Source organism: Bos javanicus, chromosome 3 (assembly GCF_032452875.1).
Source record: "Bos javanicus breed banteng chromosome 3, ARS-OSU_banteng_1.0, whole genome shotgun sequence".
NCBI lineage: Eukaryota > Metazoa > Chordata > Mammalia > Artiodactyla > Bovidae > Bos > Bos javanicus.
In genome coordinates, this window is record NC_083870.1 from 12192885 (window position 1) to 12253832 (window position 60948).

Below are 60948 nucleotides of genomic sequence, written 5' to 3' on the forward strand. Positions count from 1 at the left end.
ACTGAGCGACTTCACTTTCACTTTTCACTTTCATGCATTGGAGAAGGAAATGGAAACCCACTCCAGTGTTCTTGCCTGGAGAATCCCAGGGACAGGGGAGCCTGGTGGGCTGCCGTCTATGGGGTCACACAAAGTTGGACACGACTGAAGTGACTTAGCATAGCATAGAGACATGAATACATCATTATGTTAGTGTACAGAGTATTTTCTAAAACTCTTCTGTGCTTCTGCCTATTCCTCCCTCCCCCCACTTCCAACCTCTAGTAATCACTGATCTTTTGACTGTCTGCTTAATTTTGCCTTTTCTAGAATGTCACATCGTTGGAATCACACAGCATGTAACCTTTTCAAATTGGCTTCCTTCACTTAGTAATGTGCATTTAAGCCAAGTCTTTTCATGGCTTGATAACACATTTCTTTTTAGCGCTATATAATATTCCACCATCTGGATATACCACAGTTTACATATCCATTCACCTACTGAAGGACATCTTTATTGTTTTCAAGCTGTGACAATTACAAATAAAGCTGCTATAATGATCTGTGTGCAGGGTTTTGTGTGGGCATATGTTTTTAACTCCTTTGGGTAAATTCCAAGGAGCACAGCTGCTGGATCATAAGGTAAGAGTATGTCTAATTTTGAAAGGAACTGCCAAACTGTCCTCCCAAGTGGCTATGCCATTTTGCATTCCCACCGACAATGAACGAGGATATCTACTGTTCCCTACACTTGCCAGCACCTGGTATTATCAGTGTTCCAGATTTTGGCCATTCTACTAGGTATGTAAACATATTTTGTTTTTTCAGTGATAATATGAGAGGAGTTGCTCAGATGAGTCAATTGCTATCACATGCTTCTCATCCAGCCTCCAAGAATTCAGAAAGCAAATATTTGTTTGCTCTTCCCAGATTTCCTCTAAAACCAGAATGAAAAGTTCATTAAAACCTGTGAAGTTAGTTGAGTCACTACAAGTATTTCTGTTTTAATGAAATAGACTAGACTGGGGTGTATATATATATATAAAGCAGAAACTATCAGAGTGAATCAAAAATAGCAAAAGTAAATCTTGTCTTATGAAATAATTGTATGTACTAGGACAAGATGGAAAACTTTTTTTTTTTAGTGAGAATCCCAGGCAAAAGTTTGAAAGTCATCTGCAGAAAAGCCTAGGTGTCGAGAAAAGGGACCATAATGGAGTAATGGAGCTTTCCTGGTGGGTCAGTGGTAAAGAATTGGCTTGCCAATGCAGGTGGTGTGGGTTTGATCCCTGGGTTGGGAAGATCCCCTAAAGAAGGAAATGGCAACCCACACTAGTATTCTTGCCTGGGAAATCCCATGGATAGATCTTATTATATATAAACTACAATTGTTAGTATTTGGGGGGCAGTTTCTACATGCCAGGATTATATTAAGTTCTTTACATGCACTTTTCATATGGATCCTTACAACAGTCCTATAAATTAGGCTTTGTCCCTGTTGCTTAATTGTCCCATTGCTACCAGTTTGCCACATACCTATACTTTGTTATAAAAGAATAAAATTAAAAAGTATAGAAGTAATGACTGTAAGATCTTTGTAAGATTCTGTATTCTTTGTAACTTTCCCATAGGTCCTTGTAGTGAATAAGAATAAACTCATGAAATTAAAAAACTAGAAGGCTCACTGTTCTTGTCTTTTGGAGTAGAAAGAAAAGGAGAAATTGCATTAATCTTACCCAAATGGGTAGCCGGACTTCCTGGGAAAAATAGTCATGGGATATACTAGTATATATGGTAGTTATATAACTACCATATATACTACTATCATAGCAAACACTTTCTTCCAACAACACAAGAGAAGACTACACATGGACATCACCAGATGGTCAAAACTGAAATCAGATTCATTATATTCTTTGCAGCCAAAGATGGAGAAGCTCTATACAGTCAGCAAAAACAAAACTGGGAGCTGACTGTGGCTAAGATCATGAACTCCTTATTGCCAAATTCAGACTTAAATTGAAGAAAGTAGGGAAAACCACTAGACCATTCAGGTATGACCTCAGTCAAATCCCTTATGATTATACAGTGGAAGTGAGAAATAGATTTAAGGGCCTAGATCTGATAGATAGAGTGCCTGATGAACTATGGATGGAGGTTTGTGACATTGTACAGAGACAGGGATCAAGACCATCCCCATGGAAAAGAAATGCAAAAAAGCAAAATGGCTGACTGGGGAGGCCTTACAAATAGCTGTGAAAAGAAGAGAAGCAAAAAGCAAAAGAGAAAAGGAAAGATATAAGCATCTGAATGCAGAGTTCCAAAGAATAGCAAGAAGAGATAAGAAAGCCTTCCTCAGTGATCAATGCAAAGAAATAGAGGAAAACAACAGAATGGGAGAGACTAGAGATCTCTTCAAGAAAATTAGAGATGCCAAGGGAACATTTCATGCAAAGATGGGCTCGATAAAGGACAGAAATGGTATGGACCTAACAGAAGCAGAAGATATTAAGAATAGGTGGCAAGAATACATAGAAGAACTGTACAAAAAAGATCTTCACAACCAAGATAATCATGTTGGTATGATCACTCATCTAGAGCCAGATATCCTGGAATGTGAAGTCAAGTGGGCCTTAGAAAGCATCATTATGAACAAAGCTAGTGCAGGTGATGGAATTCCAGTTGAGCTATTTCAAGTTCTGAAAGATGCTTCTGTGAAAGTGCTGCACTCAATATGCCAGCAAGTTTGGAAAACTCAGCAGTGGCCATAGGACTGGAAAAGGTCAGTTTTCATTCCAATCCCAAAGAAAGGCAATGCCAAAGAATGCTCAAATTACCACACAATTGCACTCATCTCACACACTAGTAAGTAATGCTCAAAATTCCCCAAGCCAACCTTCAGCAATACATGAACCGTGAACTTCCAGATGTTCAAGATGGTTTTAGAAAAGGCAGAGAAACCAGAGACCAAATTGCCAATATCCGCTGGATCATCAGAAAAGCAAGAGAGTTCCAGAAAAACATCTATTTCTGCTTTATTGACTATGCCAAAGCCTTTGACTGTGTGGATCACAATAAACTGTGGAAAATTCTGAAAGAGATGGGAATACCAGACCACCTGATCTGCCTCTTGAGAAACCTATATGCAGGTCAGGAAGCAACAGTTAGAACTGGACATGGAACAACAGACTGGTTCCAAATAGGAAAAGGAGTACATCAAGGCTGTATATTTTCACCCTGCTCATTTAACTTCTATGTGGAGTACATCATGAGAAACGCTGGGCTGGAAGAAGCACAAGCTGGAATCAAGATTGCCAGGAGAAATATCGATAACCTCAGATATGCAGATGACACCACCCTTATGGCAGAAAGTGAAGAGGAACTCAAAAGGCTCTTGATGAAAGTGAAAGAGGAGAGTGAAAAAGTTGGCTTAAAGCTCAACATTCAGTAAACTAAGATCATGGCATCTGGTCCCATCACTTCATGGGAAATAGATGGGGAAATAGTGGAAACAGTGTCAGACTTTATTTTTGGCGCTCCAAAATCACTGCAGATGGTGACTGCAGCCATCAAATTAAAAGACGCTTACTCCTTGGAAGGAAACTTATGACCAACCTAGTAGCATATTCAAAAGCAGAGACATTACTTTGCCAACAAAGGTCCATCTAGTCAAGGCTATGGTTTTTCCAGTAGTCACATGTGGATGTGAGAGTTGGACTGTGAAGAAAGCTGAGTGCCAAAGAATTGATGCTTTTGAACTGTGGTGTTGGAGAAGACTCTAGAGAATCCCTTGGACTGCAAGGAGATCCAACCAGTCCATTCTGAAGGAGATCAGCCCTGGGATTTCTTTGGAAGGAATGATGCTAAAGCTGAAACTCCAGTACTTTGGCCACCTCATGCGAAGAGTTGACTCATTGGAAAAGACTCTGATGCTGGGAGAGATTGGGGGCAGGAGGAGAAGGGGACGACAGAGGATGAGATGGCTGGATGGCATCACTGACTCGATGGACATGAGTCTCAGTGAACTCCTGGAGTTGGTGATGGACAGGGAGGCCTTGCATGCTGTGATTCATGGGGTCACAATGAGTCGGACACAACTGAGCAACTGATCTGATCTGATCTGATCTGATATATATATAATAGTAATCAGAGACAACTCCTCAGCACAAGAAAAGCAGGCTGGATGGCTGCACCATGGGGCTATTAAAGGAAGGAATACATCAGCCCGTCCACCATCCTGAGAAAAAACCCTGAGGATTCTAGAAAGTCTCTTGTGACTCTCTATATTGACCCATATAATAACTCATTTCTATTTAAAGTAACACTTCCTCCTTCAGTGTCCGTTTTCTTTCTCAAATTATTTTAAAAATACCCCAGGCTTACTCTGCTCAATGTTGTGGCAACCTGGATGGTAGCGGAGTTTGGAGGAGAACGGATACATGTACATGTATGGCTGAGCCCCTTCCCTGTTCACCTGAAACTATCACAACATTGTTAATCGGCTATATCCTAATACCTGAGTAGGAAATGACACCCCACTCCAATATCCTTGCCTAGAAAATTCCATGGGCAGAGGAGCTTGTGGGCTACAGTCCATGGGGCTGCAGAGTCAGACACAACTGAGCAACTGAGCAGACATACCCTAAAACAAAATAAAAACCTTTTTAAAAAAATATCTGAAGCTTGGCTGGGATTCTCCTTGGTCTTAAACTTTAATCACTTGAGTCCCAATTTTTCTTAGTATCCCTCTTCAGAGACTGAAAAGTTGTAATCTTACATGCAGATCCTGCTTCCCTTGTCTCCCTGGTTCTGCCATTCCCTGATCTGTTTAAGCAGCGTTTGCCCAAGAATAAAACTATGTTTATTATTTGGCTTTCAAGCTGTGGTACTCCTAATGATTCCTGGTACTGTTTCAGCTGCAGCAGCATAAAATCAAGCATTTTCAGAAAGTCAGCTATAATGAATCTGAAATCTATTCATTTCCCTTTTATGTGGCTGGTCATTTTGAATATGATAACCAGTGAACCTCTGCATTCCTCCAACTCTAAAATTTTATGATTGTATAGATTATGGCTATAATCTTGTCTGTGTGTAATTAGCTTTGGGAGAATTTTTTTAATGTAGAGTTTTCTGTTCTTCAATTTTATTAGTAGAACTTCAAGTATCATTTTTGGGATGTCTAGTATTAGTGATAGTTTGCACTATTTTTTCCTAATTTTACCACTTTCATATTTGTCCATTTAAATGCTTATTTAACACTTTGTAACATACAAATTTTTGCAAGATTTTTATTCTGTTTTGAACTCCTTACTTCACTTGTGATGAACAGCTGACATGACACCAATGCCTTCTGTGCCATGACTTCCCCAATGCATCTTTTGCTAGCTCCATCAGAGGAGAAAGATTATATTCTGAAAATCTTGTGTTCTTCTGTCTATGGCCATACCACCCTGAACGTGCCTGATCTTATCTGAAAATCTTGTGTTCTTCTGACCACTGGGAGAACCCCAAATCTACTTTTCACCATTCAAAAAAGAGTGTATTTACCCCCACTCTATATTTGGTGTCTCTAAACAGCTCCCTTACTATGATATAACTAGCCATCAATATTTTGGATTCAATCTTTTAGCAGCCTTTGATAGACAATTCTTATTTAATTTATTTAACCTGGTTATTTATCACATGATGAGTACATCATGTGAAATGCTGGGCTGGATGAAACACAAACTGGAACCAAGATTGCCAGGAGAAATATCAATAACCTCAGATGTGCAGATGACACCACACTTATGGCAGAAAGCAAAGAACTAAAGAGCCTCTTGATGAAAGTGAAAGAGGAGAGTGTGGCTTAAAACTCAACATTCAAAAAATTAAGATCATGGCATCCTGTCCCATTATTTCGTGGCAAGTAGATGGGGAAACAGTAACAGACTTTATTTTTCTGGGCTCCAAAATCACTGCAGATGTTGACGCAGCTATGAAATGAAAAGACGCTTACTCCTTGGAAGAAAAGTTATGACCAATCTAGACAGCATATTAAAAAGCAGGGACATTACTTTGCCAACAAAGGTCTGTATAGTAAAAGCAATGGTTTTTCCAGTAGTCATATATAGATGTTGAGAAGGCAATGGCACCCCACTCCAGTACTCTTGGCTGGAAAATCCCATGGATGGAGGAGACTGGTAGGCTGCAGTCCATGGGGTTGCTAAGAGTCGGACACGACTGAGCAACCTCACTTTGACTTTTGACTTTCATGCACTGGAGAAGGAAATGGCAACCCACTATAGTGTTCTTGCCTGGAGAATCCCAGGGATGGCAGAGCCTGGTGGGCTGCCATCTATGGGGTCGCACAGAGTCGGACATGACTGAAGTGACTTAGCAGCAGCAGCAGCAGCATATATAGATGTGAGAGTTGGACTATAAAGAAAGTGAGCACCAAAGAATTGATGCTTTTGAACTGTGGTGTTGGAGAAGACTCTTGAGAGTCCCTTGGACTGCAAGGAGACCAAACCAGTCAATCCTAAAGGAAATCAGTCCTGAATATTCATTGGAAGGACTGATGCTGAAGCTGAAACTCCAATACTTTGGCCACCTGATGTGAAGAACTGACTCATTGGAAAAGACCCTGATGCTGGAAAAGATTGAAGGCAGGAGGAGAAGGGGATGACAGAGGATAAGATGGTCGGATGGCATCACCAACTCAATGGACATGAGTTTGAGCAAAGCTCCAGGTGTTGGTGATGGACAGGGAAGCTTGGCATGTGCTGCAGTACTTGGGGTCACAGAGTCGGACACGACTGAGCGACTGAACTGAACTGATAGACAATTCTATTTAAGCCTTTAATAAAACAAAAATCTATATAAAATAAGTTATCTGGACATGGAGAATTGGGTAAATTTTTTTCAATAAATATTTAATGATCACCTAGTAGACCCTTAGTTCCATTTCCCACCAAACAAGGCTCTTAAGTGAAGTTCTTCTCCACCCGTAGATACTGACTCCCCTCCACCTTGACATCCTAACTCACCCTCAGAACTCTCATTTTAACTCCCTCCTGTTCCTCCCCATTTTTTTTTAACTCTCCACCATAGAATCCCAACAACAGTCAGACAAGCCCTCATCTAACCTGGATAGCCTTGCCTACTCTTAACACTATAATTGTTTTCACTGAACACATCTCTCCTCATTAGAAATTAAGCTCCATGAAGGTGTTATGTTTTTTATCCATTTTTTTTTCACTGCTCTATATCCCAGCATTCAAAACAGCATCTGGAATTTTGATTTGAAAAATTAGATGAAGGACTTCCCTAGGGGTCCAGTGGTTGTAATTCTGTGCTTCCTCTGTAGGGGGACATGTGTTATAAACCTTAGTTAGGGAACTAAGATCCCACATGCCACATGACGTGGCCAAACAAGAAAATTAATTGAATGAAATTACTAGTTGGTATTTAAAAACAAGTGCACCTCATTGACCAAAAGGTATATCCCCAGAAAATTTAGTAAAAAAATGACTTAAAGAATATCGAATGCTAGTTTCACACTGTCTCATGTTGCTGTTATGAATTTGAGATTGATCTTGAATTGCAAGGTTTCATTTTCACTTTAGGTTATGCTGCTTTATAGTTTCTCTAACAAGTTGCTAATGGTCTGGAAGCAAACATTCATATTTAGAGGAAAAAAAAGTATAAAAGAACTTAGTGGTTTATTCACTATAGGAAAAGTGGAGAATTATCACCTAATATAATTGTTTGGTAACTACCTGATATTTTAAGCTTTCCAATGTCTGGTTAAACTTATGAGAAGTTAAAATGATCATAACAAAGGAAGTCAACACTCCCATTCAAAGCACAAATTAACAAAATTGATATATGGGCAAAATACATAGAAAAAAATCATCTTTTTGCTTTTTTCAAAGCTACATATAAATATTAAAAACCAGATTTGCATTATACATGTAAATTGTAAAAATGGAGACACATATTCCATGTTAAAAAGAGCATTAAGCCCGTGTTTTAAAATTCCTGGCTACCAACCACAAAGCTGCAGTAGATTCAGAAGAAACACAGTCTATAAGAAGCTATGACAAGGTAAAAAAAGTTATTGTCTAATTCAGGTCATGAGCCACAGGAGGACTTAGCAGTGTGTCCGTTGTCTGGTTGTTTAGCTTTATTGTGCTACAAACTGTGAGGAGCTGAGGCAACCATGATGCTTAAGAGAACCTAGAAGACCACACTGGAAACCCTTGTCTTATTAGCACAAGTTCATGTGCCCAATGTACAGTGAGTCCAAAAAAACCTAAACTTTGGAGTTTAGAGAAGAGAAAGGTTTATTTCAGGCCCGTGCAAGGAGACGGGTGGCTCAACCACTAAAAAGCCACAAGCTCCCCTAAGCATTTTGGTAAAGCATATTTAAAACCCAGGTGACGGAGGGAGGTTGCAGGGTATGTGATCAGCTCAACCACAATTCTCTGACTGGCTGAAGGTGAGGTAACAGGATGGTGTCACAGGGGCTAACATTATCAGTCTGAAGTACTAGGAGGCCTGGGCCTGTGTGCTCCTGGTCATCAAGTGGTTAACATCTTCCATTTGTTGGGGTATGGGAGTCACATCTGTAAAACAATTCAAGAAATGTGCATCAAATAAAGTTATCTAGGTACTTCAGAGAAGAGCTAAAGCAGAGGCTGTGGGGGAAGGCCTGTCCTGGGAAGGCCCCATAGGGTCCTGCTCAGTTACAGTCTCAACAACAAGTCTAACTTGTTCCGGCTGTGTCAACTTGGACAAGGTTCTTCACTTCCTTGAATCCCAATTTCCTCATCTAAAAAGTGGGGACAATTAATATCTCCTCACAGAGTTGTGAAGTTTCTTTGGTTTGACCAAAATGTTGCATGTATTTGGTTCATTATCATCAGCTAGACAAAAATACCTAACATGCCCACAAGCCAAGTTCCTGCTTTTTGCCCCTCCTCAGACTCATCCTATGCCAGTTTTCTCATCTTAATCAATGTCACATTGGTTCTTATAAAAAAAAAAAAAAAAAAACTTTGGAATCACCATTTGACATCTTTTTTTTTTCCAGCCCATCAGGAAATCCATCAATTTAACCTTTAAATATATATCCAGCATCCTACCACTTCTCATCACCACCACTACAACTGCTCCATATCACATTTCTTTTTTACATTGGGACTGTTGCAGTAGTCTCTTCACTGGTCTCTCTCTGCCTCAATTTTGCAACCTATACTTCTTAATTTAGCCAGAAAGGGCCTTTTAAAGAATGTTAAGTCACAGTGCTTATCTGCTCAGAACTGTCCAATGGCTCTGATTTCACTCAGAGTAGAATCCAGAGCCTGAACCCTACAAGGGCCTGAAGGATCTGATCCCCTGTCATATTTCTCTGGCTCAAATTCTTCTCTTCCCCCCCCCCCCTTAGTTTGTGCATTGGGTTAAAAAAAAAATTTTTTTTTTTAACTTGTTTGGCTGCATCAGATCCTAGTTGTAGTGTGTGAGATCAATTCCCTGAATAGGGATCAAACCTGGGCCCCCTACATTGGAAGCACAAAGTCTTAGCCACTGGACCACCCTTGCTCAACTTCCTGCCTCTTTTCTCCTCACTCACTTGGCAACAGTCACACTTGGGCCTCTTCATTGTTCCACAAAACCACCAATCAAATTCTCACTTCAGGATGTTTTGCACAGTGTTTCTCACTGCCTGGAATCCTCATCCCCCTGTTAGAAAACAGAATGCAGTAGAGTAAAAATGAAATTTAATCGACTTTATTCAATGGTTCATGAATCATGCAGCATCCCATCTAGAACACAGAAAGGTACTCCAAGGAGTTGTACAAAATGGAAGGTTTCTACAGACAGAAAAAAGAGAGGATAAGGAAATTATTGGCAAAAAAAAAAAAAAAAAACTGCTCAGATCAGGTCATCCTCTTTTGCAGGGAGGGAAAGTCAGTAGTTTTTTTATGCAGATTACTTCATGTTGACTTACAGAAAAATGCACAACATGAGAGTTGTGAGTTTCAGTTTTATTCAAGATCATACTGAGGATGATAACCAAAAGCTAGGGAGACAGTATCTCAGTGGCTCTGAAGAAATTGCTCCCAAAAGGTAGGAGAGGAGACAGAATATACATGTGTATACGATTTTTGACTAGGCTTCCCAGGTGCCTCAAGTGGTAAAGAATCTGCCTGCCAATGGAGGAGACATGAGTTAGATTTCCGGGTTAGGAAGACCCCGGAAGTGGACATGGCAACTCACTCCAGTATTCTTGCCTGGGAAATCCCATGGACAGAGGAGTCTGATGGGCTACAGTCCATAGGGTTACAAAAGAGTGGGACACAACTTAGTGCACACGCGCACACACACACACACACATGATTTTTGACTAGAGAATATGTGTAGTCAGTCAGGCATCTTGGTAACAGACAAAATCTAGGCACAAAGACAAGCTATCCAAAGTTAACAATTCTAATAATTTTTCTATGTATGTGTCAATGAAAATTCAATTTACCATCAGGTTCAGAAGAAAAGAGGGAATCTTATTCGAGCCAAACTGAGGATCATAGCCTGGAAGACAGATGCTCAGAAGTTCTGAGGAACTGTTTCACCCGTTAGAAGTCAAAGGCATGGTCATATACATTTTTGTGCACCAAAATGACATTCAGATATTTTACATAATATATACAGTCCAGGTAAGTGCATACAGAGCAAGCAGTAAGTCACTTCAACCCCCTACAGAGTTGGGAAATAATGTTATTCTTTTAAGTGCTTACATCACTAGCATCAGAGAGGGGAAAAATGATCTTTGCTGTTGAGCAGGCACTCTCATCTTGGAAGAGCTCTGATTAACATGTAAGGCAGATGCTCAGTGCACTTTAGAGAGGAAGGGAGAAGACACAAACACACAGAGAGAGAATTTTATGTTTGAATTTTCTTGCCCTGTCTTAAAACACAGATTTTATTTCATCATACTGGTAAGTGCAAGAATCTGGGTTCATTAAAATTCTTTCTGCAATATACATCTATCTAAGGAGGCTGCTTGTCCAAAACACAGAGGACCTCATCCTGTTATTGTCTTAATTTCCTTTCAAAGGAAATTAATTTCCTTTGAGAGGAAATTAAATCACTGCACTGTTGGTCAGTGACTTAACAGGGTTACAACTAAATCCATATAGAATTGGTGTTAAGCAACATTCTTGGCTAGTCTTTGTTCATACTAGTACTGATCAGGAAATTTCAGATTGTATTTAAAAGTAGCATTCCTGGTAGAGGTTGAAGCTGCAATTAAGTCTTGGTTTGCTGTCATGAGAACAGAGGACTTCATTTGAGGTCTGCTGTTTCTTTAACACCCCAGATAGCATTATTAACATCAAATTACATGAAGCTCCATCTCCTTCCTGCCACTCCTTCTCCCTGTAGGTTTTTCTCCCTACACTGCTTTACTTTTCTTCATAATATGTATAATTACCTGATGCCATGTTATATATTTAGTTATTCAGCTCTTCATTGTCTGCCACTCAACTTAAAAATGTAAGCAAGCAACGTGAGGTCATGAAATGTGCTAAATTCCCTCTTGTTCACCTAGCATCCCGAACATTACAAAGAATGTCTCAAGCAGTCAATAACATATTTGTTGAATAAAATTATTGAATGAAATGTTAGATTTTTTTCCCTTGATCAGTCATAAATAATAGTTGAAGGTTGAAAATAAAGGCTTTCACTTTGTGGATTGTGAAATAAGATAGAGCCACTTGTGTCAAGGGACTTTAAAGTGTAGCCAGGAGGTCATTAAGGTGGTGAACGTAATGCACATTCTCAGCAGGTAGGAGGAACTATAAACTTTTGAACTGAGCCAAACCACAAATATTCCAAGGACTCTGCAAGAACACCTGCAACTTGTCATACAAATAGGTGCCCAATATGCTACTGGAGATCAGTGGAGAAATAACTCCGGAAAGAATGAAGGGATGGAGCCAAAGCAAAAAGAATACCCAGCTATGGATGTGACTGGTGATAGAAGCAAGGTCCGATGATGTAAAGAGCAATATTGCATAGGAACCTGGAATGTCAGGTCCATGAATCAAGGCAAATTGCAAGTGGTCAAACAAGAGATGGCAAGAGTGAATGTCAACATTCTAGGAATCAGCGAACTGAAATCGACTGGAATGGGTGAATTTAACTCAGATGACCATTATATCTACTACTGTGGGCAGGAACCCCTCAGAAGAAATGGAGTGGCCATCATGGTCAACAAAAGAGTCCGAAATGCAGTACTTAGATGCAATCTCAAAAACGACAGAATGGTCTCTGTTCCTTTCCAAGGCAAACCATTCAATATCACACTAATCCAAGTCTATACCCCAACCAGTAACACTGAAGAAGCTGAAGTTGAACGGTTCTATGAAGACCTACAAGACTTTTTAGAACTAACACCCAAAAAAAGATGTCCTTTTCATTATGGGGGACTGGAATGCAAAAGTAGGAAGTCAAGAAACACCTGGAGTAACAGGCAAATTTGGCCTTGGAATACGGAATGAAGCAGGGCAAAGACTAATAAAGTTTTGCCAAGAAAATGCACTGGTCATAACAAACACCCTCTTCCAACAACACAAGAGAAGACGCTATACATGGACATCACCAGATGGTCAACACCAAAATCAGATGGATTATATTCTTTGCAGCCAAAGATGGAGAACCTCTATACAGTCAGCAAAAACAAGACCAGGAGCTGACTGTGGCTCAGACCATGAACTCCTTATTGCCAAATTGAGACTTAAATTGAAGAAAGTAGGGAAAACCACTAGACCATTCAGGTATGACCTAAATCAAATCCCTTATGATTATACAGTGGAAGTGAGAAATAGATTTAAAGGACTAGATCTGATAGACAGAGTGCCTGATGAACTATGGAATGAGGTTCGTGACATTGTACAGGAGACAGGGATCAAGACCATCCCCATGGAAAAGAAATGCAAAAAAGCAAAATGGCTGTCTGGAGAGGCCTTACAAATAGCTGTGAAAAGAAGAGAAGTGAAAAGCAAAAGAGAAAAGGAAAGATATAAACATCTGAATGCAGAGTTCCAAAGAATAGCAAGAAGAGATAAGAAAGCCTTCCTCAGTGATCAATGCAAAGAAATAGAGGAAAACAATAGAATGGGAAAGACTAGGGATCTCTTCAAGAAAATCAGAGATACCAAAGGAACATTTCATGCAAAGATGGGCTCAATAAAGGACAGAAATGTATGGACCTAACAGAAGCAGAAGATATTAAGAAGAGATGACAAGAATACACAGAAGAACTGTACAAAAAAGATCTTCATGACCCAGATAATAACGATGGTGTGATCACTCACCTAGAGCCAGACATCCTGGAATGTGAAGTCAGGTGGGCCTTAGAAAACATCACTACGAACAAAGCTAGCGGAGGTGATGGAATTCCAGTTGAGCTATTCCAAATCCTGAAAGATGATGCTGTGAAAGTGCTGTATTCAATATGCCAGCAAATTTGGAAAACTCAGCAGTGGCCACAGGACTGGAAAAGGTCAGTTTTCATTCCAATCCCAAAGAAAGGCAATGCCAAAGAATGCTCAACCTACCACACAATTGCACTCATCTCACACGCTAGTAAAGTAATGCTCAAAATTCTCCAAGCCAGGCTTCAGCAATATGTGAACCGTGAACTTCCTGATGTTCAAGCTGGTTTTAGAAAAGGCAGAGGAACCAAAGATCAAATTGCCAGCATCTGCTGGATCATGGAAAAAGCAAGAGAGTTCCAAAAAAATATCTATTTCTGCTTTATTGACTATGCCAAAGCCTCTGACTGTGTGGATCACAATAAACTGTGGAAAATTCTGAAAGAGATGGGAATACCAGACCACCTGATCTGCCTCTTGAGAAATTTGTATGCAGGTCAGGAAGCAACAGTTAGAACTGGACATGGAGCAACAGACTGGTTCCAAATAGGAAAAGGAGTACATCAAGGCTGTATATTGTCACCCTGCTATTTAACTTATATGCAGAGTACATCATGATAAATGCTGGGCTGGAAGAAACACAAGCTGGAATATTGCCGGGAGAAATATCAATAACCTCAGATATGCAGATGACACCACCCTTATCGCAGAATGTGAAGAGGAACTCAAAAGCCTCTTGATAAAAGTGAAAGTGGAGAGTGAAAAAGTTGGCTTAATGCTCAACATTCAGAAAACGAAGATCATGGCACCCAGTCCCATCACTTCATGGGAAATAGATGGGGAAACAGTGGAAACAGTGTCAGACTTTATTTTTCTGGGCTCCAAAATCACTGCAGATGGTGATTGCAGCCATCAAATCAAAAGACACTGACTCCTTGGAAGGAAAGTTATGACCAACCTAGATAGCATATTCAAAAGCAGAGACATTACTTTGCCAACAAAGGTTCATCTAGTCAAGGCTATGGTTTTTCCAGTGGTCATGTATGGTTGTGAGAGTTGGACTGTGAAGAAGGCTGAGCGCCGAAGAATTGATGCTTTTGAACTGTGGTGTTAGAGAAGACTCTAGAGAGTCCCTTGGACTGCAAGGAGATCCAACCAGTCCATTCTGAAGGAGATCAGCCCTGGGATTTCTTTGGAAGGAATGATGCTAAAGCTGAAACTCCAGTCTTTGGCCACCTCATGCGAAGAGTTGACTCATTGGAAAAGACTCTGATGCTGGGAGGGATTGGGGGCAAGAAGAGAAGGGGACGACAGAGGATGAGATGGCTGGATGGCATCACTGACTCGATAGACGTGAGTCTAAGTGAACTCCGGGGGATGGTGATGGACAGGGAGGCCTGGTGTGCTGCGATTCATGGGGTCACAAAGAATCGGACACGACTGAGCGACTGATCTGATCTGATCTGAGTGATAATCTTGGCAATCAATCAAGTTTAGACAAGACTAACTTTTGCCTCCACCTCTTGTAAGGCAAACTGTCCTTCTCTGCCTTCAAAAACCTCTGGCTTTTATTCCTTAGCAGGACACTGGTTGGGTTGCTATCTGAATCTATGTGTTCTGAATTGCAATTCTTTGTTCCCAAATAAATGTTCTCTGCTTGATTATTACCTCCCATCTTTATTTAGGTTCACAACTTTAATTAAGTATGAAAAATTAACAAACAGATGCTTCAATTAAATATAGTCAGGAAACCAGAAGGGGAAGCTCTCAAGCCCCACAATGATAACAAGAGTCCAGCAGGAAGAGGAAAGATGCCTCTTCTTTCCTGTCAAGGACTCAGCCAATGAAAAGCCATTGACTCTTTGTTTACTTTGACTCTCCCAACTTTCTGTTCCCTCTATAAAAGTATTTTCTTTCCCTACCTGCTCATGAATTACAGACTCCAAACTGAAATTCTCTGCTGATCTCAAATAAACCCATTTCACCAGAGAAATATCTGGCAGTCTACTCTTTCACATGCGTGCACACTTAGTTGTGTCCAATTCTTTGCAGCCCCATAAACTGTAGCCTGCCAGGCTCGTCTGTCCATGGGATTTCCAGGTAAGAATATTGCCATTTCCTTCACCAAGGGATCTTCCTGACCCAGGGATTGAATCCATATTACCTGCATTGGCAAGTAGTTTATTTACCACTGAGCCACCTGTGATTCCCTCTGACTCTAACTCCAGGTAATCAGTATCAGAACTGAACTGAATTATGGGCCACCTTGCTGGTAACAGAGCTGGAGGTATTGGAAAGACATCATGTATTTGATCAATATGAGAGAAAAACCACACAGATGCATTGTAATATAATGTATTATTGAATACAAGAAATGCATGATCATGAGGGTAAGTGCTTACATAAATCTGAGGGATTTAGGTATAGTTTCCAGACCTAGCCAATGGTTCTTGGAAGATATCTATATCCTAATCCCAAGAATGTGTGATTATGTTAGGTTACATGGCAAAGAGGAATTAAAGTTGCAGATAAAATTAAAGTTTCTAATCAGTTTAGTTCAGTTCAGGCTCCTCTATCCAGGCAAGAGTACTGGTGTGGGTTGCCATACCCTCTCCAGGGGATCTTCCCGACCCAGGGATCTAACCTAAAGTTTCTTATGTCTCCTGCATTGGCAAGTGGATTCTTTACCACTAGCGCCACCTGGGAAACCCTCAAAAGTCTAAAAGGTGTCATCTGATGGATGCTGTGGTAGATCTACTTTAGAGAATGAGTTAATAACATCTCATATTAAAGTCTCATTTCAGCCAAGCCTTTAGAAAACTTATGGCTGTAGAACATCTAGATCTGCTTATTATATCCTTCAAAGCATGATTTTTGCTTTATTGTGCTTCTCTTAAAAAGAAAGTGAAGTTGCTCAGTACTGTTCGACTCTTTGCGACCCTATGGACTGTAGCCTACCAGGCTCCTCTCTCCATGGGATTCTCCAAGTAAGAATACTGGACTGGGTTGCTGTTTCCTTCTCCGGGGGATCTTCCCAACCCAGGGATCAAACCCGGGTCTCCCACATTGCAGGCAGAGGCTTTAACCTCTGAACCAGCAGGGAAGCCCAAAATGGTTAATGAGAGCTGAAGATTAACAGTGGAAAGTGAACAGGATAATTGAAAGTTAACCAGACATCATTGTGGTTTTCTTCCTTTGTTCTGAATGCTTCAGAAGAGAAAAGCTGGATTTTCCGAATAACCAATATTTGAGACATGTTTTTCTTTAATTTTTTTCTCAGGTCTAGTTTCAAAGCATACTGAAATAGTACAAAAAAGATCAATAAATGCTGCACAACATCCAAACTGTAAAAAATTCAACAACAGGAAGATAGTGGACAATAAAGAAGGCTTCTCAACAAGAAAAAAGTGTCAGTAATTTCCCCTAAGATGTCCTTGTCCAGAAGAAACATTCTCAGAGGGATGGGTGTGAATGTGCAGTGAGTTTGGGCATCCCAGGTGGGGCTAGTGGTAAAGAACCCTCCTGCCAAAGCTGGAGATGTAGGAGATGTAGGTTCCATTCCTGGATCAGAAAGATTCGCTGGAGGAGGGCATGGCAACCCACTCCAGTATTCTTGCCTGGAGAATTCCATGGACGGAGCAGCCTGACAGGCTACAGTCCCCGGAGTCACAAAGAGTCGGACACGATTGAAGCAATGCAGGCTGCACGCATACATGAGGTGAGCTTGGGAAGAACTTCATTTGGCATGCTGTCCTTTGAGAATGTACTGGAAGAGAAATCCAAGTGTGTGTATGTGTGTGTGTGTGCATGCAAGCATACACCCAGTATGGCAATGCTTCCTTCAGAGCTTTCATTTCATCCAGCACTAGAATTCTCATTAGTGAAAAAGCCTATAAATGTACTGAGTTTGAGAAAAAGTGTCACCGCATTCCACCTTGGTAAGTAGGAGAGACCTGTACTGTAAAAACAGAGACAGTTTTCGTCTGAATCTCAGATCTCATTGTGTATCAGAGAACAACTTTTTTTTTTTTTTTTTTTTTGGCAATGTTTCAGGGAGAAGGCAACCTGGCAGAAATACTAAAAAAAAGGTACTGAAGAGAGAAAACACTTTCTTAGGCCACTGAGAAGGATAATTGCAAATTCTCTGCTGATGTCAGCTAGTTTACAAAAAAAAAAAAAAAAGGAGTAGGGGGCAGTTTGACCCAGGACTCTAGGTGTTGGTTCTGTTTGAGCTATAGAAATTGGTCAACCATGGAAATCCTTCTGTCAGTACCTCCTCCCCACACACCCTTACCACTGTTACTCACTCAGCTTCCACTACTTGGCCAAAACATCAGCCTTGTCACTTTTTCAGAGTTACACTCTCCTTTCCTTCTTGTCTTTCTTTTGGCCATGCCCATAGCTTGTGGGACGAGGGATCAATCCTCTACAGTGGAAGCATGGAGCCTTAACCACCAGACCACCAGGAAAGTCCCACGCTCTCCTTTACTTGTTCTCATACCTGCATGGACTATATTTGTGACTGTAGTACCATGACTGCCACTTGCTTAAACCTCCAGTTCTTTCACCAAACTCTTTTGATCAGATGGGCTTCCCTGGTGAATCAGATGGTAAAGAATCTATCTGCAATGCAGGAGACCTGGATTCCACCCCTGGGTAGGGAGAATCCCTTGGAGAAGGGAATGGCTACCCACTGCAGTATTCTTGCCTGGAGAATTCCATGGACAGAAGAGCCTGGTGGGCTACAGTCTATGGGGTGACAATCGGACACAACTAAGTGACTAACATGTTTGATCAGCTTCTTCGTTCTCTTGTCCTGGATTCAGGAGCTAGAATTTAGATTCTTTATCACTATGTATAATGCTCCTCTCTATACATTTCATTTTCACTTGAAAATGAAAGCATTGGATTAGTTAAAGTTGAAGTCACCTCCCACTCTTTTGTAACTGGGGTTAAGCCTTGCTGACTCCTTCCTACTGAGAATTCCCTGAGGTTACACACTATCTTCCCAGGTGACTCATAAATCTAATTGAATAAAGGGTTCCTGGGAAAAGACACTCTACAGTAGAAGGGAAAGCAAGATCAATTTTACTACAAATGGGAGATGGTGAGATGGTGCTTCTTGAATTGTTGTTGTTCAGTCTCTCAGTCATGTCTGACTCTTTGGGACCCCATGGACTGCAATATGGCAGGCCTCCCTGTCCTTCACCATCTCCCAAAGCTTGCTCAAACTCGTATCCATTGAGTTAATGATGCTATCTAATCATCTTATCCTCTGCTGCTCCTTTCTCCTCTTGCCTTCAATCTTTCCCAGCATCAGGGTCTTTTTCCAGTGAGTCAGCTCTTCACATCAAGTGGCCAAATTATCGGAGCTTCAGCTTCAGCATCAGTCCTTCCAATGAACATTGAGGGTTGATTTCCTTTAGGATTGACTGGTTTGATCACTGTGCTTTTGAAAGGTTGCTGCTGACCCATAAAAGGATGCCGGGATTCTTGGCCTCCAGAAGAGAAGAATTCAATCCGTGGTCAGAGATAAGGCTTGATCACTCAGAGCTTTTGTGCAATAGAGTTTTGTTAAAGTATAAAAGGGACAGAGAAAGCTTCTGACATAGACATCAGAAGGGGGCAGAAAGAGTACCCCCTTGCTAGTGTTAGCAACGGGGTTATATACCTTTTTTTTTTTTTAAACTTTACAATATTGTATTAGTTTTGCCAAATATCGAAATGAATCTGCCACAGGTATACCCACGTTCCCCATCCTGAACCCTCCTCCCTCCTCCCTCCCCTACCCTCCCTCTGGGTCGTCCCAGTGCACCAGCCCCAAGCATCCAGTACCGTGCATCGAACCTGGACTGGCGACTCATTTCATACATGATATTATACATGTTTCAATGCTATTCTCCAAAATCTCCCCACCCTCTCCCTCTCCCACAGAGTCCATAAGACTGATCTATACATCGGTGTCTCTTTTGCTGTCTCGTACACAGGGTTATTGTTACCATTTTTCTAAATTCCATATATATGCATTAGGTCCTTTACATAGAAAACCCTAAAGACTCCACCAGAAAATTACTAGAACTAATCAATGATTATAGTAAAGTTGCAGGATATAAAATCAACACACAGAAATCCCTTGCATTCCTATACACTAATAATGAGAAAACTGAAAGAGAAATTAAGGAAACAATTCCATTCACCATTGCAACGGAAAGAATAAAATACTTAGGAATATATCTACCTAAAGAAACTAAAGACCTATATATATACCTTTTAATTAGTGATTACAATGAATCAAAAGAATGTCTCGTTTCTGAAAATTTTACCAGACCTACTTCCACAATTTACATTTTAGGATAACAAGATTAGAATTTAACAATAGAAAAATCCTCCAGAGCCACTCCCATAATATACATTCTAAGATATCAGGATTAGTCAGAAGGTTTTCAGGAGAAACTATCCTCCAGCCGGATACATTGTTGTTGTATATAATCCTTAGTACAGAACTTAAACTGAGTTGTGTAATTGACTGAGACTAAGAAATGCAGAGGGAAAAAAAAAAAAAAAAAAAAACCTTTGTCCTTTTCTCCTCCTTGAGAATTCCAGACCCTCAATCTCCACTTCGAGAGCCCCAGACCCCTTTATCCGCCCTGGGTACCCTGAATTTCTTATCAATCTGCCTAGGAATTGACTCTCTCACTTTCCAAGGGACTCTCAAGTCTCTTCTCCAGCACTACAGGTCAAAAGCATCAATTCTTTGGCACTCAGCCTTCTTTGTGGTCCAGTTCTCATATCCATACATGACTACTGGAAAAACCACAGCTTTGACTAGATGGACCTTTGTTGGCAAAGTAATGTCTCTGCTTTTTAATATGCTGTCTAGACTTGTCATAGCTTTCATTCCAAGGAGCAATCATCTTTTAATTTCATAGCTGCAGTCACCATCTGCAGTGACTTTGGAGTCCAAGAAAAAAAAAATCTGTCACTGTTTCCATTGTTTCCCCATCTAGTTTTGATGAAGTGATGGAACCAAGTGCCATGATCTTACTTTTTTGAATGTTGAGTTTTAAGCCAGCTTTTTCCCTCTCATCTTGCACCTTCTTCAAGAGGGTCTCTAGTTCCTCTTCGTTTTCTGCCATCTGCATAGCTGAGATAGCTGATATATCTGAGGTTATTGAAATTTCTTCTGGCAATCTTGATTACAGCTAGTGCTTCATCATTTTGCATGATGTACTCTACATATAAGTTAAATAATCACTAAGCTTAAAATAATGAGGCTATGCTGGATTATCCAGGTGGCCCAGTGTAATAACAGGAATGCTTAAGAGGAAGAGGAAGGCAGGAAACGGACAGGCGGCAGCACAAGGACACAGCCGCCACTGCAGGCTCCAGAGCTGGAAGGAGAGGCCGCAAGCCAAGGCACAAGACGGCCTCTAGATGCTGCAAAGGGAATCCACCCTCTAGCAGGAACACGACCCTGCTGACACCTTCCTGGAGTCTACCCAGTGAAACTCGTTTCAGACTTTTGACCTCGCAATCTACACGTTGATACAATGGGGTATTTTGAGCCACTCAATCTGTTCCTACCTTCAACACTGCCTCATTTTGTCTATTCCTGTAACTTATAGCCCCTTGAAAATCATGCACCCAACTCAAGCCTCATAGTTTGGTAGTGCATTAAAATAGACCTTCAACACCTTCACCTTTGTTGCTTTTCAGTCGCTCAGTGGTGTCCAGCTCTTTGCAACCTCTTGGACTGCAGCATGCCACACTTCCTGGTCCTTCACCGTCTCCTGGAGTTTGCTCAAACTCATGCCCATTGAGTTGGTGATACCATCCAACCATCTCATCCTCTGTCATCCCTTTCTACTCCTGCCTTCAATCTTTCCCAGCATCAGGGTCTTTTCTAATTAGTCAGCTGTTCACATCAGGTGGCCATAGTATTGAAGCTTCTGCTTCAGCATCAATCCTTCCAGTGAATATTCAGGGTTGATTTCCTTTAGAATGGACTGGTTTGATCTCCATGCTGTCCAAGGGACTCTCAAGAGTCTTCTCCAATACCACAATTCAAAGGCATCAATTCTACAGCCCTCAGCCTTTTTTATTGTCTAGCTCTCACATCTGTACATGACTACTGAAAAAAACCTAGCTTTGACTATATGGACCTTTATAGGAAAAGTCCTGAACCACTTACACTGCCCCTTTTCCCACTGCAAAACTCCAACTTTCTCTAGATCTGCACTATTCAATATGGTAGATTATCTCCAGGTGACTACTGGGATGTGAAATATGACCAGTTGAACTGAGATGTGTTGTAAGTATAAAATACATATGAGACTTCAAAAATTTAAATATACAAAATAAGATAAAAATCTCCCTCCAATTTTTAAAATATTGATTGCACAATGAAAGTTTCATATTTTGGATACATTGAGTTAAATATGTTAAAATTAATTGTATCTGGTTCTTTTTACCTTTTAAACATGACTATTAGAAACTGTTCAATTCCATGTGTGGCTTCCTCTTCATTTTCATTAGACAGTGCTGTTCTGGACACATTCTAACTTGTAAATTTGCAATTAATTGCACTGTGTGAATCCTCACTTCCCCCTCAGACCTGATGTAATAATGCATTTCTTCCTTCTTTGACTGCTGTTGTCTATTATGGGCCTGATTTTTTGGCTTGGTTGGCCCTCCCATAAACCATGCAATGATGGGCACAGAAAACCTAACTATAGGCAAGAATCCTGCTTCAAGGCCATCGTTCTCAGCTTACTCAGATTTGCTTACTCATAGTACGGTCTCACAATTCGGGCAACCCTGTTCTACCAGTTTCACTTGGTATTGAGACAGTCAATTCCTAGGCAGGTTGATAAGAAGTCCGGGGGTCCCCAAGGAGGGAGGGACAATAAAAAAGGCTGAGGGCTGTAGAATTGATGGCCTTCAAACTGTAGTGTTGGAGAAGACTCTTGAGAGTCCCTTGGACAGCATGGAGATCAAACCAGTCAACCCTAAAGGAAATCAACCCTGAATATTCATTGGAAGGATTGATGCTGAAGCTGAAGCTCTGATCCTTTGGTCACCTGGTGTGAACAGCCGACTAATTAGAAAAGACCCTGATGCTGGGAAAGATTGAAGGCAGGAGTAGAAAGGGATGACAGAGGATGAGATGGTTGAATGGTATCACCAACTCAATGGGCATGAGTTTGAGCAAACTCCAGGAGACGGTGAAGGACCAGGAAGTGTGGCATGCTGCAGTCCAAGAGGTTGCAAAGAGCCGGACACCACTGAGCGACTGAAAAGCAACAAAGGTGAAGGTGTTGAAGGTCTATTTTAATGCACTACCAAACTATGAGGCTTGAGTTGGGTGCATGATTTTCAAGGGGCTATAAGTTACAGGAATAGACAAAATGAGGCAGGCAGTGTCGAAGGTAGGCACAGATTGAGTGGCTCAAAATACCACATTGTATCAACGTATAGATTGAGAGGTTAGAAGTCTGAAACGAGTTTCACTGGGTAGACTCCAGGAAGGTGTCAGCAGGGTCGTGTTCCTGCTAGAGGGTGGATTCCCTTTGCAGCATCTAGAGGCTGTCTCGTGCCTTGGCTCACGGCCGCTCCTTCCGGCTCCGGAGCCCACAGTGGCGACTGCGTCCTTGTGCTGCCGCCTGTCCGTTTCCTGCCTTCCTCTTCCTCTTAAGCATTCCTGTTATTACAGTGGGCCCACCTGGATAATCCAGCATCAGTTCAGTTCAGTTCAGTCACTCAGTCGTGCCCGACTTTTTGCGACCCCATGAATCATAGCACGCCAGGCCTCCCTGTCCATCACCAACTCCCGGAGTTCACTCAGACTCACGTCCATCGACTCAGTGATGCCATCCAGCTGTCTCATCCTCTGTCGTCCCCTTCTCCTCCTGCCCCCAATCCCTCCCAGCATCAGAGTCTTTTCCAATGAGTCAACTCTTCACATGAGGTGGCCAAAGTACTGCAATTTCAGCTTTAGCATCATTCCTTCCAAAGAAATCCCAGGGCTGATCTCCTTCAGAATGGACTGGTTGGATCTCCTTGCAGTCCAAGGGACTCTCAAGAGTCTTCTCCAACACCACAGTTCAAAAGCATCAATTCTTCGGCGCTCAGCCTTCTTCACAGTCCAACTCTCACATCCATAGATGACCTCAGGAAAAACCATAGCCTTGACTAGATGGACCTTTGTTGGCAAAGTAATGTCTCTGCTTTTGAATATGCTATCTAGGTTGGTCATAACTTTCCTTCCAAGGAGTCAGTGTCTTTTAATTTCATGGCTGCAGTCACCATGTGCAGTGATTTTGGAGCCCAGAAAAATAAAGTCTGACACTGTTTCCACTGTTTCCCCATCTATTTCCCATGAAGTGATGGGACCAGATGCCATGATCTTCGTTTTCTGAACGTTGAGCTTTAAGCCAACTTTTTTCACTCTCCACTTTCACTTTCATCAAGAGGCTTTTTAGTTCCTCTTCACTTTCTGCCATAAGTGTGGTATCATCTGCATATCTGGGTTATTGATATTTCTCCTGGCGATCTTGATTCCAGCTTGTGCTTCTTCCAGCCCAGCGTTTCTCATGATGTACTCTGCATATAAGTTAAATAAGCAGGGTGACAATATACAGCCTTGACGCACTCCTTTTCCTATTTGGAACCAGTCTGTTGTTTCATGTCCAGTTCTAACTGTTGCTTCCTGACCTGCATACAGATTTCTCAAGAGGCAGGTCAGGTGGTCTGGTATTCCCATCTCTTTCAGAATTTTCCACAGTTTCTTGTGATCCACACAGTCAAAGGCTTTGGCATAGTCAATAAAGCATAAATAGATCTTTTTCTGGAACCCTCTTGCTTTTTCCATGATCCAGCATAGCCTCATTATTTTAAGTTTAGTGATTATTTAACTTATATGTAGAGTACATCATGCAAAATGATGAAGCACAAGCTGGAATCAAGATTTCCAGAATAAATTTCAATAACCTCAGATATATCAGCTATCTCAGCTATGCAGATGGCAGAAAGCAAAGAAGAACTAAAGAGCCTCTTAATGAAGGTGCAAGAGGAGAGTGAAAAAGCTGGCTTAAAACTCAACATTCAAAAAACTAAGATCATGGCATCCGGTTCCATCACTTCATCGAAAATAAATAGGGAAACAATGGAAACAATGACAGATTTTTTTTTTCTTGGGCTCCAAAATCATTGCAGATGGTGACTACAGCCATGAAATTAAAAGATGCTTGCTCTTTGGAAGAAACGCTATGACAAACCTAGGCAGCATATTAAAAAGTAGAGACAGTGCTTCATTAACAAAGGTCCATCTAGTCAAGGCTATGGTTTTTCCAGTAGTCATGTATGGATATGAGAGTTGGACCATAAAGAAGTGCCAAAGAATTGATGCTTTTGACCTGTAGTGCTGGAGAAGAGTCTTGAGAGTCCCTTGGACAGCAAGGAGATCAAACCAGTCAATCCTAAAGGAAATTGACCCTTAATATTCATTGGAAGGACTGATGCTGAAACTCCAATACTTTGGCCACTTGATGTGAAGACCTGAATCACTGGAAAAAGACCCTGATGCCGGGAAAGATTGAGGACAGGAGAAGGGGGCAACACAGGATGAGATGGTTGGATGGCATCACCGACTCAATGTACATAAGTTTGAGCAAGCTCCGGGAGATGGTGAAGGACAGGGAAGCTTGCCATATTGCAATCCATGGGGTCCCCAAAAGTCAGACGTGACTGAGAGACTGAACAACAATCAAGAAGCACCATCTTCCATTTGTAGTAAAATTGTTCCTACTTTCCCTTCTACTGTAGAGTCTTTTCCCAGGAACACTTTATTCAATTAGATTTATGAGTCACCTGGGAAGATACTATGTAACCTCAGGCAATTCCCAGTAGGAGGGAGTCAGCAAGTTACAAAAGAGTGAGAGGTGACTTCAACTTTAATCCAATCCTTTTATTTTTAAATGAAAATGAAAGGCATAGAGGGGAACATTATACATAGTGATAAAGAATCTAAATTCTAGCTCCTGAATCCAAGACAAGAGAACAAAGAAGCTGATCAAAAGTGTTAGTTGCTAAATTGTGTCCGACTGTTTGTGATAGCATGGACTGTAGCCCACCAGGGTCCTCTGTCCATGGAATTCTCCAGGCAAGAATACTGGAGTGGGTAGCCATTCCCTTCTCCAAGGGATCCTCCCTACCCAGTGATGGAATCCAGGTCTCCTGCACTACAGATGGATTCTCTACCATCTGACTCACCAGGGAAGCCCAGCTGATCAAGAGTGAAAGTCTCTCAGTCGTGTCCGACTCTTTGCGACCCCATAGACTATACAGTCCATGAAATTCTCCAGGTCAGAATACTGGAATGGGTATCCTTTCCCTTTCCCAGGGGTTCTTCCCAACCCAGGGATGGAACCCAGGTCTCCCACATTGCAGGCAGATTCTTTACCAGCTGAGCCACAAAGGAAGCCCAAGAATACTGGAGCATAAAGAGATGGGTAAAAGAACTAGAGGTTGAAGCAAGTGGAGGTCATGGTACTGCAATCACAAATATAGTCCACACAGATATGAGAACACAGAAAGGAGAGCATGGGATTTTCCTGGTGGTCCAGTCGTTAAGACTCCATGCTTCCACTTCAGGGGATCGATCCCTGGTCCCACATGCTATGGGCATCGCCAAAAGAAACAGAGGAGGGTGTAACTCTGAAAAAGTGACAAGCCTGATGTTGGGGCAAGTAATGGAAGCTGAGCAACAGTGGTGAGGGTATGTGGACAGGAGATACTGACTGAGGGATTTCCATAGCTGACCAATTTCTTCAGCCCAAATAGAACCTAGAGTCCTGGTTCAAAGTGACCCCACCCTGTTGGGTTTTTTTTTTTTTTTTTTTTTTTTGGTAAACTAACTGACATCGGCAGACAATTTGCAATTATCCTTCTCAATGGCCTAAGAAAGTATTTTCTCTCTTCAGTACTTTTTTCAGTATTTCTGCCAGGTTGTCTTCTCCCTGAAAGATGGAAGGGGGAGGTGGGGAAGATGTTCTCTGATACACAATGAGATCTGAGACTCAAATGAAAACTGTCTCTGTTTTTATAGTACAGGCAGGTCTCCGCAGTACTCACTGGGTGATGATGTGAGTAGTGAGGGTGTGATGTAGTGAAACATTTTCTCAAACTCAGTACATTTATAGGCTTTTTCATTAATGAGAACTCTAGTGCAGGATGAAATGAAAGTTCTGAAGGAAGCACTGCCACACTGGGAGCACATACACGCACACACACCTACATATATATGGGATTTCTCCTGGAGTACATTCTCTAAGGACAGCATGCCAACTGAAGCTCTTCTCAAACTCACCACATGTGTGCGTGCATGCTAAGTCATTTCAGTTGTGACCCCATGGACTGTAGCTTGTCAGGCTCCTCTGTCCATGGGATTCTCCAGGCAATACTGGAGTGAGTTGCCATGCTCTCCTCCGGGGGATCTTTCTGACCCAGGGATTCAAACTCCCATCTCTTACATCTCCTGCTTTGGCAGGAGGGTTCTTTACCACTAAAGCCCAAAGTTAAGTGAGTGAAAGTCGCTCAGTCGTTCCCAACTCTTTGCAACCCCATGGACTGTAGCCCACCAGGCTCCTCTGTCCATGGAATTCTCCAGGCCAGAATACTAGAGTAGGTTGTCAGGCCCTCCTCCAGGGAATCTTCTCAACCCAGGGATCAAACCCAGGTCTCCCGAATTGTGGTTGGATTCTTTACCATCTGAGCCACCAGGGAAGTCCTGGGAAGCCCAAACTCACTGCATATTCACATCTATTCCCCTGAGAATGTTTCTTCAGGACAAAAATAAATTAGGGGAAATTACTGACACGTTTTTGTTGGTGAGAAGACTTCTTTATTGTTCACTATCTTCCTGTTGCTTAATTTTTTCCAGTTTGGATGCTGTGCATCATTTATTGACTTTTCTAATACTGTTTCAGTACACTTGGATATCCTGGAAATATTCTACAACTATAAGCCTGAGGGAAAAAATAAAAAATAACATGCCTCAAATATTGGTTATTAGGAGAATGCAATATTTCTCTTCTGAAGAATTCAGAACAAAGTAAGAAAACCAAAATGATGTCTGGTCAACTTTCTTTATATATATATATATATATATATATATATATATACACACATACAAGAACGTTTTATTTTAATTATATAATTTCCCAAGTGAGTGAACTTTTTGGAATTAAATAGTTACATGTCATCTGGAAGATTAAGTTGCAATTACCTACAGACTGTCCAACATCAACCTTCTCAAGCACCTTTAAATGACAGTAAACTGTGTATCAAATTAAAAAGAGTAATACAGGAGGGCAGTCCTAAGATGGCAGAGGAATAGGATGGGGAGACCACTTTCTCCCCTACAAATTCATCAAAAGAACATTTAAACGCTGAGTAAATTCCACAAAACAACTTATGAATGCCGGCAGAGGACATCAGGCACCCAGAAAAGCAGCCTATTGTCTTTGAAAGGAGGTAGGAAAAAATATAAAAGACAAAAAAAGAGACAAAAGAGGTAGGGACGGAGCTCCGTCCCAGGAATGGAGTCTTAAAAAGAGAGAAGTTTCCAAACACCAGGAAGCACTCTCACTGCCGAGTCTGTGGAAGCACAGAGGGCAACATAACAGGGAGGAAAAATAAATAAATAATTAAACCCCACAGATTACGAGCCCAGTGGTAACTCCCCCAGCAGAGAAGCAGCACAGACGCCTGCTCCTGCCACTAGCAAGCGGGGACTGGGCAGGGAGGCGCGGGCTGCATTGCTAAGAGTAAGGATCTGGCCTGAATGCCCCAAGCGCAATCTGAGCGAACTAACTTTGGCTAGCAAACCAGACTGTGGGATAACTACCATGCAAAAAGCCAGCCCTAACCTAACCCCACCCGCCAGGCCTGCGCACAGAACAAAGGACTGAACAGAGATAGCCAGCTGCAGACCATCCCCCTCTGGTAACAGGCAGCCAGAGCCGGAAGGGTGCGATTGCAGCCCCAGAGAGACATTATCTACAAAACTGTAAGCAGGCTTCTTTGCTAACTAAGACTTCTTGGGGTTCTGGTCGGTCAACATCCACCTGAGAAAGTGCGCTGGTTGTACACCCAGAAAACTGAATGGCAGGAACGGGGGAGGCGATAAGTCGCAGTGACCACGCTCGCCAAACACCCCATCACCTGAGCTGCTCAGACCTGGGAAGGGCACAAAACACAGGCCCAACCGAGTCTGCACCTCTGAAGACTACCCGAGTACCTGAACCTGAGCGGCTTAGACCTGGGAGGTGCATGCAGCCCAGGGCCGGCCTCAGAGCAACCTAGAGAAGCAGTGGAGCAACCTAGAGCCTGAGCAGTGTGGGTAGGGAGGGTACACGCGCCGTGAGCGGGGCAGGCCCAGTGTGGCTGAGGCACAGCAAGCACACGCCAGTGTTATTTGTTTGCAGCATCCCTCCCTCCCCACAGGGCGACTAAACAAGTGAGCCTTAAAAAAGTGTCCACCACCGCCCCCTTTGTGTCAGGGCGGAAATCAGACACTGAAGAGACCAGCAAACAGAAGAAGCTAAAACAGAAGGAACCGCCTTGGAAGAGACAGGTGCAAAAGATCAAAACCCTGTCGTTAGTACCGACTACATAGGAAGGGGCCTATAGATCTTGAGAAATATAAGCTGGACCAAGGAACTATCCGAAAATGAACTGATGCCAAAATACCCACAACAACACCAGAGAAAGTCCTAGATATATTTCTAATACTTTCAAGATCATTTTTTTTAATTTTTTTAATTTTTAAGTTCTCTATTACTCCTTTAATTTTCACCTTTATAACCTACTATTACTTTGCAAAAAAAAAAAAAAGACCCTATTTTTTAAAAGCCAACTACATATATTTTTTTTTTAATTTTTGTGACTTTTTTTCCTCTTTTCTTTAATATTGTATTTTTGAAATTCAAAACTCTACTCTAGATTTTTAATCTGTGCTTTTGGGTATTTGTTATCAATTTTGTACCTTTAAAAACCCAACCTTCAGTACCCATTTTTACTTCGGAGGGAGATTACTGGCTTGACTGCTCTCTCCCCCTTTGGACTCTGCTTTTTCTCTACCAGGTCACCTGTGTCTCCTCCCTACCCCCTCTCTTCTCTACCCAACTCTGTGAATTTCTGTGTGTTTCAGACGGTGGAGAACACTTAGGGAACTGATTACTGGATGGATCTGTCTCTCTCCTTTTGATTTTCCCCCTTTTATCCTCCTGGCCACTTCTGTCTCCTTCCTCCCTCTTCTCTTCTCTGTATAACTCTGTGAACGTCTCTGAGCGGTCCAGGTGTGGAGTGCACACAAGGAAGTGATTACTGGCTACCTTGCTCTCTCCTCTATTGATTCCACCTCATCTCATTCAGGTCACCTCTAACTCCCTCCTCCCTCTTCTCTTCTCCATGTAACTCTGTGAACCTCTCTGGGTGTCCCTCACTGTGGAGAAAATTTTCATCTTTAACCTAGATGTTTTATCAACGGTGCTGTATAGAAGGAGAAGTCTTGAGACTACTGTAAAAATAGGACTGAAAACCAGAAGCAGGAGGCTTAAGTCCAAACCCTGAGAACACCAGAGAACTCCTGACTCCAGGGAACATTAATCGACAGGAGCTCATCAAATGCCTCCATACCTACAATGAAACCAAGCACCACCCAAGGGCCAACAAGTTCCAGAGCAAGACATACCATGCAAATTCTCCAGCAACACAGGAACACAGCCCTGAGCTCCAATATACAGGCTGCCCAAAGTTACTCCAAAACCATTGACATCTCATAACTCATTACTGGACACTTCATTGCACTCCAGAAAGAAGAAATCCAGCTCCACCCACCAGAACACGGACACAAGCTTCCCTAATCAAGAAACCTTGACAAGCCAGCTGTACAACCCCACCCACAGCAAGGAATCTCCACAATAAAGAAAACTCCACAAACTGCCAGAATACAGAAAGGACACCCCAAACTCAGCAATTTAAACAAGATGAAGAGACAGAGTAATACCCAGCAAGTAAAGGAACACGATAAATGCCCACCAAACCAAACAAAAGAGGAAGAGATAGGGAATCTACCTGATAAAGAATTCTGAATAATGATAGTGAAAATGATCCAAAATCTTGAAATCCAAATGGAATCACAGGTAAATAGCCTGGAGACCAGGACTGAGAAGATGCAAGAAAGGTTTAACAAGGACCTAGAAGAAATAAAAAAGGGTCAATATATAATGAATAATGCAATAAATAAGATCAAAAACACTCTGGAGGAAACAAATAGTAGAATAATGGAGGCAGAAGATAGGATTAATGAGGTAGAAGAGGGATTGGTAGAAATAAATAAATCAGAGAGGAAAAAAGAAAAACAAATTAAAAGAAATTAGGATAATCTCAGAGAACTCCAGAACAGTGTTAAATGCTCCAACATTCGAATCATAGGAGTCCCAGAAAAAGAAGACAAAAAGAAAGATCATGAGAAAATACTTAAGGAGATACTAGTTGAAAACTTCCCTAAAATAGGGAAGGAAATAATCACCCAAGTCCAAGAAACCCATAGAGTCCCAAACAGGATAAACTCAAGGCGAAACACCCCAAGACACATATTAATCAAATTAACAAAGATCAAACACAAAGAACAAATATTAAAAGCAGCAAGGGAAAAACAACAAATAACACACAAGGGGATTCCCATAAGGATAACAGCTAATCATTCAATAGAAACTCTTCAAGCCAGGAGGGAATGGCAAGACATACTTAAAGTGATGAAAGAAAATAACCTACAGCCCAGATTACTGTCCCCAGCAAAGATCTCATTCAAATATGAAGGAGAAATCAAAAGCTTTACAGACAAGCAAAAGCTGAGAGAATTCAGCATCACCGAACCAGCTCTCCAACAAATGCTAAAGGATATTCTCTAGACAGGAAACACAAAAAGGGTGTATAAACTCGAGCCCAAAACAATAAAGCAAATGGCAATGGGTTCATACTTATCAATAATTAGCTTAAACGTAAATGGGTTGAATGCCCCACCAAAAGACAAAGACTGGCTGAATGGATACAAAAACAAGACCCCTATATATGTTGTCTACAAAAGACCCACCTCAAAACAGGGGACACATATAGACTGAAAATGAAGGGCTTGGAAAAAGATTTTCCATGCAAACAGAGACCAAAAGAAAGCAGGAGTAGCAATACTCATATCATATAAAATAGACTTTAAAACAAAGGCTGTGAAAAGAGACAAAGAAGGACACTATATAATGATCAAAGGATCAACCCAAGAAGAAGATATAACAATTATAAATATATATGCACCCAACATAGGAGCACTGCAATATCTAAGACAAAAGCTAACAAGTATGAAAGAGGAAACTAACAATAACACAATAATAGTGGGAGACTTTAATACACGACTCACATCTATGGATAGATCAACTAAACAGAAAATTAACAAGGAAACACAAACTTTAAACGATACAATAGACCAGTTAGACCTAATTGATATCTAAGGATATTTCACCCGAAAACAATGAATTTCACCTTTTTCTCAAGCGCACACAGAACCTTCTCCAGGATAGATCATATCCTGGGCCATAAATCTAGCCTTGGTAAATTCAAAAAAATTGAAATCGTTCCAAGCATCTTTTCTGACCACAATGCAGTAAGATGAGATCTCAATTACAGGAGAAAAACTATTATAAATTCTAACATATGTAGGCTGAACAACACACTGCTGAATAACCAACAAATCACAGAAGAAATCAAAAAATAAATCAAAATATGCATAGAAACGAATGAAAATGAAAAAAACAACAACCCAAAATCTGTGGGACACTATAAAAGCAGTGCTAAGAGGAAAGTTCATAGCAATACAGGCATACCTCAACAAACAAGAAAAACGTCAAATGAATAACCTAACTCTACACCTAAAGCCTAGATCTGATAGATAGAGTGCCTGATGAACTATGGAATGAGGTTCGTGACATTGTACAGGAGACAGGGATCAAGACCATCCCCATGGAAAAGAAATGCAAAAAAGCAAAATGGCTGACTGGGGAGGCCTTACAAATAGCTGTGAAAAGAAGAGAAGCAAAAAGCAAAGGAGAAAAGGAAAGATATAAGCATCTGAATGCAGAGTTTCAAAGAATAGCAAGGAGAGATAAGAAAGCCTTCTTCAAAAATGAATGCAAAGAAACAGAGGAAAACAACAGAAGGGGAAAGACTAGAGATCTCTTCGAGAAAATCAGAGATACCAAGGGAATATTTCATGCAAAGATGGGCTTGATAAAGGACAGAAATGATATGGACCTAACATAAGCAGAAGATATTAAGAAGAGATGGCAAGAATACACAGAAGAACTGGACAAAAAAGATCTTCACGACCCAGATAATCACGATGGTATGATCACTCACCTACAGCCAGACATCCTGGAATGTGAAGTCAAGTGGGCCTTAGAAAGCATCACTACAAACAAATCTAGTGGATGTGATGGAATTCCAGTTGAGCTATTCCAAATCCTGAAAGATGATGCTGTGAAAACACTGCACTCAATATGCCAGCAAGTTTGGAAAACTCAGCAGTGGCCACACGACTGGAAAAGGTCAGTTTTCATTCCAAACCCAAAGAAAGGCAATGCCAAAGAATGCTCAAATTACCACACAATTGCACTCATCTCACACGCTAGTAAAGTAATGCTCAAAATTCTCCGAGCCAGGCTTCAGCAATATGTGAACCATGAACTTCCTGATGTTCAAGCTGGTTTTAGAAAAGGCAGAGGAACCAGAGATCTAATTGCCAACATCCGCTGGATCATGGAAAAAGCAAGAGAGTTCCAAAAAACACATCTATTTCTGCTTTATTGACTATGCCAAAGCCTTTGACTGTGTGGATCACAAGAAACTGTGGAAAATTCTGAAAGAGATGGGAATACCAGACCACCTGATCTGCCTCTTGAGAAATTTGTATGCAGGTGAGGAAGCAACAGTTAGAACTGGACATGGAACAACAGACTGGTTCCAAATAGGAAAAGGAGTACATCACGGCTGTATATTGTCACCCTGCTTATTTAACTTATATGCAGAGTACATCATGAGAAACGCTGGACTGGAAGAAGAACAAGCTGGAATCAAGATTGCCAGGAGAAATATCAATAACCTCAGATATGCAGATGACACCACCCTTATGGCAGAAGGTGAAGAGGAACTAAAAAGCCTCTTGATGAAAGTGAAAGTGGAGAGTGAAAAAGTTGGCTTAAAGCTCAACATTCAGAAAACAAAGATCATGGCATCTGGTCCCATCACTTCCTGGGAAATAGATGGGGAAACAGTGGAAACAGTGTCAGACTTTATTTTTCTGGGCTCCAAAATCACTGCAGATGGTGACTGCAGCCATCAAATTAAAAGATGTTTACTCCTTGGAAGGAAAGTTATGACCAACCTAGATAGCATATTCAAAAGCAGAGACATTACTTTGCCAACAAAGGTCCATCTAGTCAAGGCTATGGTTTTTCCTGTGGCCATGTATGGATGTGAGAGTTGGACTGTGAAGAAGGCTGAGCGCCGAAGAATTGATGCTTTTGAACTGTGGTGTGGGAGAAGACTCTTAAGAGTCCTTTGGACTGCAAGGAGATCCAACCAGTCCATTCTGAAGGAGATCAGCCCTGGGATTTCTTTGGAAGGAATGATGCTAAAGCTGAAACTCCAGTACTTTGGCCACCTCATGCAAAGAGTTGACTCATTGGAAAAGACTCTGATGCTGAGAGGCATTGGGAGCAGGAGGAGAAGGGGATGACAGAGGATGAGATGGCTGGATGGCATCACTGACTCGATGGACGTGAATCTGGGTGATCTCCAGGAGTTGGTGATGGACAGGGAGGCCTGGCGTGCTGCAATTCATGAGGTCATAAAGAATCGGACACGACTGAGTGACTGAACTGAACTGAACAACTAAAGCAACTAGAAAAGGAAGAAATGAAGGACCCCAGGGTTAGTAGAAGGAAAGAAATCTTAAAAATTAGGGCAGAAATAAATGCAAAAGAAATAAAAGAGACCATAGCAAAAATCAACAAAGCCAAAAGCCGGTTCTTTGAAAGGATAAATAAAATCAACAAACCATCAGCCAGTCTCATCAAGAAACAAAGGGAGAAAAATCAAATCAATAAAATTAGAAATGAAAATGGAGAGATCACAACAGACAACACAGAAATACAAAGGATCATAAGAGACTATTATATGCCAATAAAATGGACAATGTGGAAGAAATGGACAAATTCTGAGAAAAGTACAACCTTCCAAAACTGAACCAGGAAGAAATAGAAAATCTTAACAGACCCATCACAAGCACGGAAATTAAAACTGTAATCAGAAATCTTCCAGCAAACAAAAGCCCAGGTCCAGACGGCTTCACAGCTGAATTCTACCAAAAATTTAGAGAAGAGCTAACACCTATCCTACTCAAACTGTTTCAAAAAGTTGCAGAAAAAGGTAAACTTCCAAATTCATTCTATGAGGCCACCATCACCCTAATACCAAAACCTGACAAAGATGCCACACACAAAAAAGAAAACTACAGGCCAATATCACTGATGAACATAGATGCAAAAATCCTTAACAAAATTCTAGCAATCAGAATCCAACAACACATTAAAAAGATCATACACCATGACCAAGTGGGCTTTATCCCAGGGATGCAAGGATTCTTCACTATCCACAAATCAATCAATGTAATACACCACATTAACAAATTGAAAGAAAAAACCATATGATTATCTCAATAGATGCAGAGAAAGCCTTTGACAAAATTCAACATCCATTTATGATAAAAACTCTCCAGAAAGCAGGAATAGAAGGAACATACCTCAACATAATAAAAGCTATATATGACAAATCCACAGCAAACATGATCCTCAATGGTGAAAAACTGAAAGCATTTCCTCTAAAGTCAGGAACAAGACAAGGGTGCCAACTTTCACCATTACTATTCAACATAGTTTTGGAAGTTTTGGCCACAGCAATCAGAGCAGAAAAAGAAATAAAAGGAATCCAAATTGGAAAAGAAGAAGTAAAACTCTCACTGTTTGCAGATGACATGATCCTCTACATAGAAAACCCTAAAGACTCCACCAGAAAATTACTAGAACTAATCAATGACTATAGTAAAGTTGCAGGATATAAAATCAACACACAGAAATCCCTTGCATTCCTATACACTAAATAATGAGAAAATAGAAAGAGAAATTAAGGAAACAATTCCATTCACCATTGCAATGAAAAGAATAAAATACTTAGGAATATATCTACCTAAAGAAACTTAAGATCTATATACAGAAAACTATAAAACACTGGTGAAAGAAATCAAAGAGGACACTAATAGATGGAGAAATATACCATGTTCATGGATCGGAAGAATCAATATAGTGAAAATGAGTATACTACCCAAAGTAATTTATAGATTCAATGCAATCCCTATCAAGCTACCAACGGTATTTTTCACAGAGCTACAACAAATAATTTCACAATTTGTATGGAAATACAAAAAACCTCGAATAGTCAAAGAAATCTTGATAAAGAAGAATGGAACTGGAGGAATCAACCTACCTGACTTCAGGCTCTACTACAAAGCCACAGTCATCAAGACAGTATGGTACTGGCACAAAGACAGAAATATAGATCAATGGAACAAAATAGAAAGCCCAGAGATAAATCCATGCACATATGGACACCTTATCTTCGACAAAGGAGGCAAGAATATACAATGGATTAAAGACAATCTCTTTAACAAGTGGTGCTAGGAAAACTGGTCAACCACTTGTAAAAGAATGAAACTAGATCACTTTCTAGCACCATACACAAAAATAAACTCAAAGTGGATTACAGATCTAAATGTAAGACCAGAAACTATAAAACTCCTAGGGGATAACTTAGGCAAAACACTCTCTGACATACATCACAGCAGGATCCTCTATGACCCACCTCCCAGAATATTGGAAATTAAAGCAAAAATAAACAAATGGGACCTAATTAAACTTAAAAGCTTCTGCACAACAAAGGAAACTATAAGCAAGGTGAAAAGACAGCCTTCAGAATGGGAGAAAATAATAGCAAATGAAGCAACTGACAAACAACTAATCTCAAAAATATACAAGCAACTCCTGCAGCTCAATTCCAGAAAAATAAATGACCCAATCAAGAAATGGGCCAGGAGGAGCTAAGATGGCGGAGGAGTAGGACGGGAAGAACACTTTCTCCCCCACAAATTCATCAAAAGAACATTTAAACGCCAAGTAAATTTCACAAAACAACTTCTGAAAGCTGGCAGAGGACATCAGGCACCCAGAAAAGCAACCCAAGTCTTCGAAAGGAGGTAGGGAAAAACATAAAAGACAAAAAAAGAGACAAAAGAGGGAGGGATGGAGTTCCGTCCCGGGAAGGGAGTCTTAAAGAGAGAAGTTTCCAAACACCAGGAAACCTTCTCACTGCCGAATCTGCGCCGAGCCTTGGAAGCACAGAGGGCAACATAACAGGAGGAAAATAAATAATTAAAACCCGCACATTGCGAGCCCTACGGTAACTCCCCAGCGGAGAAGCAGCGCAGACGCCTGCATACGCCATTAGCAAGCGGGGGCTGGGCAGGGAGGCACGGCGCGGGCTGCATCGCAAGAATCTGGCCTGAATACCCCGAGCGCTATCTGAGCGAAATAATTTGGGCTAGCAAACCAGACTGTGGGATATCTACCACGCGAAAAGCCAGTCCTAACCTATGACACTGCCAGGCCCGCGCACGGAATAAAGGACTGAACAGAGATAGCCGGCGGCAGACCATCCCCCTCCGGTGATAGGTAGCCAGAGCCGGAAGGGGACAATCGCAGCCCCAGAGAGACATTATCTATAAAACTGTAAGCAGGCTTCTTTGCTAACTAAAACTTCTTGGGGGTCTGGACGGTCAACATCTGCCTGAGAAGGTGTGCCGGTACACAACTAGAAAACCGAGCAGCGGGGAGGCGATAAGTCGCAGCAATCGCGCATGCAAAACACCTCATCACCTGAGCTGCCGCATCTGGGAAGGGCACAAAACGCAGGCCCAACTGAGAGTCTGCGCCTCTGAGGACTACCCGGGTGCCTGAACCTGAGCGGCTTGGACCTGGGAAGTACAGGCAGCCCAGGGCGGGCCGCGGATGGTTCGCGGCGGAGCAACCTAGAGCCTGAGCAGCATGGGCAGAGAGGCTACACGCGCCGTGAACTGGGGGCAGACACAGTGTGACTGAGGCACTGCGAGCACATGCCAGTGTTATTTGTTTGCAGCATCCCTCCCTACCTCCCCTCAGTGCGACTGAACAAGTGAGCCTATAAAAAAAAATTTTTTTAATCCTCTATTATTCCTTTAATTTCCACTTTTATAACTGATTACTTTGCAAAAAAAAAAAAAAGAAGACCCTATTTTTTTTTAAAGCAAACTTCATATATATATTTTTTAATAATTTTTTGACCTTTTTTTTTTTCCTTCTTTTCTTTAACATTGTATTTTTGAAATTCCAAACTCTACTCTAGATTTTTAATTTTAGCTTTTTAGTATTTGTTATCAATTTTGTACCTATAGTTTTTTTTGTTTGTTTGTTTTTGTTTTTATATAATTTCTGTGACCCTTTTTTATTTTTTCTTTTTCTCTGTTTCTTTCTATTCTTCTTTTAAATAACACTGTATATCTGAAATTCCAAACTCTATTCTAGATTTTCAATTTATGCTTTTTGGTATTTGTTATCAATTTTGTACCTGTATTTTTTTATATATAATTTATGCGACCTTGTTTGTTCTTATTTGTTTGTTTGTTTGTTTTTCTCTCTCTTTCTTTTTCTTCTTCTCTTTTTAACATTGTATTTTTGAAATTCCAAACTCTACACTAGATTTTTAACTTTTGCTTTTTGGTATTAGTTATCAATTTTGTACCTATATTTTCTTTATAATTTTTGCGACCTTGTTTGTTTTTGTTTGTTCGTTTTTTCTCTTTCTTTTCCTTCTTCTTTTCTTTAACATCATATTTTTGAAATTCCAAACTCTACTCTAGATTTTAAATTTTTGTTTTTATGTATTTGTTACAAATTTTGTACCTTTAAGAACCAATCTTCAGTACCCATTTTCACTAGGGAGCGAGATTACTGGCTTAACTGCTCTCTCTCCTTGGACTCTCCTTTTTCTCCACTAGGTCGCCTGTGTCTCCTCCCTAACCCCTTTCTACTCTACCCAACTCTGTGAATTTCTGCGTGTTCCAGACGGTGGAGAACACTTAGGGAGCTGATTACTGGCTGGATCTGTCTCCCTCCTTTTCATTCCCCCCATTTATCCTCCTGGCCACCTATGCCACCTTCTTCCTTCTTCTCTGTATAACTCTGTGAACAACTCTGAGTGGTCCAGTTGTGGAGTGCACATAAGGAAGAGATTACTGAATAGCCCACTCTCTCCTCTATTGACTCCACCTCATCTCATTCGGGTCACCTCTAACTCCCTCCTCACTCTTCTCTTCTCCATATAACACTGTAAACCTCTCTGGGTGAAACAAGGTTCAGGGCAAGACATACCAAGCAAATTCTCCAGCAGCAAGGAACACAGCCCTGAGCTCCAAGATACAGGCAGCCCAAAGTCACCCCAAAACCATAGACATCCCATAACTCATTACTCGACATTTCATTGCACTCCAGAGAGAAGAAATACAGCTCCACCCACCAGAACACTGACACAAGCTTCTCTAACCAAGAAACCTTGACAAGCCACCTGTACAAACCCACACACAGCGAGGAAATGCCACAATAAAGAGAACTCCACAAACTGCCAGAATACAGAAAGGACACCCCAAACTCAGCAATTTAAACAAGATGAAGAGACAGAGGAATACCCAGCAGATAAAGGAACAGGATAAATGCCCACCAAACCAAAATAAAGAGGAAGAGATAGGGAATCTACCTGATAAAGAATTCGAATAATGATAGTGAAATTGATCCAAAATCTTGAAATCAAAATGGAATCACAGATAAATAGCTTGGAGACTAAGATCGAGAAGATGCAAGAAAGGTTTAACAAGGACCTAGAAGAAATAAAAGAGAGTCAATATAAAAGGAATACTGCAATAAATGAAATTAAAAACACTCTGGAGGCAACAAATAGTAGAATAACAGAGGCAGAAGATAGGATTAGTGAATTAGAAGATAGAATGGTAGAAATAAATGAATCAGAGAGGATAAAGAAAACGAATTAAAAGAAATGAGGACAATCCCAGAGACCTCAGGACAATATTAAACGCTACAACATTAGAATCATAGGGTCCCAGAAGAAAGACAAAAGAAAGACCATGAGAAAATACTTGAGGAGGTAATAGTTGAAAACTTCCTAAAATGGGAAGAAATAACACCAAGTCCAAGAAACCCAGAAGTCCCAAACAGGATAAACCCAAGGCGAAACACCCCAAGACACATATTAATCAAATTAACAAGATCAAACACAAGAACAAATATTAAAAGCAGCAAGGAAAAACAACAAATAACACACAAGGAATTCCCATTAGATAACAGCTAATCTTCAATAGAAACTCTTCAAGCCAGGAGGAATGGCAAGACATACTTAAAGTGATGAAAGAAAATAACCTACAGCCCAGATTATTGTACCCAGCAAGGATCTCATTCAAATATGAAGGAGAAGTCAAAAGCTTCTCAGACAAGCAAAAGTTGAGAGAATTCAGCACCACCAAACCAGCTCTCAACAAATACTAAAGGATATTCTCTAGACAGGAAACACAAAAACAGTGTATAAACTCGAACCCAAACAATAAAGTAAATGGCAACGGGATCATACTTATCAGTAATTACCTTAAACGTAAATGGGTTAAATGCCTCAACCAAAAGACAAAGACTGGCTGAATGGATACAAAAACAAGGCCCCTACATATGTTGTCTACAAGAGATCCACCTCAAAACAGGGGACACATACTGACTGAAAGTGAAGGGCTGGAAAAAGATTTTCCATGCAAACAGGGACCAAAGAAAGCAGGAGTCGCAATACTTATATCAGATAAAATAGACTTTAAAACAAAGGCTGTGAAAAGAGACAAAGGTGGTCACTACCTAATGATCAAAGGATCAATCCAAGAAGAAGATATAACAATTATAAATATATATGCACCCACACGGGAGCGCCACAATATGTAAGACAAATGCTAACAAGCATGAAAGGAGAAATTAACAATAACACAATAATAGTGGGAGACTTTAATACCCCACTCACACCTATGGATAGATCAACTAAACAGAAAATTAACAAGGAAACACAAACGTTAAACAATACAGTTGACCAGTTAGACCTAATTGATATCTATAGGACATTTCACCCCAAAATAATGAATTACACCTTTTTCTCAAGCACACATGGAACGTTCTCCAGGATAGATCACATCTGGGCCATAAATCTAGCCTTGGTAAATTCAAAAAAATAGAAATCATTCCAAGTATCTTTTCTGACCACAATGCAGTAAGATTAGATCTTAATTATAGGAGAAAAACTATTAAAAATTCCAACATATGGAGGTTGAACAACACCCTGCTGAATAACCAACAAATCACAGAAGAAATCAAAAAAGAAATCAAAATTTGCATAGAAACTAATGAAAATGAAAACACAACAACTCAAAACCTGTGGGACACTTTAAGCAGTCCTAAGGGGAAAGTTCATACCAATACAGGCATACCTAAAGAAACAAGAAAAAAGTCAAATAACCTAACCCTACACCTAAAGCAACTAGAAAAGGAAGAAATGAAGAACCCCAAGATTAGTAGAAGGAAAGAAATCTTAAAAATTAGGGCAGAAATAAATGCAAAAGAAACAAAAGAGACCATAGCAAAATCAACAAAGCCAAAAGCTGGTTCTTTGAAAGGATAAATAAAATTGACAAACCATTAGCCAGACTCATCAAGAAACAAAGGGAGAAAAATCAAATCACTAAAATTAGAAATGAAAATGGAGAGATCACAACAGACAACACAGAAATACAAAGGATCATAAGAGACTACTATCAACAATTATATGCCAATAAATGGACAACGTGGAAGAAATGGACAAATTCTTAGAAAAGTACAACTTTCCAAACTGAACCAGGAAGAAATAGAAAATCTTAACAGACCCGTCACAAGCACGGAAATTGAAACTGTAATCAAAAATCTTCCAGCAAACAAAAGCCCAGGTCAGACGGCTTCACAGCTGAATTCTACCAAAATTTAGAGAAGAGCTAACACCTATCCTACTCAAACTCTTCCAGAAAATTGCAGAGAAGGTAAACTTCCAAACTCATTCTATGAGGCCACCATCACCCTAATGCCAAAACCTGACAAAGATCCCACAAAAAAAGAAAACTACAGGCCAATATCACTGATGAACATAGATGCAAAAATCTTTAACAAAATTCTAGCAATCAGAATCCAACAACACATTAAAAAGATCATACACCATGACCAAGTGGGCTTTATCCCAGGGATGCAAGGATTCTTCAATATCTGCAAATCAATCAATGTTATACACCACATTAACAAATTGAAAAAAAAAACCATATGATTATCTCAATAGATGCAGAGAAAGCCTTTGACAAAATTCAACATCCATTTATGATAAGAACTCTCCAGAAAGCAGGAATAGAAGGAACATACCTCAACATAATAAAAGCTATATATGACAAACCCACAGCAAACATTATCCTCAATGGTGAAAAATTGAAAGCATTTCCTCTAAAGTCAGGAACAAGACAAGGGTGCCAACTTTCACCATTACTATTCAACATAGTTTTGGACGTTTTGGCCACAGCAATCAGAACAGAAAAAGAAATAAAAGGAATCCAAATTGGAAAAGAAGAAGTAAAACTCTCACTGTTTGCAGATGACATGATCCTTTACATAGAAAACCCGAAAGACTCCACCAGAAAATTACTAGAACTAATCAATGACTATAGTAAAGTTGCAGGATATAAAATCAACACACAGAAATCCCTTGCATTCCTATACACTAATAATGAGAAAACTGAAAGAGAAATTAAGGAAACAATTCCATTCACCATTGCAACAGAAAGAATAAAATACTTAGGAATATATCTACCTAAAGAAACTAAAGACCTATATAGAAAACTATAAAACACTGGTGAAAGAAATCAAAGAGGACACTAGTAGATGGAGAAATATACCATGTTCATGGATTGGAAGAATAAATATAGTGAAAATGAGTATACTACCCAAAGCAATTTATAGATTCAATGCAATCCCTATCAAGCTACCAACGGTATTCTTCACAGAGCTAGAACAAATAATTTCACAATTTGTATGGAAATACAAAAAACCTCGAATGGCCAAAGCTATCTTGAGAAAGAAGAATGGAACTGGAGGAATCAACCTACCTGACTTCAGGCTCTATTACAAAGCCACAGTCATCAAGACAGTATGGTACTGGCACAAAGACAGAAATATAGATCAATGGAACAAAATAGAAAGCCCAGAGATAAATCCATGCACCTATGGACACCTATCTTTGACAAAGGAGGCAAGAATATACAATGGATTAAAGACAATCTCTTTAACAAGTGGTGCTGGGAAAACTGGTCAACCACTTGTAAAAGAATGAAACTAGAACACTTTCTAACACCTTACACAAAAATAAACTCAAAATGGATTAAAGATCTAAATGTAAGACCAGAAACTACAAAACTCCTAGAGGAGAACATAGGCAAAACACTCTCCGACATACATCACAGCAGGATCCTCTATGACCCACCTCCCAGGATGTTGGAAATAAAAGCAAAAATAAGCAAATGGGACCTAATTAAACTTAAAAGCTTCTGCACAACAAAGGAAACTATTAGCAAGGTGAAAAGGCAGCCTTCAGAATGGGAGAAAATAATAGCAAATGAAACAACGGACAAACAACTAATCTCAAAAATATACAAGCAACTCCTACAGCTCAACTCCAGAAAAATAAATGACCCAATCAAAAAATGGGCAAAGAACTAAATAGACATTTCTCCAAACAAGACATACAGATGGCTAACAAACACATGAAAAGATGCTCAACATCACTCATTATTAGAGAATGCAAATCAAAACCACTATGAGGTACCATTTCATGCCAGTCAGAATGGCTGCGATCCAAAAGTCTACAAGCAATAAATGCTGGAGAGGGTGTGGAGAAAAGGGAACCCTCTTACACTGTTGGTGGGAATGCAAACTAGTACAGCCACTATGGAGAACAGTGTGGAGATTCCTTAAAAAACTGGAAATAGAACTGCCTTATGACCCAGCAATCCCACTGCTGGGCATACACACCAAGGAAACCAGAATTGAAAGAGACACGTGTACCCCAATGTTCATCTCAGCACTGTTTAAAATAGCCAGGACATGGAAGCAACCTAGATGTCCATCAGCAGATGAATGGATAAGAAAGCTGTGGTACATATACACAATGGAGTATTACTCAGCCATTAAAAAGAATACATTTGAATCAGTTCTAATGAGGTGGATGAAACTGGAGCCTCTCATACAGAGTGAAGTAAGCCAGAAAGAAAAACACCAATACAGTATACTAACGCATATATATGGAATTTAGAAAGATGGTAACAATAACCCTGTATATGAGACAGCAAAAGAGACACTGATGTATAGAACAGTTTTTTGGACTCTGTGGGAGAGGGAGAGGGTGGGATGATTTGGGAGAATGGCATTGAAACATGTATAATATCATACGAAACAAGTCTCCAGTCCAGGTTCAATGCATGGTACTGGATGCTTGGGGCTGGTGCACTGGGACGACCCAGAGGGATGGTACAGGGAGGGAGGAGGGAGGAGGCTTCAGGATGGGGAACACATGTATACCTGTGGCAGATTCATGTTGATGTATGGCAAAACTGATACAATATTGTAAAGTTAAAAAATGAAAAAAAAAAAGGAAAGAAAAAAAAGAAAAAAGAAAAGATCAACAGAGAAAAAAATAAAAATAACACATAAAAAAATTAAATATATTTAATCAAAAAAAAAAAACCACACAACCTAAATGGTTGTGGTATTTTCCTTTTTTATTTTCATGTTTATACTAGCTATTTCAATGATTCCATAAATGTTTCATGTTTGAAGTGCATAATTATGTCTTTTAAGAAAACAATTTCTATGTTTTCTTAAACATAGAAATGTATGAAAACAATTTCATACATAGTATGTCAGAGTTTGCCCAAAATGCATACTGAATTCTCACTTTAAGATGAAGTACTGGAACATTTATTTAATATAATATGGGTCTGTCTTGGGTCTAGACCAAGATGGAGTGCATTACTGGAAATAACAGAAAGGAGTCTTTATTTCACATATAACATAACCACATATTCAGAGGCTTTGGGGCATTACAATAGTATATTTTTAATATAGAAAAATTATATTTAATTATATTTATTTCTTTCACAGAAACACGTTTTAGCTCTAAATAACTATTCTATGATTGTTTCTTCTACATAATGCAACAGAATCCCTGCAAGTAACAGATACATGCTAGCTAACCAGATTCTACCGACAAAGAGAATTATTACCAAAATAATTTACTAAGATTATTTTTGTGCTATTATTAGTTTGGAGACTAATATGTTAAAAATTAATTAAAATTATCTGAAATTATTGATAGTAAGCAGAAGGATAAAACACTATTAACTAACGATATTGTTAGCTTCTTTTCTAATTATTTTTTTAAATTTTTTTATTATTATTATTTTTTTTTTTTTACTTTACAATATTGTATTGGTTTTGCCATACATCAAAAGTGAGTCATGGCATTATTTTCAAAATTGTTTATTGACTAAAACTGTAAAACAAGAGATAACCAAAAGCAAAAAAAAAGAGACACGTGTACCCCAATGTTCATCTCAGCACTGTTTATAATAGCCAGGACATGGAAGCAACCTAGATGTCCATCAGCAGATGAATGGATAAGAAAGCTGTGATACATATACATAATGGAGTATTATGCAGCCATTAAAAAGAATACATTTGAATCAGTTCTAATGAGGTGGATGAAACTGGAGCCTATTATACAGAGTGAAGTAAGCCAGAAAGAAAAACACCAATACAGTATACTAACGCATATATATGGAATTTAGACAGATGGTAATGATAAACTGTATGCCAGACAGCAAGAGACACAGACGTATAGAACAGTCTTTTGGACTCTGTGGGAGAGGGAGAGGGTGGGATGATTTGGGAGAATGGCACTGAAACACGTATAATATCATATATGAAACGAATCGCCAGTCCAGGTTCAATGCATGGTACTGGATGCTTGGGGCTGGTGCACTGAGACGACCCAGATGGATGGTACAGGGAGGGAGGAGGGAGGGGGTTCAGGATGGGGAACACGTGTATACCTGTGGCAGATTCACATTGATGTATGGCAAAACCAATACAATACTGTAAAGTAATTAACCTCCAATTAAAATAAATAGTTATATTTAAAAAAAATAAAAAGAGTAATACATAAATTTATGCTTACAAATATCTTTGCACATATCCCAGGGTCAAATGCATTTATCAAGAAGAACTACATGATGTTCAAGGTCATTCTAATGATTCATTTGTGTATTAGACTGCTAGGGCTGCAATAACAAAATACCACATATTGGGTAGCTTAAACAAATGACATTTATTTTCTTACTATTCTGGAGTCTAGAAGTCAAGCAAGATCAAGGTGCTGGCAGGATTGGTTTCTAGAGAGACCTCTTATCCTGGCTTGCAGATGGCTGCCCTCTTGCTGTGTCCTTGAGTACCCTTTTCTCTGTGTCCCTCTCTGGTGTCAATTCCTCTTCTAAAGAGAACATCAGTCATATTCAATTAAGACCCAACACTTACAACCTCACTTAACCAAAATTACCTCTTTAAAAGTCCTATCTCAAAACAAAGTCCCATTGGGTGAAGGGACTTCAATATATGAATTGGATGGGTTGGGGGAGGGGTACAAAAATTTAGTTCTTGTGCTTTGGGGTGGGGGAGGGTAAAAGAAATACAGAGGAATTTAGGCCTCATTTCAAGTCTCATTGTATTTCTGGAGAATATTGCTAAAAAAATGTGAGGGGCCTGCTATTTAATCCCTGAATGTAGGAGTGGTGGTGGGTTTAGGGGAGTATTGTTTTGGAGAAAAAGAGAACTCACCAAGATACAAGGAAAGTGAAAGTCGCTCAGTCGTGTCTGACACTTTGAGACCCCATGGACTATAGAGTCCATGTAATTCTCCAGGCCAGAATACTGGAGTGGGTAACTGTTCCCTTCTGCAGGGGATCTTCCAAACCCAAGGATTGAACCAGGGTCTCCTGCATTATAGGCAGATTCTTTACCAGCTGAATCACCAGCGAAGCCCAAGAATACTGGAGTGGGTCTTCAGTGGATCTTCCCAACCCAGGAATTGAACTGGGGTCTCCTGCATTGCAGGAGGTTTCTTTACCAGCTGAGTTACCAGGGAATCCCCTGAGAGTAAATCAGGGTCTGTTCTAGAGATAATATGAAATATTGCTAAGATTTTTTTTTACTTTCTTAGGGCAGCTCTAGGGAACTTTATATGATATACATGAGAATCTTAATTATTGAATCCTATAGGTTATACAAGGTTTATTAAGAAGACAAGTCATTACAACATGGAAATACCCACTAAAAACTAACCAGTTGGAACATTGGTAAACACTCAAGGCTCACTTTCTATTTAACTATTGTTGTTCAGTCGTCATGTCTGACTCTTTGCAACCCATGGACTGCAACACTCCAGGCTTCCCTGTCTTTCACTATCTCTGGGAGTTTGCTCCTGGAGCTGGCTCATACAGGCTCTCAGAAATGGTGTACATGTGCCTTTCCAACTCCACATTCAGTGACATCACATTTGGTCACTTGGAATAGACCACAGTGGAGAATCTATACAAGGCAATTGGGAAACACTATAAACCAGATCTCTTTGTTTTTCTGAGAACTGATTGTTCAAGATTTACCAGCAAATCATTGAATTGATTCATGGCCTTTGAATTAATATCACTGCTGAGTCACTTGTTGCCTATTGTTCAAATTAAAAATTCAATGTAAACAAAAGGCAGCATGAAACTCAATATCCTGCAACAGATGTTAGATTTTATGACATTGTTGAAAGAGGCCCTGTGCTAATATCCATGGCATACACATTTGTTGTTGTTTAGTCACTAAGTTGTGTCTGACTCTTCTGCAATGCTACGGACTGTAGCCTGCCAGACTCCTCCATCCATGGGATTTCCTAGGCAAGAATACTAGAGTGGGTTGCCATTTCCTTCTCCATGGTCAACTTTCAATTATCCATTATCACTGTCTACTTTTAACTGTTAACCTTCAGCTTTCATTAACCATTTCTTTTTAAGAGAAGCACAATAAAGCACACATCATGCTTTGAAGCACATAGTCAGCAGATTCTAGAAGTTCTACAACCACAAGGTTTTTAAAAGCTTGGTTGAAGTCAGACTTTAATATGAGATATTATTAACTCATTCTCTAAAGCAGATCTACCAGGGCATCCATCAAATGACACATTTTAGATTTCTGAGGGCTTCCCTGGTGGCTCAGATGGTAAAGAATCCATCTGCAATGCAGGAGACCTGGGTTCAATTCCTGGGTTGGACTGAACCCCTGGAGGAGGGCGTGTCAACCCACTCCAATATTCCTGCCTGGACAATTCCATGGACAGAGGAGCCTGGCAGGCTATAGTCATGGAGTCGCAAAGAGTTGGACACCACTGAGTGATTAAGCACAGACTTCTGAAGGGCTTCCCAGGCAGTGCTAGTAGTAAAGAATCCATTTTCCAGTGCAGGAGACATAAAAGACATAGGTTCAATCCCTGGGTCGGGAAGATCCCCTGGAGAGGGTACGGCAACCCACTCCAGTACTCTTGCCTGGACAGAGTACTCTTGCCTCACAACGAGTCAGACATGACTGAAGCGACTTGGTACACAGACTTCGCAAATCTTTTTCTCACATTTTTTTTTTTTCCTTTTGGGGTGTGAGGGGAGGGTGGCATACCAAATTACTTTATTTGAAGGAATGGTACTAAGGAAAGAACTTAAGTATTATGACCCAAACACAGATGCACTGCCTTGATGACCAGGGAAGTCATCCCTGTGACTACGGGAAGTCAGCCTAAGGCTTAGCTCTCATTATCATGGTGTCCCAGTATGTGCTTGTCAAAGAGATACTCTGCCATGCCAGACTCAGGAGACCCCCGTCTTGCACAGGTTGGTTACACGGTCACCCAGTTCTTTGTTGGATTTCTCCTGCTCATTCAGGTAATGAGTCCCAATGAAGTCACACAAATGGTGGTCATTTCTGTCAGTGGCCAGTTTGTGCAGTTCCAGTGGTGACTAATTCACACTTTTTTCCAAATGTAGCACACATTCCATTGCACTCCACCCATTCTCCCAGTCATCAAGGTCTAATTCCTTAACATCCTAAGGGAAGATTCGGCCACTTTACTGGTTCTGTAGCTTCATTAGTTTCTCAGCATGTTCCCTTTCATCACAAGATTGGTAAGAAAATTCTTGGCAAAGTTCTTCAAAGCCACATCATCACAGTCAAAATAGTATGACACAGATGTAGCAGGCAAACACCTCCAGTGGGGTAGTTGATGGCATCCTCCGAGTCCTGGCAGTAGTCCAGGCAGCATCTGCAAGAAGATGCAGTCATCCTGGAAGGTGGCTGAGAGGTGGAGGTGGGGGCCTGGGGTGGGTCGAGGGCTCTGGGTGGGTGGTGGTGAGGGCTGACTCTGAGCAGCTGGCCAAGGCAAGGGACGATCACCAAGTTCCGTCCAAGCACTGTTGAAGCAGGAAATTGTGGCGATTCTCCAAAAAGATTGCCTCTCTCATGGTTTTTTGAAACAAGTAAATGACTAAGTAAATGAAAAAGTAAATGACTAAGTTAAAGTTGCCATGCTCAGTCACTCAGTCATGTCTGACTCTGTGGCTGCATGGATTGTAGTCCATCAGGCTCGTTTGTCCACGGAGTTTCCCAGGCAAGAATGCTGGAGTGGGTTGCCATTTCCTTCTCTATAAGTTTCTATCAGTTTAGTTCAGTTCAGTTCAGTCACTCAGTCGTATTAGCCTCTGCAACCCCATGGACTGCAGCACGCCAGATCTCCCTGTCCATCAATAACACCCAGAGCTTACTCAAACTCATGCCCATTGAGTCAATGATGCCATCCAACCATCTCATCCTCTGTCGTCCCCTTCTCCTCCCGCCTTCAATCTTTCCCAGCATCAGGATCTTTTCCAAGGAGTTCTTCAAATCAGGTGGCCAAAGTATTGGAGTTTCAGCTTCAGCATCAGTCCTTCCAATGAATATTCAGGACTGATTTCCTTTAGGACGGACTGGCTGGATCTCCTTGCTGTCCAAGGGATTCTTAAGACTCTTCTCCAACACCACAGTTCAAAAGCATCAATTCTTTGGTGCTCAGTTTTCTTTATAGTCCAACTCTCACGTCCATACATGACTATTGGAAAAACCAGAGCTTTGACTTGACGGACATTTGTTGGCAAAATAATGTCTCTGCTTTTGAATATACTAAGTTGGTCATAATTTTTCTTCCAAGGAGTAAGCATATTTTAATTTCATGGCTGCAGTCACCATGTGCAGTGATTTTGGAGCCCAAAAATATAGTCTGTCACTGTTTCCATTGTTTCCCCATCTTTTTGCCAGGAAGTGATGGGACTAGATGTCATGATCTTAGTTTTCTGAATGTTGAGCTTTAAGCCAACTTTTTCAGTCTCCTCTTTCATTTTCATCAAGAGGCTCTTTAGTTCTTCTTCACTTTCTGCCATAAGGGTGGTGTCATCTACATATCTGAGGTTATTGATATTTCTCCTGGCAATCTTGATTCCAACTTGTGCTTCATCCAGCCCAGCATTTCTCATGATGTACTCTGAATGTAAGTTAAATAAGCAGGGTGACAATATGCAGCCTTGACATACTCCTTTCCCGATTTGGAACCAGTCTGTTGTTTCATGTCCAGTTCTAACTGTTGCTTCTTGACCTGCATACAGATTTCTCAGGAGGCAGGTCAGGTTTCCATACTATGAATCAAAACCACCTTAAAGTTTAAGAGGTTAATTTAATTAACCATACTCAAAGTTAGTCTGTTTTGTGGGTTTTAAACTGGAAATGCATAAAAAGCAAGTAGTTTGAAAGTTTAATCTTTTCCAGTGTTGTTTTGCTTACAAATCTATTCTTCTTTCCTACTGTCACCACCTGACCTTAAGTAGGTATACACTATCCACTTTTAACTCTTTAACAGAGCAAAATTGAGTGGGACACAGCCTACTCACACATTAATATTCTCCTTCTTTGTCTCTCCTTCTCTCTCTCAGATACACAGAGACACAATCATTCATCATTCACTCAGGTCAGGTCTACTGTCCTTATAGCCAAGAGTCAGCATCTCAAACCTGTAGAAACAAGAGATGGGCAGAGAATGTAAAGAAATCTACAGCAAGACAACCAAGTTGAGTGCATTGAGCATGGTACCAGAGGCTGGGGATACAAAAGCAAGTACAATTAGATTTTACTGAAAAGGAAATGGGCTCAATGAGTCATATGACTGGCCCAAAGACAGTTGTTTTGGCCAACAAGAGACAGAAATGGAATTCAAATGCCTGGACTCTCAAAAGCAGACAGCCCTCCAAATGACCACCTTCAAAGGACCTACAATCTAGTAGATGAAAGAGATTGATCAATACTGAAATGTGTTTTGTTTTGAGGAAAGGAGTGGAGTGGAGGGAAGGAAACTCGCCTATCCTGGATAGGAGAGGAGAGTTGCTAAAGCTTCTTGGAAGATGGCTGGTTCCTCTAAGCTGTGGAAGACCAGTGACTATAGTAAGGTAAGAATTAAGGGAAAGGGCATTCTGGGCAAAGAGAACACACAGAGAAAAATCAAATAGGGAACTGCAAATTTCACATTTCTGAGTCATACATTCAGGAAGAGTACTGAGGAAGATAAAGATATTGAGGTAGGGTACTTCCCTGGTGGTCCAGTGGTTAAGATTCTGTGCTCCCAATGCAGGGAGCCCAGCTTCAACCCCTGGTCAAGGAACTAGATCCCATGTGCCACAGCTAAAGATCCTGCATGCTATGACTAAGACCTGATGCAGCCAAATAAACAAACAAATATAAATAATTTAAAAGAAAAAAAATGATGCTGAGGTAAAAAGGAGTCAGAGTAGGGAGAGGGGAGAAGGGGATGTCTGGAATGCCAACTAAGGAGTTGCCACTTGAAGGGTTTTAAGTCGGAGACATTGTGAGATATGTGGTTGATGACAGGCACACTGGTGGAAACGCACTGGCTACCCTGGAAAAGAAATGAGACTGGCAGCTAGGAGGTCAGATAGAAATAAAGCAATAGCTCCTTTTATGTGGTCCCTGATTGGTCAAGTTCATCCTACACAAGGACATAGTGGGAATTGGTCACAGAAATAATAGAGCAGCACAGAGGCCAGTTCAAAACTATAAGGTACAAATGCTTCTATATACCAAATACACCACAGCTGACCCTGGCTCTTCAGACTTAAGACTTTTTTGCTCAGCTACAATTTAATGAAAGATCCTTAGATTATTCTATAGTCGTTCTACACCGCAGACTGTTCAATGTTAAGGACTATATCTTATTTCTATCTGTAAATCCTTCATTATTCACTATACACACAGTGACTTTCACATAAGTGCTCTGTTCATGCTTTTTTAAAAATCCTTTCATTTTACAAATAAGCACTTTCTATACACCATGTTCCAGGGACTAAGAAAACAGATTAGAACCATACTCTCACTGAGCTTATTTTCTAGTTTGAGAAATAGACAGTAAACAAATACATAGTATTTTCAAGAAGTGATACTACTTAACATAGGGATAGAGTGATGAAGGTTCTAATTTTTCTTATAAAGGCTTATAAGGTGATCAGAGAAGGTCTCCCTGATGAGATGAATATTTGAGTAAAGCCCATAACAAAAGTACCTAAAACAGAGTATTCCAGGCAGGAGAGTGCACAGGGTGTTTATGACACAGCAAGAAAGCCAGGGTAGCTACAGCAGAGGGACCATAAGGACAAGCATAAGGCGATGAGATTAGAGAGGTGGCTGGGGTTCAAATTATGGAGGGACTTGGATATGAATTTCTTTAGGTATAACTGAAGATGAAATTTCACTTCTTCATGCTGAGTCCCATTCTCAAGAAACACAAAGGAAGTAGGATTAGTTGTAGAAAATCTTAGAGGTAAATCTACTGCTCAAAGGCATTGCAAAACATTCTTAAACAAAGTAAGCATGATTATTAGATATTACTTGGAAATCTATCCACTACCTCCCTACACTAAGACTCTTATTGCCTCCAATAAGACAATTTAGAATAGACTGGAGGAGGCGGGGGGGGGGGGGGGTAGGTTTCTGAAATAACAGTTCAAAAATATCTTTCAAAAAGGTAATATTCCTGTTCTAGCCAAGGTAGTATTCCTGTTCTAGTCAATCCACTAAGGTATGCTTTTTAAAAAAAAAAAAAAAAAAGAGGCCAAGGCTTATCTTCTCCAGTCGTGCAGGGTTCTACTTTTCATCACACGTAAAGGGTCGTTCCTGACTACCATTTCCATGAGATTAACCTTCCAAACCTCAGGTTCCACCGATCACTCAACAGGTAGCATAAGAATTACATCAATTGTGAATTACATTCCATGATTCTGGCACAAAGATCTGCAACTGATTCTACTACAAGTAGTGTGTATAAATGCTGAGATTTCCCTGGAATGAGATGACAATTAGTAGATATTTCTCACACAAAGATGAAGGTCAGGCATTCCGTGCTACTAAATCCCCTATGAGCATGACTTTCCCTGCAACACTTTCTGCTGGCAAAGTGGCAAACAGCAAAATACAAAAGAAACAGCTTGGGTCAGAACAAGGGGAGAAGGGAGTTTGAGAATGGAAAGAAGAGCATGGAACAGAAGGAGATGTGAAAAGAGAAAGTACTTTGGAATGAACTGATGGAGGGAGGAGAATGAAAAGAGAAACACACAGGAAGGTAGGGCACACACTGATATCATCCTGCGCTGTTGTTTACTTGTGTGTCTGTGCCCTCCTGGATTAGATCCCCCAGTATCTAGGTGGTTTCTAGTGGTGCATTTCCAGCACGGAGCCCACTAAGCCCTGCTCACACTCAGCACTAAATTGTTTGTGGAGGTATGAGAATGAAAGAATTGCTCTCTCTTCCCCCTCTTTCACTATATATCTTCCTGACTTCTATAAAGCCTAGTTTGCTATTTACTCTTTTGTTTCTATTCGGCTTTTCCCCCTGCTCCTCTGTCCTGTAAGTCAACCCATGTGTGCGCCCTCTGTCGTATTACCAAAATGTGGCAGCCAGAGACAAAATGATAGGACCAAAGGGGAACCGTCTATAACCAAGGCTGCCCGCCAGACTTAGGCAGAGACTACACAGAAATGGCATCAGAAAAAAAGGCAATTGCAATGATCATAAGAGAAACACAAAAGAAGTGAGCTGCCAGGCTGCTGAAAGGGAAGGCTCAAATCTTCTCGTGCCTACAAACATTTGCTGTGACAGCCTTTTATTGGAGCCGTTGACATGCCTCATGGGTTAAGAGCAAAGTGTTAAGAGAGGTTCTGTCTAGGACAGAAACAAGAAAAGGTACTCACGGGAGAAAGGACAGAGAAGAATTCCAGGGCCTGGATGTGCGGGAGATAGACGAGAAGAGGAACTCAAGACCAGCTTGGAATCGTAAGGGATAATCTGTAGGTGACTGGGGCTTATAAAGTAGCCTCAAGTATGGGATGAAGTGAAGGCCCCTGAAGGCGAGACAGAGTGAGGCCTCACCCGAAAGAGAAAGAGCAGAACGAAGACACACCCCTGCAGCTACTTCACACCTAATGCCCCCGTGCAAGGCGCTTCCCTGGCCAGCTTGGACCCACTGGCTTCCAAGATTCCTCGCTGCAAGCTGGACCGCGGAGCCCTGAACTACAATACCCATAGTGCCCCACGCGCAGGCCGAGTGAACCGCCCTCTTCTGATCCCCACTAGCCAATGGGTTTCGCCATCTTCCTCTGCCCCTGGAAATACGACGGGAGGAGTCAGCGCTTCCGGTCCCGTGTTCTCTTTGGCCCTCGGGGAATCCAAAGATGTAGTGCTTACGGAGGAGCCGTAAGGCAGCGGTTCTAGGTGTAATGAAGGGATCGTCCATTGCATGGGTTCCGCTAACAGAACGTGGGCTGTTTAGGCTAACAGATGGCACCAAACCTCTGCTTTTAGGCCCCTTCCCCACCTCTTCCGGGGCGGACCTCAGACCTTCAACACATGCGCACTGTCCTTCCTCCGCCCCTGTGATGGGGCGAGCCTAGGACCTTTAGCACATGCGCACTTCACATTCTCTGGGACTGACCTCGGACTTGCAGCACTAGTACCCCTAGACCAAGACCTGACAGACTGTCTGGGGTCTCTGGTTGTTTCCGTTGCTATGCTCAGGACATTGTATTTTGGGTAATGCTGTCTTTTTTTTTGTTTTAACTTTCTCTTGTTTAACATCGGGAAGCAGCAATGAAGTGTTATTGAAAAATCCCTAAAGCTGGATTTGAAATATGCACTTTGTAACACACCAGCTTTGGGGTATTGGGCAGGTCATTTATTCGTGCTGCTGGCAGGGCTGTATGCAAACTATTGGTGCCCACAGCCCTCCGGTCCCCGTAGGACTGTAGTTTCCAGGCCACTGGAAACTTCTAAGAGGAGTGCACCAGAAAACCAAATGACCGAGCTGAGCATTGGTGGAGGATCGTGGAATGCAGTGAAAGAAAGGAACTGGAAATGGGACGGCATTTGGGGCGCCAGCTGGAAGGAGAAATGGGGAAAGAAAAGTTTTGTTGGGTTTTCCGCTCTATCTGCAATTGCTGATAATTCTCCATTTAAATATCATCCCATCTGACTTTTCTCCATCCCTATTGTCATTCACAGATCAAGATCTCTTGCTTAAATTCTCTCCAGTCCCCACCCCACACCCTGTTGAACTAAACTGCAAACATGATCATTAAAATGTGTCATGACTTCTCTTTGCCCCTAAAATTAAGTGCCAACACCTTAAGGCTCTTATTGTCTGGTCTCTTCCTTCTCCACCAGTCTTCTCTCACTCTTTGTTCGAATCACCTTCAAATACTTTTAACACAGGAGGCTGCTTCTTACCGCCTGGCCTTTTTATGTGTGGAAACAATGTAATAAACACTCTGAATTCTGCTGAACACAGTCCTGGGTTGGTTTCAAGCAGTGCCTTCCACCATACTCCGTCAATTCTTCCCTTTTCCTCTCTGAAAGATTCTGTAGCTTTCTGTTTGTTTAGTTATTAGAAGTCCAGCCTAGTGTAATGAGTCCATTTTAAAGCTTTAGTCTCACATCAAGTTTACATAGCTTCCTTACCCTCAGCACCAGCCAACCTTCAGCATGGGATGCCATTTGGGGAACTGATACATCCTGTCCTTTAATAGAACTCTCTCTTTTGCTAACTTGTTGTGTTGGAACCTGGAGGAAGGACTGGGGATGGCCTAGGAGGAAGGGCAGAATGTCCTTTTCCCTAACTGGGCAAGTCATGGTAATCATCTGTTTGTTGTTTGACTCTCAGGCTAAAGCTGACTGATAGTGGATACCTTCCATTTAGAAGATGCCCAAATGCTAATGCTTATGGGCACATGGATTAGTTTCCTGGGAGCTCTCCCCATTGCACAATCCCCTGATAGGAAATCTGCTCCAATCTAACTGCTTCCCACAATGCCTCAGGTCCTGCCTTTGGCTGTATAACTAAGCTCCCTGGCTACTGGTCTTCTTGGGAGGACGACCAGCAAGATGGCTCAAACTCTATTGACTTTTCACACTGTTCTTTTGACTTACAGGAAATTCATACATCCTACTAAACCACATTGTACAAGTGACAGCTCTTTTCCAGTTAACCCTCATTCTTTACTCCAGTGATCACAGAGAACAGATCAGCAAGCCCATCAGCAGATATCCAACCAAGGACTGAGATGCAGTCTCTCCTTGCCAAGCCACCAATTTCTAAGAGACCCCTCACTCTAAGGAGCTGAGGACAAAATTCACAGCACTTGATCCTCTGGTGATGGACTCATGACTCCATCAATCCCTTTCCCCTTTCCACCTCCACAGCATCTTCTATTTATTTCCTGGGGAGGTAGAGGATAGGGTACTGGGGATATAGCAGAACTGACTCGCCACCTCTTGATGGTACCTTTTACTTTTGTGGCAAAACTGACAATTCCAGGGTACCAAATGAGTCCTGCTTAACATCCTGAAACAAAAAAGCTATCTCCTTTGCCCAGAATACTTGCCACATACTTCAACACCTTCTCTTCCCCCTTCCCTTTATCTGTGATTAGCTCCTTTACTATCAATGTATCACTGTAACTATCATCACTGCCAAGAAGAAATTCTAACACTGCCAAGCCTAAGGCAGCAGACTGATCTATCACCTCCAAAGTTCCTCTTGCCTCCCTCATCATAACATTTACCACATTATGTTCTAAATGACTCTCGACAGTACATCTTCCCCATGAGCCCAGGCACCACAACAGCTGGGACAGTGTCAGTTTTGCTCATCTTTGTCTCATCGTTGCTCACACACTGAAAGCACTAAATACATAAACGAAGGATTCCCAGGCTTTGGGGAAGAGTCTGTGTGGTTTGAAAGAGCCTAGGGTTATGGGACTTTCTGGTGATCCAGTGGTTAAAAAAATGATGTGTGCTCAGTCATGTCCTACCCTTTGGGATCCCATGGACTGTAGCCCACCAGGCCTTCTGTCCAAGGAATTTTCCAGGCAAGAATACTGGAGTGGGATGCCATTTCCCTCTCCATGCCCCATGGTTAAGAAGCCACCTTCCAATGTGGGGGATGCAGATTCTATCCCTGGTCAGGGAACTAGGATCCCACATGCCAGAGCCCTCATTGAGCCCACACTCTGTGGAGCTCAAGCTACACAAGAGGAGCCACCACAATGAGAAGCCCACACACCACAATGAAGACCCAGTGCAGCCAAAATAACAAGTTTTAAAAATAGAAAATAAAGAGCCTGGGTCCTGCTACAATGCCTCCATCCCTGCTGCTTCTACCTCCCTGAGAGCTGCTGTGCTCTACGCCTACTTTGTATATCAAGTTGTGTTGCTGGAACATCTCTGAAACATCTAAAGTGCTGTATTAAAATCTGCACTTTTATAAATTAGTTTTATTCGCTCGACCAGCTATATAAGCATCAGCAATGTTTGTAAAATAGGAAATTGTGAGGCAGTCAAGGGTGGGGTGTTACCCTACACTTTTGACTCCATTCCTTACATGCCCAGAATTCCCTTCCCAGTTGTTTAGAAGTTTGAGTCTGCCCAGTAGGAGCTCCCTTCCCACTATTCGTCTGTGGTGGAAAGAAACGATGGTTTCTCTTATGACTACACTATGGTCTCGATGCAACATTCCTTCATGCAAAACATTTTTAACTGACCTAGAAGAGCTGAGGGAGCTTTTCAGTGTGTCCTACCAGGGCCCTTCAGGCTACTGGCAACAGGATGAAGGATAAACAAATTCCCAAAATAAGCTTATACCTATGCTCGGACCCTAGAGTTCTCAAGAGCACAAGCCATTCCTTCCCTCTCCCCTTTCCCTTCCTGTCCATGCCTCTGCAATGGAGCAGAAAGAAAAAGTTGTGCCGCTACCTATGGGAAAATGCCCCTTGGCTTTCAGAATCCTGACATGAAATATGATCTCGTTTTTTAGGAAGTCAGTTCCAGACAAAAGATCCTCTTACTGTCCCACTCCCTGAATTGTCTACTCTCTCTTTTAAAATGGGGGCAGCATTTTGCCTGAAGCACCAAGTTCCTGGATTAACTAAAATATGAATTTATCCAGAATATCACACTCACCCATTTATCCAAAAAATATATGTGGAGCAGTATTTATATGCTTGTTTCTGGGTATACTACAGTAAAGACACAATTCCTGCTCTCAAATTACAATCTAGTAAGAAGAAAACCAATTTCAGCACTAAGAACTATGATAGAGTTTTGCATCTATGGCCTGGAGGTGGTAGAAATCAGGGAAAGCTTCCCAATAGAAATAACACTGGTTTAGCCTTAAAGTAGAAATTAACCAAGCAGGAAAAGGGAGGGAAGCGATGCAGGATACACACCAAGTACAGAGGCCAAGAAATAACATAAGAAAACCCGTGCTAAGCACTGTTGGACACCACCTTAAGAGTTCAACAAGTATTACCTCATTAAATTGTCACAACAACTCTTTGAAATAGATAGTAGGCTCCTTGATAGATGAAGTAATTAAAGTATAAGCTATTGATGAGGCATGGAAAGGTGATGTAAATATATTGAACAAGATCACAGTTTACTTAATAAATGATGTAACCTCATGGATGACAGCCTGCCAGGTTCCTCTTGCCCTTTCCAGGAAAGAATACTGGAGTGGGTTGCCATTTCCTTCTCCAGGGGATCTTCCCAACCCAGGGATTGAACCTACATCTCTTGCACCTCCTGCATTGGCAGACAGATTCTTTACCATTGTGTCATCTGGGAAGCCAATAAGTGATGAAGCCAAGACACAAATCAGGAAGTTTGAGTCCAGAACTGCTACTCTCCACCACCTTCTTACCTAGTACTTGGGGTTGATGAGTTGTCTTTCATAAAGGAGTATAAGATTCATGGCAAAGCATACTTGAAAAATAAACTAGGTAGACAGGCAGGGAAGGGACGTCTCAGGTGGCTCTAGTGGTAAAGAATCTGCCTGTGAATGCAGGAGATGCAGGAGACATAGGTTCAATCCCTGGGTTGGGAAGATTCCCTGGAGAAGGAAATGGTAACCCACTCCAATATTCTTGCCTGGGAAATCCTATGGACAGAGGAGCCTGGTGGGCTACAGTCCATAAAGTTGCAAAGAGTTTGACATGACTGGGCATACACACCTACACAGGCAGGGAAAGACAACATGAATGAAGAGTTTATATACCACATTGGTGACATTTGGACTTTATCTTAAAGGTAACAGGGATCCAAATGATGGATTTCGAGGAGTAAAGTGGTCTGACGTATTTATATTTATTACTCTGTTAACATGGAATAGGATAAGTTATAAGGGAATAAGAGTACTAGAAGTGAGAACATTGTAAATCAACTATGCTTCACTTTTAAAAAGAAGAAGCTCTTGCAGTGATGCAGGAAAGAATGAATAAGGACTAGGAAATAAAAGTTTGAACTAAGGTAGTAGCAATGACTATAAAGAGGAGCAAATGTGATTCTGAAGTGGAACTGACAGTATATTGATAATAAGTGCAGAAAGTCAGGGAGAAAAAGCATTCTCTCATGATTCCCAGATTTCTTATTTTATTTCAGAGACTAAGTATAGAGGAGAAGTAGGCTTGAAAGGAAAGATGTTTTAAATGAATTTGGATATGAGGGTTTGAGATGTTTGTGTTACCATTGAACAGTCAACTAAGCAAGACAATGAGCAGTTACATTTAGGAGTGTGGAGTAAGGAATGAGATCTGAGTAAAAACACAAATTGGAGAACCACTGGCATACAGGTTGTCACTGAAACTATGAGAATAGATGAGAACACTCAAAGAGGATTTCAGAAGATAAGAAAACTGAGGGTGGACCCTGAGGAAATACCAAGCATACACAAAGGTAATTGGATGCAAAGAGACTAAGGAGGAGCCAAAGTAGGAGGAAGATTGTGTAGGCATCTACCAAAACTGGGGCTTTCATGGTGGCTCAGATGGTAATGAATTTGCCTGCAATGTGGGAGACTGGTTCAATCCTTGGGTCAGGAAGATCTCCTGGAGAAGAGAATGGCTACTCACCCCAGTCTTCTTGCCTGGAGAATTCCATGGACAGAGTAGCCTGACAGGCTGCAATTGATGGGGTCACAAAGAGTCAGACACAACTGAGCGACTAACACTGCCAAAACTAAGGGGAGTTGGACTTCCCTGGTGGTCCAGTGGTTAAGAATCCACCTGCCAATGCTGGGGACATGGAATTAATCCCTGGTCTGTAGTTTGAAAAGAAGAAAAGTGAAAGACAAAGAAGAAAAGGAAAGATATACCCATCTGAATGCAGAGTTCCAAAGAACAGCAAGGAGAGAAAAGAAAGTCTTCCTAAGTGATCAATGCAAAGAAATAGAGGAAAACAATACAATGGGAAAGACTAGAAATCTCTTCAAGAAACTTAGACATACCAAGGGAACATTTCATGCAAAGATGGGCACAATAAAGGACAGAAATGGTATCGACCTAACAGAAGCAGAAGATATTAAGAAAAAGTGGCAAGAATACATAGAAGAACTATACAAAAAAGATCTTCATGACCAAGATAACCACAATGGTGTGATCACTCACCTAGAGCCAGACATCCTGGAGTG

General features: G+C 41.0%; 1 protein-coding gene, 2 long non-coding RNA genes and 1 pseudogene across 3 annotated transcripts; 1 reads left to right on the top strand and 3 right to left on the bottom strand.

Annotated features, from left to right (window-relative positions):
• Window positions 1-8288: 8288 nt before the first annotated feature.
• Window positions 8289-10949, bottom strand: LOC133238903 (uncharacterized). Its single transcript, XR_009733669.1, has 3 exons — window positions 10496-10949; window positions 9596-9705; window positions 8289-8588 (listed from the first exon to the last, which is right to left on the bottom strand). It is a non-coding gene; the product is annotated as an uncharacterized LOC133238903 (long non-coding RNA).
• Window positions 9729-55556, top strand: LOC133238906 (uncharacterized). The gene is made up of 3 exons (XR_009733670.1): window positions 9729-10601; window positions 54194-55022; window positions 55491-55556. It is a non-coding gene; the product is annotated as an uncharacterized LOC133238906 (long non-coding RNA).
• Window positions 45639-54726, bottom strand: LOC133238888 (uncharacterized). The gene is made up of 2 exons (XM_061402519.1): window positions 54185-54726; window positions 45639-46307 (listed from the first exon to the last, which is right to left on the bottom strand). The coding sequence occupies exons 1-2, from the start codon at window positions 54724-54726 to the stop codon at window positions 46223-46225; spliced, it is 627 nt and encodes a 208-aa protein (XP_061258503.1). The 3' UTR covers window positions 45639-46222.
• LOC133238894 (ferritin heavy chain-like) lies at window positions 46301-50033 on the bottom strand (annotated as a pseudogene).
• Window positions 55557-60948: the final 5392 nt, after the last annotated feature.

Coding starts and splice junctions, on each gene's coding strand:
- LOC133238888 (XM_061402519.1), bottom strand. CDS start 54,726: ATGGACGATCCCTTCATTACACCTAGAACCGCTGCCTTACGGCTCCTC. Junction 46,308..54,184: donor TCTTCTCTGTCCTTTCTCCC/GTGAGTACCTTT, acceptor TGTTCTCTTTAG/AAGAGGAATTGACACCAGAG.